We start from the raw sequence: 72,089 nt of genomic DNA on the forward strand, positions 1-72,089 counted from the left end.
TTGCATTATTCATACACACCATTTTAACTCAGCCTCCATTATTAGTATTTTATACATAAGATTAAACATAACCATGTTGGAACTTATTAAAATCATTTAAATATACATTTTCCGAGTATTGACATTTTACAATTTATTAATATTAACAATAAAAGATATTAGCGGTCAAAATTTTATGTTGACAAATATGACAGCCAATATGGACATTTACTTTGAAATAGAGGGCATACTTCATGATGTTTTAAGAAACTATAGCACTCATCAGTCATCACCAATGTTATACTCCTTCTGTCCTTAATATTTGCCCCATTCGACTTTTTTCGGTTTTTAAGACGCATCTTAAAATAGTTTTATCTCCATTAACAAACTAGATATTCTCGCTTTTTTCAAATGCATCAGTTTGACCAATATATTTGTCAAGACAAAACTTTGAACATTAAATTTAGGTAAGTTATAATAAGATTAGATAAGTAAAAAAAATAAGGCCATGTGGCACCTCGGACCTGGACACCTGATATGAAAAAATCTATCACATCAAGATAGAATAATACAAAACCAAAAAATGAAATTTAAAAAAAAAAAAAAAATCCATACAACAGAAATACTGGTGTAAGTACAGAAAGAGAAAATTAGAGAGTGAATTTAACCTCTATCCCCTAAAAAGTCTGAATCCCACGAAACTTCCTGGAAGCTCCCTCCCCCCCCCCCCCCTTCTATGGCTTCCTCCCTCCCCTTCTTAACCACCCTCTTCTTCCCTTCTCTTTCCCTTCATCCCAAACTCCTCCCTCCTTTCTCTCTCCTCCCTCCTTTCTCTATCCTCCTTCAACCGCCATAAAAAACCACCTTCGAGAACCACCGTCAATACCAAAAACCACCTTCAAAATCCACAACAATGAAGCAACTCCTGAAATCAATGAACCCAAAACAAATATTCCGGTCAAAAAAACCCAAATCATCACCATCAATCACAAAATCCGAACCACCATCATTCGGATCCACTTCATACTCTTCCTCAACCTCCTCCGATTCTTCAACCCACCGTCGGTCGGGCCCAGCACCGGGCCGAACCAAATCCGAGGACATCTCCCTCCGGCCCGACCCTTGGACTGAAGAAGCCTTCAAAATGATCGACCTCGACGGGGACGGTAAGATCACTCGAGTCGAACTTCACTCACTCTTCAAGCGCGTGAGAGTAAACGCGCCGTCGTTGAGCGAAGAAGAGGTGGCAGCAATGATCAAGGATATCGATATGGACGGAGACGGGTGCATCAGCCTAAAAGAGCTAGAAGCCGTTGGATCTGCGCTTGATCCGACGGCTGCGAATGAAGAAGATCTAAAAGGTGCGTTTGATTTCTTTGATTCGGATCATGATGGGAAGATATCGGCGAGTGAGTTGCACGCGGGGTTTGTTGCGTTGGGGGATGAACGGTGTACGTTAGAGGATTGCCGGCGTATGATAGAAGGTGTGGATATTAATAATGATGGATTTGTTTGTTTTCAGGATTTTAGCCGAATGATGAGTATTCCTAGATGAATTTTTATTTTTTTATTTTTGGGAGGGATAAAAAGGGATTTTTCTATTATTAAGTAAGGTTTAGATTGAATGTTTAAGAAATTTGTTCGATCATTAGCTTTAATGTGTTACCGTACATATTGAAATCAAATGATATGAAATCTTCCTTATTATCTACTCAATCTTGGTTTTTTTTTTCTTAGTTTAATTAAATTAATAATTGTTTTGTAATATTGATATTTAGCTTGATTATTATATACAAGTAGTTATTACTACGTACTTATTAGGCTATTATCTCGTCACATTTTGTATGATCGATGATAAAATCTGTGATTTTATTCGAAATTATACTTAATGGATGATAAAATCTGTGATTTTATTCGAAATTCGAAATTACACTTAATAATTAATTTCAATAATGTTGTACGAAGTACTAAAAATTTGTTGTAATCTCTGAAGAATTGAAGTATTATTTCATCTTGCAATGTGTAGGCTTGACTTTAATTTGTTAAAAGAGTACTCCCGTAGTAATGTAGACAAGATGCTATAATGATGTAAACGAGATAAGATTTATACGGCTAATCTAGCCTTGTAAGAAACTCAAATTTGAATCTCATACGTATGGGAAATTATCTAGAAATTAATTCATTTGAAGTTATTTTTCTTGTGTTTTTCCGCGAAGTTGCCTAAACTTAGCTGACATGTCAAGCATGTGACAGCCACATACAGGTGTCCACCGTGCGAGTCGTGCGAGCTGGGTTAGGGTTAGGTGGGTCGCGGGTTGGGGTTTCATGACACACGGCACGACACACGTAGGGTAGGGTGGGTCGGGTCGTGGGTTGGGTCGGAGAAGTTGGACACACCAGGGTTAGGTTCGTGGGTTAGACGAGTCGTGGGTGGGTCGAGCTGGGTTTGTGGGTTAGACGGATCGTGGGTGGGTCGAGCTGGGTTTGTGGGTTAGACGGGTCATGGGTGGGTCGAGCTAGGTTCGTGGGTTAGACGGGTCAAGGTGGGTTAGTGAGTTAGGGTGGGTCGAAGGGTGGGTTAGTGGGTTAGGGTCGGGTGGGTTTGTGGGTTAGGTGGGTTAGGTGGGTTAGGGTCGGGTGGGTTAGTGGGTTAGGGTCGGGTGGGTTTGTGGGTTAGGTGGGTTAGGGTCGGGTGGGTTTGTGGGTTAGGGTCGGGTGGGTTCGTGGGTTAGGGTCGGGTGGGTTGTGTGGTGTTTTAATTTTTACAAAATTAACAATTTGATGGCTTGCTCTTAATTAAGATGCCTACGTATCCTTATATTATAAAATAAGGAATCAAAGCCAGCGTAGTTCTTATATTGTACTTCTTTTGAAATTTGGGGGGGGGGGGCTTGGACCTATCTTTAGAAAACTAAAATTTAATTTTGCAATTAAATTGTAATTTTCGAAAAATAAGTTGCCTACGTATCCCGAAAGAATCAAAGCCCACGTAGTTCTTAGCGTACCTGATTTAGACTTTTCTAGCCACCCATGTTTGTTGCATCATCATCCCCGGAAGCTGCATCATCCGTTGACGACTCCAATATCATCACAGGATCATCTTCATCGTCTTCGTCTTCCTTTAAACCTTGAGTTCTTCTTTCAGCTTGATCCCAATCTTTCTTACAAACACAAATTTGAATGCTTTCCGGAGTTAAGCGAGATCTTTTTTCATCTAACACTCTTCTACCTGCACTAAAAGCAGACTCGGAAGCAACAGATGAAGCGGGAACTGCAAGTATATCTTTTGCAATTCTCGCCAATATAGGAAAACTTTTTTTATGTTCTTGCCACCATTTTATAATTTGAAAGTTGTTGTTGGTCTCATGTTGATATGACAAATAATCATTAATAGCAAGTGTTGAAGAAGATGATGATGAGAATGATGTAGATGCTTTGTGTTTTTTTTTCATAACTTTATCAAGAAAACCAAATCTAGAATCGGAAGTGCTAGTAGTAGTTGGTGTTGCCAAATCAAAACCATAAATAGATGCATAATGATCATAAAGGTCTCCCAAAACAGATTTGCATTTGTTAATATATTCACTAACATCATAATCGATACTTAAACTTGTATAATAAAATTCTAAAAGATTTTCCAAACCTTCAGCTTTGACACCGGGGTCAAGAATAGCAGCAATTCCATAAATGATTGGAAATTCACTAAAATAAGTATGCCACTTACGTTTCATGCTATCAAGAACGGGACGAAGTCCATCAATCTTCATATGCTCTTCGATGGTGTGAACAACTTTAACACACTCAATTATGACTAAATGAACGTTAGGCTCATAAATATAAGAGAAAATATGAGTTGCACTATCAAAAGCATTTAAAACATCACGAACAAAAGAAGCATTAGTCCAATGACTTTCGGTTATTAACTCAGTAGGATCAACACGAGTCTCATTGTAAAGTTGGGTCAAAATATCACGATACTTTATAGCATCACTCAACAACTTGAAAGTAGAATTCCAACGGGTAGGGGTATCAATAGACCATTGTCTTTTCTTAAGACCTCTCTCTTTACACATAGCTATGTACTTTCTTCTAACTGACTGAGTAATCCTAATCCATTTTATAACTGTTCTAATTGGGTTTAGCAATGGTTGCAACTCAGCGAGACCCTCTTGAACAGACAAATTCAAAATATGAGCACAACATCTAACATGCAAGAGACTACCACCCAACAACAAATTCAACTCGGAGTCATTTTTCAAATAGTCAATACACTTTGTGTTTGCAGTTGCATTATCAAGAGACAAAGAAAAAACTTTATTATTCAAGTGAAATTCTTTTAAACAATCCAAAATACGAACTTTGATGTTAAAACCGGTATGCCTTTCTTCCATAGCTTGAAAACATAGTATACGTTTTTGAATAAACCAATCATCATCCACCCAATGAGCAGTAATGCAAAGAAAAGGTTCGCCAAAACTAGAAGTCCATGTATCACTTGTAAAACTAACACGACCATCAAAAGTACGAAATAATTCAATCAAATCACTCCTATACTTATAATAAGAAGTTTGTGTATAACGTCTTAGGGTATTTCGGGGGACACGAGTAAATGCAGGTTGTAATGCAACTTTATTAAAATGCTCAACGTTTGCATTTTCACCGTAACTAAAAGGGTATTCATTAGCAATAACTAAAGTACTCATTTCATCAATCATTCTATCTTTATTATAAATGAAAGGTGTACCTCCGCCGGGTTGGTTCATGTATCCACCCAATTGTGTTTGGACGCCACCCCCCGAAGGACGGGGGCCATTTTCGAACAAGTCGTGTTTATTTTGCAAATGCCGACTCAAGGTTCCGGTTCCATCTCCCGTTTTCCAATTATATGACTTGACATTTGCACCTAGCGCCTTGCAAACTAGGCATGTACACGTGAACCTCTTTGGTTGACCAGGTTGCCATCCCGGGGGTGTGACCTCAACTCGTTCAAAATGTTTCCACACCCAAGAAAAATGTGCTCGACCTCTACTTTCACCGCCACCACCTTTCATAAATCAAATTATTAAAATTAATTTTTAAATGCTATTCATGAAAATAAGCTTTTAAATTTTAAATATTTTAATTATACTTATTTAAACGCATTTTTCATGGTAATTAACTAATTGTAAATCATAGAAAATTGGAAACTAAACTAACTTTATAATCATTAATAATAGTTTTTTTAAATATTCATAACAATAAAAATTTAATTAGAAATTACCTTGAGATGAAGGTTGAGATGTTGGTTGCGATGGAGGTGGCATAGTTGAACTTGATGATTGGTGGGACTCGTGGGAGAAATGTTGTGGTGGAGACGTTTGAATATTTTGCCTATCTCCTAAACCATAATCTCCATATTCATTGACAAATTGGTTTAAATTTTCCGTATTAATTTCATACGAAAAATTTGCACCACCACTCCTTTGGCTACCACTTCGACCACCACTTTGACTCCTTCCCATTCCTCCTCTTGAGCTCATTTTTTTTTGTATGATTACTAATTATAATATGGAGAAGAACTTTTTTTTTTTAGAATCTTAAGAATACTAATAATAATATTAAGGAGATTTTTTTTAACAAAAATATAACTCTATATAACACTTGAGAATTTGAGAACAATAAGAATTTTTAAGTAAGAGAGAAAGAAAGCTTGAATTTGTGTGGAAATTTGAGTGAAATGGAATTGGTATTTATAGGAAAAATAGAATGGATGATCATACACTTAAAAAACTAGCCGTTAGATACAAAAAACTAGCCGTTAGATACAAAAAACTAGCCGTTTTTTTTTTTAAAATGGATGTTAGGCCGTGCGGGCCGTGCGGGTCGTGCGAATTGTGCGGGCTGTGCGGGCCGTGCGGGTTGTGCGGGCCGTGCGGGTTGTGCCGGCCGTGCGGGTTGGGTGGGTCATGCGTGCGGGTTGGGTGGGTCATGCGTGCGGGTTAGGTGGGTTGGCTCGTGCGGGTTGGGTGGGTCATTCGTGCGGGTGGGCCGTGCGGGCTGGGTTGTGCCAGGTGGGTCGGGTTAGGTGGGTTCACGGGCTAGGTGTGTCGAATTAAATGAGTCAAAACGGGTTGTGCGATTTGGGTCGAATCAAACGGGTTAAACTGAGCTGGGTTGAAATGGGTTGTGTCGAAAATTTTGGACCCACAACACAACCCGGATTAAATCCGAGCTGTGCCGGGCTGTGCCGGATTGAAACCGGGTCGGACCCACGTGACCCACCAGCCGTGCGAGTTAGGGTGGGCTGGGTCCAACCCGGCCCACTGGCCACCTCGACATACTGATTCAAGTGTGATATGTACGAAGAATACGGAGTATTTTGATACGAAGTACTCCGTATATGACCGTAAGGTTGACCAATGAGCTACTTCCATTTTATAGCCCTTTGGTCCTTCCACCTATCGTAAGTTTACATCTCACAACCTTAAAGTTATGAGGTCTAACGTCTCAATCTTCTCAAAGGATTTCTTTAGAAATATGGAGTTATTTGTTAACATCTCAATCTTCTCAAAGGGTAGACCAATGAGCTACTTACGTTCTATAGCCCTTTGGTCCTTTCACTCGATATCTTAAGTAGAAGTCTTTGGTAAGTTTACGTCTCACAATCTTAATTGAGGTAGTGACTTACCTCTATCTAGGTGTTCTTTGGGGGTACCGAGTTCTCTAACCTCTCTTCATTCTCAAAAGGCCTTGCCTGTGTAAACCAAGTAGAGAGAAAATTAGTTTGATTAGTGTTTATTTCGTTGACAAACGAAAACATGACAAACAAAAGAAGTTTGTTGAATGGTTGGCAAAATTTGAAGTTTCTAAGAAGTTTAGCTTCCCACAAACTTGATCGATCAACATAACTAAACAAAATTAAGCATTTTTAGTTTTTTTTATTTTAAATTTTTTATTTAAGAGCATTATTTCTTATATTTTATCAAACAAGCACATACGAGTAGTAAAACTAATTTAAGACCAATTTGTTCTTATACTATAGTTCTTATTACTCGTATACTATTAATGGTCTATTAGTTGTTTAATACTCCGTACTTCGTATTAATGGCCAAGTTATATAGAAAAATTATATGTGATCTTGAATTAAGGTTTTAACACTATTTTGTGTTGATTTCAACTTTTGTTTTCATATGTTCCATTAAGTTGATTTTGATTTTTGTTTTCATATGTTATATTGAGTAATAAGTTTAGATAAAATTACATAAGTTCACATAAATTCAAACAATATAAAATAAGTTCTGAATAGTTTAAGTAATACAATACTTTTTCTATTCTGTTTTACTCGTACTTGACCAATTTCAATTATCAAAGTAGTGCAAAAGTGATTATGTGAATACTTGAAATGTACATAAATCAAACTAGTTCACCTAAAAAGGAGGAGAAAAAAAAAAAAATAATAATTTCAGACAAAACGAAATGAACCAAACTGCGCCAGGGACTTGCTTTGAAAACTTAATTTGGTTCTAATTAAACTTAGGATCCGTTTAGTATAAGTGGCAATTTTCATCCTTTAAATTTTTAATGACTTAATGATTTTCAAAAATATTGTGAAAATTGAAAACAAAAATGATAACAAACAAACTACTGCTGACTAATTAGAAATAAAAATAATCATAGGAACATAAAAACAGGGGAGCCAGTCAAAATTCTATTTTGTTCTCACGTCAGTCAATTGAGGATCCTATATTATTACTGCCATTTTCGGCTTAATCTGCTCAATATTGATTTGTTTGTGCATGTGAATGATGACCAAATTTTTTTAAGTGATAAAAATTAACTTATCAAGTAATATAATGTGTATTCAATTTGGGGTTTCTTTAATTAGTCTACGTGATGATGTATGGTTAGCTGATAGGAGGGAAAAACAAAAAGTTCATGGCTCTTTAATTTCTTACAAATTGTTGTAAAAAAAACTGTATGTCTCGGATAGTCAAATCAAGTAGCCGATCAAATTGCTCATATCGATCATCGTGTGTCTTAAGACTTTTGTTCACCTTTTTACTTACTTTAAGAAAAATAATTAATTCAAATAAGATAATTCAGAACAAAATAGGCTTTTAATAAGAGTTGATAAGGGCAACCCAAATTTAAATTACGATATATAATTAAAATAAGTTCTCTGGGTAAGTTTAGATAAATTCAAATACAATAAAAGTGCATATTAGATGAATAAAACACACCAGTGCATTATACGAAGTATATATTCACTTGATTTTTCATTGATTAATACATTAAACTTATTTATAAGTGTTTAAATTATCTAAATAATCTTATCACAACTTAGTTTAGTTGTAATCAAATTAAGCTTAAGTAGAATTTATTTTACCTTTTCATAACTTATATAAATGTATTAATTAAACTTAAGGGGAACAAAATATGACTTTAGTTATAATGAATAATTATTAGATTTAACTTTCTTTTTCTTTTCTCTTTTTTTTTTTTTAATTAACTACAAGGTTATGGGTTTAAAATCTTTACTTTTTTAAAAAAATTGTGCATGATTGAACACCATTGCATTTAAATTTTAAGATGATTCAATGAATAACTTTTAGTCTTTTTGGCAGATATACGTTGGATCATCGTAGGTAGATTTATCATGACTTTAGTTGACAAATTAAAAAGATCATTTCCCTCTAATCATTGATCATTTTTATGGCTGTTGCCGTGAATGATAATTTGATAGCACCCTCTATATGAGTATACTCCCTCCATTCTTTTATCACTTGCATTTTATGTGGTCTCCAACTCACATGTTTGGCCAATTATTACATTAATTACATGTGTAAGACAAATTATGAAAATATGATATTTAGATAATAAACATTAAAACAATTCTAACTAGAACATATATGATAAATTTTTATTTGTATATAAGCCGTAATAGATGATCAAAGTTTTTTTATTTGATCCAATGAATAGTAATTGTGAGTAGAACAAAAAAGAATGAAGGATATATAAATTGAAATTAGGTCAATTAATATATTAAATCTGTTTAATTTTTTACTCGAAACTAGTCCGACCAACCCAATTTGACAAATGTAACACAAAATACTTTTTTTTTTGGATAAAGATTGATTCATAAATAAAAAGTCATACGACATCTACAAAGAGATTTATATCTAATAAATACATGACAATTGAATCAAATAAAAACTTCCTTTCAGCAGAGCAACGATCGTTATTGCAAATCGTACATTCTTCATACCCTCTTTCATATCGCTGTGATTTACAGCCTTCTTCGACGAGGGGGTCTATTGTTCTGTTGTAGTCGTGAAGAAAATTTTCGTCTGATTCATGTGATTGTAATCGAAGGATTAACCTCTTTTTCGATCCCACACAAATCTTTACCCATGATACAGTGTTGATATAATATTATATATGTAAAGATAATATTTGGAAATATTGTTAGTAGTCCTTAGTTATCTTTATGTTAATATTTGATTTGATCTTATTCCTAAGCCTAAGATAATTAGGAATATATTGTAAACTATATATGTACACGGTTCAGCATAATGAGAACTGGGAGGTATTGAGTTAATTTGACATGATATCAGGAGCCTAGGTTTAGGAATCCACAATTTTATTTTATTTTTTTCAGCGTGATTGGTAATGGCGAAGGGAGATGATGATGTTCCGCCACCACCTACTGTCGATCTTGAGTATCATCTGGGATCGAGTGATCATCCCAGAATAATTATTACACCAATCAAGCTACCCGAGGCGAATTATGACGAGTGGGCTAAGGCTATACGTAGAGCCTTGATTGCTAAGTGGAAGTTTGGGTTTGTGGATGGCTCGATTGAGGAGCCTGCAGCCGATTCTCCAAAGAGGAAGCATTTGGTAGCTGTAAATTCCATGCTTGTTTTTTGGATTAGTAATACGTTGGATGATTCCTTGCGTCCCACCATCTGAGATTATGATTACGTGAGTGAGTTATGGGTACATATTCAACAACGATATTGTGTTGTAAGTGGTACTCGAGTCTGTCAATTGAAGAATTCTTTGGGAGAGTGTAAGCAAACGTCCTCAGAGTCGGTTACAGAGTATTTTGGACGGTTATCCAAAATATGGACGGAGCTGCTACGGTACTGCCGAGTTCCAAAGTGTTATTGTGGGCAATGCAAATGCAATATTGCAAAGCAATGCAAGTAGGTGACATTCGTGATGAAGATTACTTGCACTATTTTTTGATTGGGCTTGATGATCCATACGAGGCAATCCGGGCTCAATTGTTGGCACAAATGCCCTTGCTTCTTGTGGATAGTGCATATCAAGCAGTGATAAACATCGAGAGGCTTCGTTCGAGGGATGGAAAGACAAAGGAGAATGTGATGGCTTTTAAGGTGGACTCATGAGTTAAGTCGACCTCGGGTGATGGTGAAAGACCATTTTGTACTCATTGCAATCGGGAAGGTCATGATAAAGAGAGTTGTTATCAATTGATCGGGTTTCCCGAATGGTGGGACGAGAATCGTAAAGGAGGTAGAGGTGCCGGTAGAGGAGGACGAGGTGGTCGTGGGGAAGAAATAGTGGTCGTGATGCTAGTGGGGGGCGAAGTAATGCTTCTACAAATACTGCACATCGTGCAAATGCTATCCAAGGGGGCGTGAACAATGCAGCGGGAAGCAACAATAATCAGGCTCCCTCCACACAAGGCCTTGTAGGTGTGACATCCGATCAGGCACAACAAATCATTGAGTTTCTTAGTAATAAATCTAAGTCTCGCTTAGAAGGTAAGACAAAAGTCCCGTGGATCGTGGATACCGGAGCCTTTAATCATGTAACAAATGATTTGTCGATTATGAGAAACATTAAAACAATTCAAAATTATCCAGTGGGATTACCGGATGGTCAAATAGTGAACGTGAATCAATTGGGTTCGGTTACACTAGAGGGTGGTCTTGTTGTTGATAATGAGTTGTTTGTACCACATTTAAAATGTAATTTAATCTCTGTCACTAAACTGAGTGATGAATCTAGATGTACAATGCAATTTACTAACAAAATTTGTGTTATTCAGGACCAATTGATAAGGACGGTAATTGGCGTGGGTGAACGAGAAAATGGAATTTATTTTTCGAGGTGTGCCGCAAGTGAAGGTGCTAGCAGTGGAATGTGTGGTAGATCATTGACATCAACGCATCGGTCATCCGTCGGAGAAAGTTTTGAAGTTACTTCCGCCTACGAGTAACTCAATTAGGAGGAATAATAATGTGTGTGATGTATGCCCTTGGGCAAAACAATCTATAGATAGGTTTCCTATTAGCAAGAATAAAGCCAGTAATTTGTTTGATCTAGTTCAGATTGACTTGTGGGGTCCTTACAGGGTAGCCTTGTCGTGTGGTGCAAAATATTTTTTGACAATAGTAGATGACTATTCTAGGGGTGTGTGGATTTATTTGATTAGCAATAAAACTGAAGTTGAATTTCATTTTCTCAATTTTATTGCTTTGATAAAACGCCAATTTAATAGAGAAATAAAAGTGGTTCGTAGTGATAATGGTACCGAATTTAATCATCTTAGGGAATATTTTGTCAAAAATGGGATTATTTTTTAGTCTTCTTGTGTTGGTACTCCTCAAAAGAATGGCAGAGTGGAGAGAAAACATCAACATATTTTGAATGTGGCACGGGCATTAAGATTTCAAGGTAGATTACCTATTAAGTTTTGGGGGAGTGTGCTTTGACAGCTTGTTATTTGATTAATCTTACTCCGAGTCCTTTACTTGACAATAAAACTCCAATGTTGTTTGGCGAAATTCCTTCTTATGAGTCAATTCGTGTGTTTGGATGTTTGTGTTATGCACATAATCAAAGAAGTAAGGGAGATAAATTTGAGTCTCGGGGTCGGAAATGTATTTTTCTTGGTTACCCTTTTGGAAAAAAGGGGTGGCAATTGTTTGATTTGGAGACTAGGGAGTACTTTGTGTTTAGGGACGTGAAATTTCATAAGCATATTTTTTCTTATGTTGAGAAATCGGATGAGTCTTTGGTGTCGGGATTAGGAGAGGAGATGTTTAGTGTAGACAATGGTGATGAATTTGAGCAATGGAACATGGGTGGCATACCACATAGTGGAGTTAAGGAAGAAATAAGAGGTGAGTATGAATTTTAGGAAGCCAAAGGAGATGGAGCACCCATCGAGGGTCAATCGGGAGCTGGCCGAGAGCAGCACCAAGGCAGTCCAACAGGTGTTGGGCGAGAGCAGAGCCTGCAGCAGGCAACCTCATCATCGAGGGCTGAGCGTAAGCAGAGCTAGCACCAGCTCGGTAGGGGGGGCAGACTATCCACAAGCAGTACAGTCCGCAATCCAGTTGCGGGGAAGTGATGAAGGTCGCAGCTTAGTTGCGGAGGATACTGATGTACAGCAAGATGAGGTTCCAAATGATGAAATTCATACTACTCAAGATGAAACGAATGAGGAAATGTTGGGGCGAGGGAAGCGTGTGAAGTTCCTTTCGACAAAACTTTGTGACTATGTTACGCATACTATTCCAAAAAATAAAGCTCCACCGTTGTCATCCGCGGAATCATCTTCCTCAGGTACTATTTATCCTATAACCTATTTTCTTAATTATGATCGGTTTTCCTCGAAACATAGAAACTGTATTGCTGCAGTAACAGAGGCGCGAATTCCAAGAACTTTTCAAGAGGCAATGAGACATGAAGGGTGGAGAGATGCAATGGCATCCGAGATTAAGGCCTTAGAAGATCAAGGTACGTGGACCTTGGAGACACTTCCGAAAGGGAATAGAGCGCTTGGAAGCAAGTGGGTTTACATTGAGAAGAGAGATGAGAAAGGCAAACTGATTAGATTAAAAGCTAGATTGGTATGTCTTGGAAATCATCAAGAGGAAGGCATAGACTACAATGAGACATTTGCTCTCGTGGCAAAGATGTCAACAGTTTGTACTTTTCTAGTTGTAGCAGCGGTGAAGGACTGGGAAGTGCATCAAATGGATGTACATAACGCCTTTTTCATGGAGATTTGGAGGAGGAGATTTACATGAAAGTTCCCCCTGGGTTTCAGAGAAACAATTCAGATAAGTGTGCAGAATGAAGAAATCGTTGTACGGGCTAAGACAGGCACCTAGGTGTTGGTTCGAGAAATTGTCCACAGCTTGAAAAAATATGGTTTTAAACAATCATATTCAGATTACACTTCTAGAAATAGGTCGTTTTCTGACGGAATCGTTTCGACGGACTTAAATTCCGTCGGAGAATTCGAAAATTCCGACGTAATTTTGGTTTGTCAGAAATATCCGTCGGAAAAGCTAAGTTGCGACGGAAAATCCCTCGGAAATATTCCGACGGATTTTTTTTTCCCTCGGAATTTACTGCTTCTGACGGAATATTCCCTCGGAAAATTTCTCCCGACGGATTTTTCCGTCGGAAGATGTAAATTCCGAGGGAAAATAAATCCCTCGGAATATATTAATTTCCTACGGGTTTAATTCCGTAGGAAAATTCCAAATCCTTCGGAATATTTCGACGGAATTTTATAAAAAAAAAAAAAAAACTAAATCCTAAAAAGACGGATCTCACAGAAACCCCCCTATTCTCTTTCCTCTCCTATACTCTCCTCTCTCCTCTCTTCTTTCTCTTTCTTTCCCTCTAGGAAAAGCCGCCTGTTCTTCTTCTTCTTTCCCTTTAATTTCTCGACCCTCCTTCTTCTCTTCTCATCCCTCCTTCTTCTCTTCTCATCCCTCCTTTTTCCTCCTTTCTTTTTCTTCTCGATCTCCTTATCACTCCTCTTTGCAACAACCACCGACAACACCAACCGCGCAAGAACACCACCACCGCAACAACCATCGACAACACCAAGGCCGCGCAAGAACACCACCACCGCAACAACCTCCGACAACACCAACACCGAAAACAAATCTACATTTAATTTTGATTAGAATTAGATCTAGTTTTATTTTGTTCAAATTTTCAATGTATAACTTTTTTATTGAAATAATTGTATATTTAAGTTAAAATATTTGAGATAATTGTATAGTATAATTTGTTTTTGTTAAATTTTGAATTTTGTGTTGATTTTAGATTGTTTATTTAATTTTGAATTTCTGGTTTTCATTTTATGTTTTGATTTTTTTTTTTTTTTTTTTTTTTTTTTTTTTTTTTTTGTCACGGGTTAGGGGTTTTTTTTTGGTGGGTGGTGAGGTGGGTTCGGGTTGGTAGGTTCTGGTGGGTGGGTTCGGGTCTGGTAGGTGAAGATGGTTGGTTAGGGTTAAGGTGGTGGGTCTGGTGGGGTAAAGAGGGTTATTGCGGTGGTGGGATAAGGGTGTGGTTAGGCGTGGGGGGTTAGGGTTTGGGTTAGAGGGTTTTGGTGGGTTACGGTGTAGTGGGTTACGGTGGTGGGTTATGGTGGTGGGTTAAGGGGGTGGATCTGGTGGGTTAGGGTTAGGTGGGTTAAGGTGGTGGTTTACGGTGGTGGGCCTGGTGGGTGAGGGCGAGGTAGGTTTTTTTCTTTTTTTTTTTAAATTTTTTTTCCGGCAGGTTCCAACGGACTATTCCATCGGAAGGTAAATTATAACGACGGAAACAGTTCCGTCGGAACGTTGCGATGGAATTCCCAATAAAGTCAAACTTGACTCCGACAACCTTAATTCCGTCAGAATGGACCTTTCCGACGGAAATTTTCTCGGAATATCACGAAATTCCTACAAAAGGTAATGTGACGGTGCGTTCCGACGGAATTTCAGGGTTTTTCGAGGGATTTTTTCCGTCGTTGATTGGCTGTTTTCTAGTAGTGTTACTCGTTGTTTACTTTGTCAAAAGGTAAATTGCAATTGAGTGTGTTAGTTTATGTGGATGACATGATTATTGCATGTAATAGTAAATTTGCATTGGAGAGTTTTAAAGCATATTTGTGTGAATGTTTTAAAATGAAAGATCTAGGAGCCTTGAAATATTTTTTGGGATTAGAAGTAGCCCATAGCAAACATGGATTTTATGTTTGTCAGAGAAAGTATGCCTTGGATATTATTTCAGAAACAGGGTTATTAGGTGCTAAACCTGCGAATTTATTTTCCAATGGAGCAGAATCACAAGCTAGCAGTTTCAGGGGGGAAAGATTTTTCAGATGGTGAGAAATATAGGCGTCAGATATATCTAGCTGTGACTAGACCAGACTTGACATATTCGGTGCATATACTATCTCAGTTTATGCAGTCACCAAAAGAAGAGCATTGAGAGGCAACTTTGAGAGTGATTCAATATCTAAAGAAGTGTCCGGGCCAAGGTATTCTTCTTAGATCTGATAGTGCTCTGCAGTTGGAAGGTTGGTGTGATTCAGATTGGGCAAGTTGTCCATTAACTCGATGATCCTTGATTGGTTGGCTTGTGTTAGTTGGTTTTTCTCATGTGTCATGGAAGACCAAGAAACAACATACGGTGTCTAAAAGCTCATCAGAAGCAGAATATCGATCAATGTCAACGTTGACATGTGAATTGAAGTGGTTAAAGAGAATGCTTTATGATTTAGGTGTTGAACACAAGCAAGGGATGAAAGTTTTATGTGATAGTCAGTCGGCCCTACATATTGCTAATAATCCAGTCTTTCATGAACGGACCAAGCATATTGAACTTGATTGTCATTTTATTAGAGATGCAGTTAAAGAGGGTCTCATATGTCCGTCATATGTGTCTACGAAGATACATTTAGCGGATATCTTTACAAAGGCATTGCGAAAGGCGCAATTTGAGTTTTTTTCTTAACAAGATGGGCATTCGAGATCTTCATGCTCCATCTTTAGGGGGGATGTTGAGATAATATTATATATGTAAAGATAATATTTAGGAAATATTGTTAGTAGTCCTTAGTTACCTTTATGTTAATATTTGATTTGATCTTATTCCTAAGCCTAAGATAATTAGGAATATATTGTAAACTATTTATGTATACGGTTCAGCATAATGAAAACTGGGAGGTATTGAGTTAATTTGACAAACAACTTGTACCATACTAAACTCAAAAAACAAAACTAAAACTAAAACAAAGTCCATCATAGGGGCATTTACTACACTCAAATCCACTACAGGCCAGGGTACTTAGAACCTTCAAAAAGTGTAGTTTTATTGAATTTAATAACAAAAACATAAGGAAACTAATGGAAAAATAAGACACTTTTTTTTTTTTTTTTTTTTTTTTAAGAACTCTAGAGAGAAAAAAAAAAAAAGAGGAGACGGCTAGGATTTTTTTATAATGTAACACAAACTACTACTTGCATGTATATTAATCTTTTTAATTTTATTTTAGACACAAAATTATTAATGATATTAGTAGTCAAATATATACACCAGTATATTACAAATCAATATTGACATATTGTATAATTGTGGATTAGAATTTACGCACTAACATACCACTATGGCGTGTTTGGGAAAGCCACTAATCAAAGTAGTTATAATTGATTGCTATTATAATTATTATTTACAATATATTTGAACATGGGTTGTTTGGAAAAAAAAAAAGTTGGTTGCAAGTTAGAAAAGTCACCATGGTCTGTTTTGGAGCTAAGTGTGCACATAACGTGGAAATTGATTTCTTTTATCTCATTCTCTTCCATACTTTATAATTTGTGTGGAAATCTGACTATGCTAGCGACTTAGAGATGTAAGAATGCATCCAATTACACGTTTTTGCCGTAATTTTCACTGGTTTTGTTCTTTCTATTAGCTTTTTACGTGTTTGAAAAATATCATGTATGTAAGTAAGTTAAAACTATTGTCTCACATTAAAATTAAAGTGTACTCTTTCACTATCAATTGATTTGAGGGTGTTTTTTATGCGGAGAAAATATGTATCCATAGCAAACTCTGCTCCGACGTGAACTTGTGTAGACTTAAAAAATGCAAGATGAAGTTGATTTGAAAATCTGTTTATGTTTAGAACAGTAGTTCAAAAATATTGTAATGCCGCACTCTGCATCTTTGTGATGCATTCTACAGAAGTTGACTAAATATCAGTTTTGGTTTTGGGCTTTTTGCCTTTTGGGTTATAACCTCATCAATATTGTGCAAAAGTGTTGGAGTGATCTTTTGTCTATCGTTAGTCTGTTACACAGTACTCCTATTAATATAGGCGTGTTTTTATCACATATTGACATATTGTTGATACACTTTTCATACTTAAACCAAGTTTATTTGGTTTTTTTTATTTTTTTTATTTTTTTTTTATTTTTTTAGAGAGCCACAAAAGGTTGAGGGTGAGAATCGATCGCAAGTTATCTTGGAATCGGAGGAAAGTTTTAACCACTTGAGCTATCCCTCACTCTCATCAACTTCGTTAGTTGACATTCATATGAATAATTATCATAATTATAAGGAAAAATTGCCAAGAATAATCCCAATTTTGCTCTATCTATTCTAAATAATCCCAACTTTCGATTATTTTTTAATAATCCCAACTTTATACACTATCCGTTCAAAACAGTCTCATCCAGTCATTCAACTTGCCATACAAGTTATCGGACACGTGTCATTCTACCATAGGTTTAAAATAATAATAAAAAAAATTAAAAAAAATTTACAAAAAAAAAAAAAAAACCACCAGCCTCTTCAACCAAGCCACCCCATTGCCGAGCCCAACCACATGACTCCCAAGCACCGGCCGTCGCCCAGACACCTTCCCCCGGCGCCGGCGCCGCCCTGACATTCTCCCCCGTCCACATAATTAAACCACCATTTCCTCACCCCAAAACATCATCCCCTCTCCCCAAAACATCTGTTTATTGAAACTCAGATGTGGTAAGCCAAGCAGTAGTCATCACAACCTATGGCGCTGCCACTTGGCAAATAATTATTCTTGATTTTATGATAATTTAATTTTCTTGCTCATGGTGGTGGAACAGGCTAGTAATTTGGTTCTCTGTTGTGTAATTATTGTTGGCTATAATTGCTTTAATGGCTATTTTTTAAGTACATTTCGTGGTGTTTTGGGGTGAGGGGATGGTGGTTTAATTAAGTGGAAGGGAGAGGGCTCACGGCGGGAGAGGGTTACGGATGGCGCCGACCGTGGTATAGCTCGGTCCGGTGCCGGCAAGGGGAGGGGGACAGAGGTGGCGCCTGCCGGAGGGGACGGCCTGGGTGGTGCGGGGGATTTGGTGGTTTTTTTTTTTTTATCTTTTTTTAATTAATTAGTTTTATAAAAGTTTTTTACCAATCACGTGGTGATACGTGTGTATTAAACTTTAAAAAAAAAAAAATTACTTGTTTAATAGGTCACTGGTCACCCGGAACTATTTAGAGCGGATGAAATATAAAGTTGGGATTATTAAAAAACAAAGGGTATTTATCAATGGTACACCCAAGGTTTGGACCTTTATTAATTGTACACCTACTCAATTATTCTTTATCAGTAGTACACCCAAGGTTTCACACAATTATCAGCGGTACACCTACCGTACCCTTTTCGTTAAAAAACGTTAGTTTTGTTTTTTTTTTTTCGATTTTTTAACTTAAAAATTGACATGTGGCGGCCTGGGATTGGTCCAAAACAATAAAAATAAAATAAAATAAAATTTTAAAAAAAGCTAGATTAATAAAATAAGATAATTTTTTTTAATTTTTAAATTTTGATTATTTTTTTTATTTTTTTTTCCTTTTTTTCCTACCTCCTTCCTTTCTCTTTCCTCCATCCTTCCTCCTCCTCCATAACTTCCGACAGCCCACCCGGACATCCCACCCCCCTCTGACCACCCCTCCCCTTCTCTTTCCTCTTCCTTTTTCTTTCCTTTTCCCTTCCACCACCATAAATTCCTGCTACAAGTAACCAAATCTGACAGCCCCTAAAAACCCTGTTGAAACCCCAACCTTTAAAACCCGAAACCCCCTGAAACACCCAACCTTGAACCCAAAACCCCCTGAAACACCCACTCTTGAACCCTACACCCTCCGAAACCCCCACCAAAGAAACTGATACACCTCGAAACCCCTGCCATTAAAGCCAATACACCCTAAAACCCCCACCATTAATGTCGGTACACCCCGAAACCCCCACCCTTCCCCCCACAGCTAGCCCCCTCCCCTGCCGGCGGCCGGCGCCTAACACATCAAGATTTGAACTTGACCCTAGTTGGAATTGACCAGGAGGAAGCAATGGGTTGAAAGCAGGATTTGAACCGAACTTTGAGATAGGTTCTTTGGGTGAAATTGAATTTGCTTGTTTCTGATTTTGTGATTGCAGGGGAGTCCGTTGCGGGTTGAGGTGTTGCTAGCCAGCGACAGGTGACGGGTCAGAGTGAGATGAGGGAGGTTAGAGCGTTGATTATGTGGGTTGTTGCGTGGCTGCAATATTGATGCGGTATTGGTGTGAAAGATGCGGTTGACTGGTGGTGTTGTTGGGTGTGATTGGTGGCGATTTTGGGCTGTGGCTGGAGAAGGAGTGTGTGGTGAATGGTGGTAAGGCACGGGATGTGAACTGTTGCGGCAGGTTGGTGGTGATTGGTGGATAATTGAGGGGTGAATTGTGGTGTAGGAGGATGGTTTCGACTTTCGAGAAGGTGGTTTAGGGTTCGAGGATGGGATCGCCAGCGCCGGGGGTTGTTGGGCGCTAGCCTCCGTCAGATGGAGGGAGGGGTGGCTGGCAGTGGGGTCAGGAAAGGAGGGGTTGGCAGTTAATTAATTTTTTTTTTAAGTTAAAAAATCAAAAAAGCCAAAGCTAACTTTTTTTTACGGAAAGCGTACGGTAAGGTGTAACGCTGATAACCGTGTGAAACCTTGGGTGTACCACTGATAAAGAATAATTGAGTAGGTGTACCATTGATAAAGGCCCGAACCTTGGGTGTACCATTGATAATTTCCCAAAAATAATCGAAAGTTGAGATTATTCTTGACAAATTTTCCTAATTATAAATTGTAATTATAACCTCAAAATGAAGTAAGCTGCATGTAATATGGGCAAAAAAAAAAAAAAAAAAAAAATTCTTACCCTGAATATCTTTAAGGAATTAAATTTAATTCTGTGAACAGAATTTATGTCCTGTTCGGATAAATTAACTGAATTAAAAAAACTTTAGTAAAATCAGTAGAAACAGAAAGGCTAAAATTAAAAAAAGATAATGTCCCTAGGGGCACGGCATTTTATGAAGGAGGGTATTTTCCAGGAAGTTTCATAGATATAAATAATTGTAAAGTGTTCCTAATTTTGTGGAAAGAAAAGAAAATAAAACGTACAATTCGTATACTCCGTAATTCTTTTCCGTGGAACATGCTGCTTGCTTTCTTACAGTTATCATCACTCTCAGCGTTAGACCCGTGTTTTGCATATTTATTTATTTATTTATTTTTTTTTTTTTGGGATAAATTTAGCTGATTTTTTTAAACCCCTAATTATTGATTGTCGTGACCGACCTACTTTGATTAATTGAATAGGTAGTTGGACTAATACCTTTTAATTTGAGTTTACCATTGTTCATATGTTGTGTATGTCTAATTATTAGGTTGACGGAAGATAAATCACGAGTCATAATATTCTAATTTGGATAACCAATTAAAGAAAACGTCTTTCTTTGGAAAAATACGAACAATAGTGTCAATATTATATGCATTATTCTTATCAAAATAAAAAAAAAAAATAAATAAAAAATTAAATTATATGCATTATCTACATATAGATGGGGGGATTGTTCAATTAGCCATCTTGATATATAAACATACAATTACATCTTATTATTGGTCTACCACATTATTAATGTCAGCTATTTTTGTCGAACAACATATGTAAAATTGTAAAGGATCTTAAAGATAGTTCTCAAGCTTGGGATAGATTGAAACCGTCTACAATACTAAGCTATTACATCACTACATACTAGTCCGTATAACTTTATTGTGTTTCGGCTCTTTATACAAAATACGTACTCCGTAATAAATTAAAGTAATTAAATAATAAATAACTACAAACTCCAGTACACTTAAATATCACAGCAGATAGTACCATGTTTGTTGTGGAAGAGTAAATGCTCCTCTGCCCCTTAAAGAGTTTAAGGGGTGGGAAGTCGTAGTAGAGAAATGGAGATAGAAGATGAGAGATTGAGAGGTGGGAAAAACATATGCCAAGTAAATAAGATACACCTGATTTTGTGACCAAAAAAAGTAACCAAAAATAAATAAATAAATAAATAAAAGAAAAATTAAAATAAATAATCCTACCTTTGCGTGGTTTGACAATAGAAATCCCACCTTTTGATTATTACAAGGCAAATCCACTTTGGTATGTCATTTTCTTTTAATGAATCTTAATTTGTTGGTGACCAATTTTTGTAGGTCATATGCCATGTGTCAAATTTTAATAGGTTCATTTAATTTTTTTTAATAATAAATAAAAAACAAAAAAACAAAATTACAGAAAACAGAAAAAAAAAAAGAAAAAAAAAACAATCACCAACCTCCCACCGTGAAACCCTAGTCCATACCCAAGCCACCACCAAAAATCGGCCAACCGCCCTCCTTAACCTCTGAAAGTTGCCGGCCGGAACCCGCCCATCAGGGAAACGGTGGAGTTTTCGCGGTTGGGGTCGAGTTTTTATGATGTTTAAGGGGGGATTTCGGGCTGATCGAGGTGGGGATTTTTGGTTAGAGTGGTTGGGTGGGGTTTTTCGGGGCTAGGATGGAAGGTTCGAGGATATTCAATGATTAGAGATGGTTTTCGGCGGCTGGGTAGCATTTTCAGGGTGGTTATTGTGGTGGTTATGGTGGATTCGGGGGTGGGATCGATTTGGGTAAGGGGGTGATTTTGGGGGTGGCTTTTGGTCGGCAAAGTGGTTTTTGGTATTTAGGGGGTTTCAGTCGGCCAATTTCAGGGGTTTAGGGTGGTGGCCGGCCGGTTTTCGCTGGGGCGAGGGTACAGGTTAGGGTTTTACAGTGGTTGGGGTGGCTAGTGGGTGGTGGGCTCTTTTCTTATCTTTTTTTTTTTTTTTTTTTTTTACCTCTTTTTGTTTTTGTTTTTAACTTCTTTTATTTTGAGCAATTGTTGAGCGACACGTAGCTTTAAAAAAAATAAAAAAAAAATTTAACCTGATTAACAGGCTGTAGGTAAAAAGGTCTGTTAAAAGAATATGACATACAAAGGTGGGATTGCCTCGTAATAACCAAAAGGTGGGATTGTTATTGTCAGACCATGCAAAGGTGGGATTATTTATTTCCATTTTTCCTAAATATGCAAAGGTGTTAATAATATTTGGTGTAGTTGATAGAAATTCTACCGTATGATCTTAATATTAAAATTCAATTCTTACTAATTGTGGTTTGGGATGTGGGAATTTGGTCAATTTACCTTATCCTCCCCCAATTTAACTGGTTCGCATGCATACAATTGGAGTTACTAACAATAATATCATCATTATGTGCACTATGTAGTATTTACATATAATGACTATCATCACATGTAAAAAGTAATAATAAATTTAAAATTGGAACACTATAATAACTAGCTTGCTACTTTTTCTTGAGTCAATTATCTCAATGTCTCTTAATGACCTCCTTTTTATCCTTCTTTGTAAGGATGAAAGACTAATATACCTTACATACAAGAATTACAACGATCTACTTATATCGACTAATATACATTATATATTATGTTTGTTCAAATTTAGTTGTTATATTCTTAATTCAATTTTCTCTCTATTTTAAAATGACGACTAATTATCTAGGTAAGAAATATTATAGTAGGCAAAATTATTAGCATTACATAATCGTAATTGTATTGTTTCGGTTGAAAATAATAGGACCTTCGGCTGGTCCTTTTCGGTGGGAGAAGATTGATCTCGGTCCAAGTGATGACTAGGCCGAGGGTTTCCTGCACAGCAAACACATGTAAACTAGCCTCGGAGGTTGTGCCGAGGAAGGCCCCTCCGATGCTAAAGTCAGTACAGTGTTTTGAGAGAGAAAGCTATGCAAAAGAAGTAATGTTTGAGGCTTGAATTGAATATCTTCTTAATGAGACAATTGAAGGGTTTTATTCCTTGCCCAAATAGGTGAACTAGGCCGTGGACCAAAGTGGGCTTGCCACAGTGACTGGGCCTTAACTGACTTTGCCTTTGGATCGGAGAATTGAACCTTACTTTTGGGCTTTTGTAATTAAAACATTTGGACCGGCCCAATTGGATTGAATTGGACGAAAACATGTATAATTGGCCCAATTGGTACATAAAACTTAAGAGGAAGAAAGTGATACACTAACACAACAATCATTATCGATTGATCACGATTTCATTTTTTCAATACTCTCACATCTGAATTGAGTTAGGATCATATACGATTAAAATTTATCAAGTCAATGTTTTAAATAGGTCTATTTAAAAAAAAAAAAAAAAAAAAAAGGAGATTGCATTAAAGTCGGTGATGTAGGGTAGTTATGTCCAATTTCTTTCTAACCAAATTAGACGAAAGGTTGTGGATAAAAGATGTTCCTCCTAGATGATAAGCCTACGATTGCACAGCATAACATTTTGTTGATGAATGATATTTATGCCAACTATCCTTAATTCCCATGAAAGGGACTAATTAAGTAATAAGAGAGGAGCAGTGGCCCAAAAAATCAAAAATGAAAATTTTAACATTCAATACGACAAATGTACCAAGTTAACCAGTAAGAGAGGGAACTTTGAAGGAAAAGGGGTGTGAATTAAAAATTAAAAAAAAAAAAAAACACGTACCTAGCAAAGTAGCAAGAGTCCCTCAACTTCGAAATATAGAGGGACAACGTCAAAAGTAAACAAAGGTTTTCTTTGACAACAATTTTTGACAATATTGACCTTATAAAAAGTCGTATTTGACAAATTTTATTACTCCTTAGTTTTATTTAAAAATTGAAGGTACCTGTTGTAAAAAAAAAAAAAAAAAAAAAAAAAAAAAATGCGTAGTACCTATTTACAATAACCATAATTATAAGCATTTTTTTACCCATTTCTATTATTTATTTATTTATTTAAGGTCAATCGGGCACTAACCGAATGCTCTAATCACACAAAACTTAGGGTTTGTTCCGATATACTAAAAACAACTGAACTGAACTGAACTGAATAGAGTTGAAATAAATTGTTTATAAGAGAAGGAAATTAGGAACTAAACTGAACTGAAAATAAGCTGAATAGAATAGATCTTTAGCTGGTAATGCCCTAGAGGAGTAGGGGGGGAGGAGAGATTTGTTGCTGATGAGGATCGAACCTCGCACTTCGAGGATGTGAGGCGACCTCTTGTGTCACTGCACCAGGAGGTCTCCCACTCTTACCCATTTCTATTAGCCCACAATTGGATGGATTAATCCGGTACATGACAGGCCAAAACATTGAATATATGGGCCCCTTTTCAAACCCACAATTATCAAATCAAAATGAATCGAAGGATATTCATACATGCTCCAATTCTTCCACTTCAATTCTCCTACATGCTTTTTGATGTTAGCAATTTAGCATACATAGTATATAATCACTAGATTCTTAATAACCTTTTTTTTTTTTTTGGGCAAGTGGTACTCCGTAATGAATTAGTTTAGAATGATATGGTATACTACCTTCATTAACAATTATTTACAACATTTATCAAAAAAGGGTGCTAAGTATTATTTGCAACAAAATTATTTTTTTTCCTAATATAGTAACTATTTTCTGGTAAAATAACCAAAATACCCTCATTTAAAAATTATTAACACATAATACTACATATAATTACAACTTATTATAACCCTAATCTAACTTAATTATCTAACTTTTTCCCGAAAAATCCTGATTCATCTTCATCTCTCCACCATCTCTCTCCTCCATCTTCATTCCTCACTTCATCATCTTCTTCCTTCTTCATCTCTCATCTTCTTCTTCATTTCTCATCTTTCATTTGGTTCGTAGGTGGTTGTTGGTGGTTTGTGGGTGGGTTCGGTAGATCTGGTGGTTTTTGTTGTTTGTGGGTGGTTTTTCTGGTTCGTGGGTGGCTGTTGGTGGTTCGTGGATGGGTGTTGGTGGTTTGTGGGTGTTGGTGGTTCATTGGTGATTTTGGGCGGTTGTTGGGGGTAGTTTGTGGGTGGGTTTGGTTTTTGGGTTTCAGATCTGGTGGTTCTTGGGTGGATTTCGGTGGTTTGTGGGTGGGTTTTGGGTGGCATGGGTGGTGGTTTGTGGGTTCTGGCCTTCTGGGTTGCGTGGGTGGTGATTCTGGGTGGCGTGTGGTGGTGAATCTAGGCGGTTTCGTTTTATTGTAAATTTGTAATTGCTTTTATTTTTTATTTTATTTGATTAATAGTTTATTATATGTCCATAACTTTTAATAATTATGTTTAAGAAGTTTTGCCTAGGAGTTCGCGCTAACCTCCTTTGTTGTAAATAATTGTTAACGGAGGAAGTATAATATACATGGAGAAAATTTAATATTACCATCCAAAGAAAAGTCAGTCCAACCCATTGCTACATGTAATTCAATTTATTTTTTAATTATTACAAAGCATTACAATTTACAAACCTTGGTTATACGAAATTACGAAGTACTATTGTTTAAAAATAAAATAAAAAAAAGGTTATACGAAATACTACCCTTTTTATAAGTGGTATTTAGACTAGTTCTAGTGGTGAGACTCATTGAAGTTTTTTAGGAGAGAGGGTATTTATTATAAAGGATACCAATAAGTTGGTATTTAAACTTAGATACTCATTTTAAAAGAAAGTTGTTAAGTTTGGATACTCAACTTTGAGTCTCAATTGACAAAAAATGCGGGCCCTTATCAATTTTATTTTTTTTGGTTCATATGAGCCACTAGGGCGGGGATGAGAATCGATCCCAGGATCACCTAGAACCGGGAGGAAAGCTCTTACCAACTGAGCTATCCCTCACTCTTGGGCCCTTATCAATTTTATATTAGTTGATTATTTATTTAATTTTTAATGTTTCAAAAAGATAAATTTTTTTATTTTATTGGATGTAGTGGGCCATATTGAAAAATGGCATTAGTATACTTAAAAGAGTCTTACCATTGGGAAATTATATATCACATGAGTTACTAAATTAAGAAGTGGATTGAGTATCACCATTAGATGTGAAAAACAACTCATTTTATATTTTAATACTCTAAATTGAGTCTTACCATTGGAGATGATCCGAGTGGCAAAATGTCAACGGAAATTTATATCCTTTGGGGATGGAGTTCCATTCCATTATCACGAAACATGGAGTTTCCTTACAATCTTGCACAATTACATACGTAGTACATATTTGTAATCATTTATTCGTTCTTGTGCTTTATGACTGATTAGGGGATTTTTATCCACCAATCACCGTCTGACAAGTGGACCAGCCAGGTTCCGCCACGTGTCCTTCACGTAGGCCAATAGGAGCCTGCCACGTGTCAATCACAGATACGTCCTCTACGGACCAATCGAGACACGCCACGTGTCCACCCATGCCAAATGGGAAAACCGGCCAACAAGGCCCAATCCTGTTTAGAGGCCCAGTCAGCCCTAGGTTTACCCTAAACCTAGAGAGTGGCACGCTTCTCAAGACTATAAATACTTAATTAATCCTCATTAAAGGGGATTCGGCAATTAATTACTCTCACCTAGAGAAGTCTGAACACACTGATCACTCCTCCCCTAGAGGAACCAGATCTTCCCCCTTTAATTTCCGCACTTATTACTCCTCAAACAAGTACTAACTTGATCGTTGGAGGCGGAGCTCCCAGGAGTCTCCGTTATTTTGCAGGTACAGGCGTCCGGTTCCAGTCTCGGTGTTGTAACTCTCCCGCAGGACATCAGAAAACCCCGAAACATTTGGCGCCGTCTGTGGGGAGAGTACTTCTGAGATGGCATCCACGTCTGTACCGACTCCTGAAGAGAGGCGTCCCCTAGACGACCCTCAAGTTCAGTCGGACCATGATACCGAGAGTGAATTTGAAGTTGAAGCTCACACAGCTTCAGACGGTACCCTAAGGGCCCGACGTACCCGTCATACCGAAAGGAGGGAGCGGGAGCATCTTCAAACAGGAAGCGAGCCAGCAGGCGCACCGCCTGTTCGGCAACAGCCGACTGATGGGTCTGCTCCCATCACAAGGAACGAACTCATGACCTTCATGAGGGACTTCAAGGGAGAAATTCAAGAGTTGCTTAATAAGAAGCCTGTTCCGGCCAAGGAACAGTCGGCCAAGAAACCATCCACTTCACTGAAAAGGAAGCCAGTTCAAGGGCGGGAGGCGACTCCTCATCCTAAATCAAGGAAGCAGGAGCCGCCTGCTCTTGATTTCACAAAATTCCGTTTTCCTGCAGGAAGTAGGAAACCTGTTCGTCACATTCAGGCGGACGGGTCGAAGAAAACATACACAGACGCTCGTCTGCTGTTAGAACAGAAGAAGAGTGATCGACTGTCAGAGTCGGCCTCTACTTCAAATTTTCAAGAAAGTCTGCGAAATACCTCGATGAGGCATACCCAGTCGTGTCATGACAGTCAGTCAGGCGGCACCTCCCGTCGGTCAGGCTTTCATAGCGACCAGGCGGTACCAAACTTACCGTTTGTACCACAGCAACAGTATTTTATGCAGCCACCTCCGTTTGGTGGACACGCAGCTAAAAATGTCCAACCTTTGGACTGGCAGCTACGGTTTCTTAGACTTGGTGAACAGCCGTCGGCCTTCTCCAAGGAAATCACTGAAGCCGCTCAGCCGGCCAAAGTGAAAAATGTGTTAGTAGGCGCCTATGATGGCACTACTAACCCAGAAGATCATCTGATGGCATTCTCCAACCTAATGTACCTTCAAGGGTTGGATGATCCCACTTGGTGCAAGTGTTTTCCAGCGACCCTCAAAGGAATTGCACAACAATGGTTCGGCAACCTGCCGACTGGTTGTGTAAACAACTTCAGGACGCTTGCTTACTTGTTCACCTCCAACTTTTCCATGAACATCCCTGCGAAGAAAACGACCCTTGATTTGGGAACAATTCAGCAGGGCGAGAAGGAGGGGCTTCGTTCTTACATCAGGCGGTTTAACCTGATGAGAATACAAATTCAAGGGTTACCGGATGAGGTAGCTTATACGGACTTTTTCAGGGGTCTCAAAGACGGGTCGACCTTCAAATTTGATCTGGTTCGAAAGAGGGTGGCGACTCTTCAGGAGGCTTTGATTGAAGCAGAAGCCTATATACAGGCAACTGATCTTTGTAGTACAGTGAAACAGTCGGACGGGAAAAAGTTCGACAAAAAAGGACGACAGATACAGTCGTCAAACAAGGAAGAGAAGAGAAAAGAGGTCTGGGCGGCTGATTCCTCTAAACAGCCGGCCCAGAAAAAGAAAAAAGAATTCAAACCATACTTCCAAAGTATGCGTTTAACAAGGATAACCAGTTTATCCTAAAAGAAATCGAGGGACGGATCTCAATTGAGAAGCCGGTCCCCATGAAGGGTTCTGCAAACAACCGGAACCAAGATAAATTCTGTGCTTATCATGATGATGTTGGTCATCACACCAATGACTGCATCAGTCTCATGCGGTATCTGGACCGCCTGGCTGAGCAAGGTGATCTTGACACTTATGTCAAGAAATCTACGGGGAACACTTCCTCAAAAAAGCAGTCGGCCAAAAAGAATCAACAGGTCGACAGCTCTGATACAGATGATGCAGTCGTCTACACCATTGCAGGCGGCTTCTCAGGAGGCGGCCCCACTATTAGGGGCAACAAAAACAATATCAGGCGGTTAGATGTAAATTCCGTTCACCAAGAACAGCCCTCCAAATATTCATTTCCTGAGATTGTCATCACTGAAGAAGATCTAGGAGGGGTAAGGGGGCCGCATGACGACCCTATCGTTATTGAATGTAAAGTGGCCAACCAGAGAGTTGGCCGAATCCTTATAGATACTGGAAGCTCCTCAGATCTTATCAGTAGCAAATGTCTGTCAAAACTAAAATATCAGACTGATTGTATACATCCGGCCTCCCACCCTTTAGTAGGGTTTGGAGGAGGAGTCGTGACAGGCGGTATTTTAGGTCGTTACTAAGACACCTCTATCAAATGATATTTGTAGTCCTAAACATGCAACTAAAAGAGTATAGAGGCAAGTCAAGGGTCGAACACAGGGAAACGATTAAGCACCGCTATTTATCTCCTAATGTTAATCTAATTCGATCAAGAAGTATGGTGGGTAAAGTAATGACTAAGAGGGATAGAATAACAATTAAAACAAGCACTAGGGGGAAGGATCAAACATGCTATGAATTCAACGAAGGTAGGCATCGGAAAATAGGTTTACATGTAACCCAAGCAACTCATACAAGGCAATATCAAGAATACTCTCTAATCACCTATCGGGATTAAGAGCTTTCCTAGCTAGCATACACTCACACTATCGTCGTAAGGCATACAAGCTAAGGTCATGCAATAATCGATCACCTAATGACTATTCCTAAGTCGCACTATCGTCACGATTTAGTTTACGTCATTCAACCACAACATGCGTATGGCCATAAACATGGAGTGGCTAATAAGTATAAGCACAAGGAAGATTTAATCACAAATATTCCAAATTAACCTAGCCTAGCATACATCAAACTCAAAGCATATCTTCACCAAACCCCTAGCAACAAGAAACTACTCACTAGTCATAACTACAACTACAATCATACTAAGCAACATTATAACCAATGAAATAGTAAGAAAGACAAAGTTTTTATCAACTAAACTAACAAAGGTAGAAACTTTAATCATAAAAACAAGAGAAAAGAGAGAAATATATCAAAACCTTCATTGAAATCCAAATAAAGAGCCATACATCATTCAATCTCCAAGCTTGACCATACATCAATGTTGCAAAACTACTTCTTCAAAAACTAAGAGTAAAACTAATGTTGATAGACAATGAAAATTACACTAAAAACTATCAAGATTGTTCAATACAAAAGTGGCTAAAACAAAACCCTAGAAAAATTCCTTCCAAAAAAACTCTCCTCTAAGGTTCTATGCTAAAATAAATAATATCCCTATGATAGAATGTTGTCCCCCCCGTTAGCCGTTTTGCCTCCCTCTTTTAACTTGGGCTGAAATCGGGATTTGAATCAGCAGTAGACAGGCGCGCCCGCGCCCAACAATGGCGCGACCGCGCGTTAAATGATGGCGCGGCCGCTCCTCGAAATGCGCGCCCGCTCCAAAGTGGGTATTTAATGGTTGGTCCAGCTCATCAACGCGCCCGCGCTCAAGGGATGCGCGCCCGCGCTTACAGGTGGCGCGCCCGCTCCTCTGGTGGCGCGCCCGCGCCATTTTTCTGGTCTGGATTTCTTCCCGTTTAGCCCTTGTTCCTTCCATCTCCGAATCAACGGCATACACCTGCAATCATGGAACAGGAAGGCAAGGCGTAATACAACGAAAGAGGAGGGGAGTATAAACTACCTAAACCACATGAATACACATTACGCGCCACAAAGGTAGAATACTCGAAATGGGCGGATCATAGCAAAAACATATTGAAATGGACCGAATTATTACTAAAACTACTAGAAAAGACTATCCTAAGAGCGACATAAATGTCACTCATCAAATTCCCCCAAGCTAAACCTTTGCTCGTCCTCGAGCAAAGCTAAAGGCAAAGAAGATTGAGAAACGATTATCCAAACACAAGCAAAATAGAAAAAAAAAAAAAAAAAAAAAATCAACTACAAACAAGCATAGATGGATGGCAATCTTTCTAAGCACTAAGAGTAAGCACGTTTTTGGATGCCAATGGTTGATTGAAAGATAAGTTATGCTAAGCATAGAGAACTCTAACATGCTCCACTCCACCCGCATTCCATACATTCTTACCGCGTTCCCTCATCTGGATTCAAATCCACCCTTCAAGGTAGCATCTCATGACTCCACGAAGGAGCCGGAACAAATGAAACAAGGGTGACCCGACATCTTACCAAGTCATGCTCTCTCCATATGCTTGAAATCTAGCTCCCTCCACCGACTAGTGACTCAACCAATCCAAGTCGAAAGGACTTTAAAAGGGGTTGTAATGTAGGCTAGGAGGTAAAGGTGAGAAAAAAAAAAAACATGAAAATTTGGTGGTAAATCCTAATTGTGAAGCAAAGAATGGCGCCAATTCTCGAAAACAACGTAGAATATCACCAATTTCCAAACAAAAATACGTCTCCCCCAAGCTTTTTCAACTCAATCTCACAAAACTATAAATGAAATGCGTAGAATCTCTCCCCCAAGCTTGAATTGAGCATTGTCCTCAATGCGCAAATTAGGGAGGACACTACATCAAAATCTGTTTGCAAATTGGCAAATTTTTTTTTTTTTTTTTTTTTTTTTTTTTTTTTTTTTTTTGGTTTTTTTTTTTTTTTTGTAGCTCAAGCTTTTGTCAACCTTTATTAATTTGTCCGTGCCTTTTATAACTATGGACGGCTTTTTCTTTGAATTCACATTTGCTTTTATTAAACACCAAAAATATCGAAAACGACCTTACTTTCCATACCAAACCATCATCGTCCAACTTATCAAACCAAAATCACAACAAACTTTCTTGGCTCAAACTTCACAATTCTACGGAGGAAAAATGAACTAGAAGGGTTATAGGGTTTGTAATATGCTACAAACAAGGAGGTGTAGGCTCAACATGGCTAGCAAGGGGGATATGCAAATGAAATTACAAGGAAGCAACAAAAGAAAAGCTAAACCCAGAAAAGCAAAATAGTCACCGAAGAAAATGCCTTTGTCCTCCCTAGATATAGTTCGGTCGCGATCTCGGGTAGCTAGACAACAAGTTCTCGATCTAAGCATGCCTTGGTAAGGATCCTATGCCGCTCATACAATAAGTGTTGGAGGCTTGAACATTAAAACTGACATCGGGTTACAAAAACTACCTTTAGGGCTTCAAATCCCCCAATGGGGCAACACCTTCTTACCACAAACAAGTGAATTTGGGTTCGGTGGGCCTTACGAGTTCTAGCACAACTACCTTAGCATAGACATATTTTAGAGTCAACCAATGGCAATCCAAGAACGCGGAAACTCTTAATCCTTAGGAATAAAGACATTCAAGAACGCAAGTCTATTAAGTTAATCTACCCTTGACAAAATTTCTAGATCTCCTACAAAATCAACATTACCTCAAAAATCATCGAACCATATATACATACCTGCACTGGTCAATCGCCATGTCGGCGAACACCAGTAATCATCATCATCATCATCGACAGGAAAAACGGGGGGCGGACTCACCGGTATCCATCAAACCGAGAGAAGCGTCCCCAAAACAGCATCATCATCAAAACCACATCGAAACTCATCAACAATATTAGTGAACAGGGGCAAAATTAACCAAAGAAAACAGTCATGTAACTTAGCAGAATCAGCAGCATGAAGGTACAGGGAAAACAATGAAAGAACGGCAGGCGAGCAAGTAAGAATCCCAGCCAAGTCACTCCCTACCAAGAGTATATCTCCTACTCATCAAAATGAGCGTACAAAAGCAGGGGAGAGAGATGTACTCAAGGACGCAGCCTACTGGCCACTAGAGCTGGGCTCACTAGGTGAGCCAAACCGACGTGGCGGCTCGTCATAAGTGAAGCCACTAGGGGGGCCGAAAAGGCCCCAACCACCGTCAAAGCCCGGCGGCCAACCGTAGTGACCTCTGTAAAGATCCTCTTGCCAACTAGGCAAAGGATCAGAGGGAGCGTCCTCGGACTGGGAATACAGAGGGGCGGGGTGATCAGGATGCACATAGGGGTAAGCAGGGTCCCCTCTAAAGTCACACCCGCCGGGCACACGATAATCGTACTGCCCGTCCTCTGGGAAGCTGCGGAGCTCCCTACTAGGCTCGGAAGGACCTTGCCAGTAGGGGTAAGTGGGGAGATTGTTCCCCCCCCAAGAAGGAACAGGGCCGTGCTGAGGCGGCCAATTGGGGTAGTTCACGGGGGGAGCAATCTCTCCTCGATCCACAGCTGAGTCATAGAGGGCCTGCTGCTGCAGATGGTGGCCTTGCTGTGACTCATAAATTGCTTGCAACTGACTAGCTATATCAGATAGCTGAAATGTACCTGTACCTGCGGGTTGCTGGGTAACCGGCTGCTGCTGCTGCTGCTGCTCCTCCTGAACCTCCTCCTCATGACCTATCCCTACCTCATCGTCCCCATCAACATCGGGCACTCGCCCGCTATCTCTCAAAACTCTCCACACATTAGAGGACTGACGCGTGAGGGAGGTGAAGTGAGGCTTAGGGAGGAAACAATGGTGGGCTCCTCTAACTAGCCACCGAAAAGCATTGGGGTTTGCCGTGGGGGTAATAAAATCAGAGCGGCGAAGCTGGTCCAAGTCAAGGTAAATATCCCCACTACTACCTACGGCCGTGCATAGAGGTAGAAGGTCAGTGTAACCTAATTTGGTGGCCAACCTAGTGACCATCGCCCCGCAATGTATCTCCCCTGGCTTTTTCCCTTTTGCTATGGCTTGGCAAGTTTGCATGAAGAGGAAACCCAAATTCAACCTCCGTGCATGCTCTTCCTTTGTGGCTATCCATAGGCAAAGGACCTCTTCCTTAGTCAGTTTTCCTAGGTCCTGTTTAGAAATGATAGAATACCCTAGTAAACGGTGTAGGATCCTAAGGGCAGGGTGCCAAATCTCACTGGCTATGGAAGTCCGGGTGTAAAACTCATTTTTACCTGAAATGGAACGCCACCAAGCGTACTCACTATACTCCCTAAAGCTCTCATAAAGAGGGTAGTGAATGTCGGCATCAGGGTGAAAGTCGAGGGCTCGGTTGAACTCTGCCAATGACATGGTGTGGGGGTTGTTGAAGAGTTGGAAAGAAATTCGAAAGTCGTTATTTTCTAGACTATCCACTTGAAAAGACGAGAAAAACTCTAATGTGGGTTCTTGGTAGGTCATGAATGAGGAGTTTATAAATGACCCTAGTCGAAGGTTGTCAAAAAGAATCCACAGATCATCATTTATACCGAGTTTTATCATGTCTCCACGATGGTAGTGCCTAGAAGGTCGCAACTTACGTTTTTTCATTTCGGAGTAAATGGAGGAGTGGCTTTTGTTTAAGAATTTTAGGGTGGGTAAGGCATTGGGTTGGTCTGACTCTGGGTTTTGGGACGATTGTCCCGATTTTGCAGTTTTTCTCTTCTTACCAATCCTTAGACTCATGACTGCCCGCCTCTTTTTTTTTCTGTTTTCACTCCTTTTCAAAGCCAACTCCGGCTATTTCCACCCTTAACCTCCACAAAACTACAATGTACCTGTTCACAAGCAATAATAATCCAACCAACGCAACGAATATAGCCTAAGATAATAACCAACAACAACAATTTCAAAAAAATCCAGCAGTAATTTCAACAATAATCAACCAAATTTCGCTAATAACCTAAGATAATCAAAGTCCTTGCTTAAAAATTAATCAAAAGAGAATAATTAACGAAGGAAATTGAATACCTTTACCCTTATGCGAAAAATTGCTGTTTTGGTGTCGATTTGGTGAGGGTTTTGAGTAGTAAGGAGTTCGATGCGGTTGGTGTTGAGGATGACTAATTGCTTTCTTTGATGATGAACAAACGGAGAAGATGAATGATTGAAGCTTGAGGATGATTGATTTATGAGAATGATTGATTTAAGAGGATGGAAGAAGATGATCTTGAGTATGGTGGTGAGGAGCGGCCGCGAAGGGAGAGAAAGGCAATGAGGGGTTTGAGTTATGTTTGTGAGGGTTTAAGGGAAATTGCGGGAACAAAAGACGAAACCGTATTTTTTTTTTTTTTGATACCCAGAAAGGCGCGCCCGCGCCCTACGGAGGCGCGCCCGCGCCTCAGTGAAAACGCGGCCCGCTCCTAAATCGCGATAAAATCGCTCCAACTCCCTGGAAATCAGACCAAGCTATTGTCGCGCCCGCGCTCTGCATAAGCGCGCCCGCGCCACTTTGGTATCGCGGGCCGCTCACAAATCGCGACAAAATCGCTCCTATTCTCTGGAATTGGATGAGTATTAAGACCAAAGAGCTGGCGCGCCCGCCTCTAAAACAGGCGCGGCCGCGCCTACTTTATGACGCGAGCCGCTCCTCAATCGCGCCTGGTTCCATCGCGGGCGCGCCTTTTACATGAATGTAATTGGTGAAGGATAATTAGGTCGTTGGACTAACTACCCTCAACCAAACAATATTTATAAACCTACACCTACACTAAACAAGTTTAGTGGTAAGTAGAGGGTCGAACCACGGAGACGACATAAACACTATCAACACCACCACCAATTAAGCTAGGTCAAAGAGATAGGATGGATAGAACAATAAACAAAATGAGATTAATATTAAGTTAAACTAACACCAAGGGAGAGGGTCAAACATGACAATGATCTTCAATAAAGTTAGGCAATGGAAATGAGTTTACATGCAAACCAAATATCTCATATAAGGCAATACCAACAATACCATCTAACCACCTATCGGGGTCAAAGGCTTTCCCAACTTAACACATGCTCATACTATCGTCATAAGCTGTGAAAGTTAAGGTTTTTGCATAGAATCGATCACCTAATGGATATCCCTAAGTTACATTATCGTCATAACTTAGTTCAATCCACCCAATTACAACACATGATTGGCCATTCACATGGAGTAATTAGTAAAACATGGTTACAAGGTATATTTAATCACATATAACCAACATTTGTCTAGCCTAATACATTCAAGATTCACCACATGCTATCACCAATCCCTTAGTAAAGGGAATTACTCACTAATCATGAACAACTAACACAAAACCCAGCAAGAAGAACAAAGAGAAGCAATTAAACTAAACAACTACTCTAATCAAGCAAGAAATTAAGAAAGAACAATAAATGAGATAGAGTTTAGAATGCTCATTGAAGTATTGAAAAGGAATCCAAAACAATGTCACTTTGCATCTTCATCTTCTTCAATCCACCATTGAAGCTCTTCACTTTCTCTCTCTAAAATACCCTAAATTACTCTTAATCTACATTACAAAGTATAAAAACAAAGATTAAAACTAAATCTAAGCCTAATTTATGTGAAGATTAATGGAGAGATGTTAGGGTTTAACCCCTCAAAGAGGAGAGAGAAAACCCCCAAAGAAACCCACAATCCCAAAACTTTTTTTAAAGAGGAGAGGAAGAAGCGTTTAAAAGACCCGTAGCTGCTCGTGCGCGCCCGCGATATTTGCCTGCGCGCCCGCGCACTGGGATTGGCCTGACAGCGACATTCATTTTCAAACGGCCATAACTTCTGTTCTAGGAGGCTTCTGTGGGCGTGCGACCTACCGTTGGAAAGCTCTTTAAGTCTAGTTTCCAATGCAACTTGAATCACCTCAATCCAATTTGTAGATCGAAAGTTATGGCTAAAAGAGTGAACAAAGGTTAGTTTGGGAGTTCAGGCCCTTGAGCGCCCGCACCTATCTTAGGAGCGCCCGCGCCTATGTTAGGAGCGCCCGCGCCTAAGCCGCGCCCAAATCGCGCCTACATTCTGCCTCCAATATTTTCGACCCCAATGTTAGGCACGCCCGCGCTGGGTTTGGCGCGCCCGCGCCATTCTGAAAGCGCGACCCGCGCTGTTCGCATGGCCTTGCTTGCTTGCTCCTTAACTTCCTTTGTAGCTCTTCAAATGAACTCCAATTCTCCAAGCTCTTCATTCTCTCAAAATCAACTCCAAAAGCCTACAAAACACGAGGAAAAGCACACAAACATAATAAAGAGATAAACGGAGCAAAAGGGGTACAAACAAGGGACAAACGAAGAAAAATACCGCGATTAGAGGATCTAAATAGTGGCATAAATGCCACTTATCAAGTCGTCCACCCTGTAGGACGAGTAGATCTACCCATCCGCCTGGGTGAAAAAGGGGAAGGCCGACACATGGTAGTCCGGTTCCTGGTGGTAGAAGAACTCTCGGCCTACAACATGATTCTGGGACGACCAACCCTGAATAATTCCAAGGCTGTAATAATCCCATCTCTTATGTTGCTCAAGTTTGAGAGGGACAATGGAACAGTCGGCTCCCTAAGGGGAGATCAGAGGATGGCACGAGAGTGCTATCTCTCGGATGTCAAGCCCACTGTTATGGCCGCTGGGTCCAGTGGAGGAAAGATTGACAATGTCAAGGACAATGCGCCTGATCAAGAAGCAGGCGGCAAGAAAAGAAAGGCATCCCAGATGGGGGCCGCAAGAAAAGATAAAAAATAGCAATCATTGGCAGAGGAGCGGTCGGATGAATTCCGCCCTCAGCCGGCTGGTGAGCATACGGACCTGATCCTAGATGTCTCCCGTCCTGACAGAACAGTCAAAGTTGGGACGACTGCTCTAGGGGTCCTAGGTGATGTCTTTCACAATCTGTTGAAAGAATACAAGGACATCTTTGCATTCGAAGTCCATGAAATGCCAGGCATTAGTCCTGAGCTGGCGGTACATAAACTGGCTGTGGATCCAAAAAAGAAGCCGGTAAGGCAGAAGAAGCGGAACCATGGCGAAGAAAGAAGTCAGGCGGCAGCCGCCGAAGTTAAAAAATTACTTGATGCAGGGTTCATTCGGCAATGTTACTTCCCAGACTGGGTTGCAAATGTGGTGCTTGTTAAAAAGCCGAATGACACTTGGCGAATGTGTGTAGACTACATAGACTTAAACAAGGCGTGCCCCAAAGACAGTTACCCTCTGCCTAAAATTGATAGCCTGGTCGACTCAACAGCCGGCCATGCTTTGATGAGCTTTATGGACGCCTACTCTGGTTTCCATCAAATTCCTTTATGGAAGAAAGATCAGGAGAAGACGGCCTTCGTCACTGATCAGGGGTTATACTGTTACACGGTCATGCCGTTTGGTCTTAAGAATGCCCCGGCTACCTTCCAGCGAATGATAAACACTGTGTTCTTTGATCAGATTGGGAGAAACGTCGAGGCATACATTGATGATATGATTGTCAAGACTAAACTTCAGAAAGATCATCTGTCGGACCTCCGAGAAACTTTCGCCACACTCAGGCGACACCATGTCATGCTCAATCCCAAGAAATGTGTATTTGGAGTTGAGTCTGGGAAATTTCTCGGATTCCTTATCAATCAGAGAGGAATAGAGGCGAACCCTGAGAAGGTGCAGGCGGTCATTGACATGCAGTCGCCTCGTACCATCCGAGAGGTTCAGAAGTTAACAGGTTGTCTGGCGGCCTTAGGAAGATTTCTAAGCCGATCAGACGACAAATGCCTATACTTTTTCCAGGCAATCAAGAAAAAGGCGAGGTTTGAATGGGGGACGGATGCTGAGGCCGCCTTCCAGAAATTGAAAATTCACTTGCATTCCTTGCCGAGGCTGGTCAGCCCTTTGCCCAAAGAAGTACTCTACATGTACCTGGCCGTCTCTGATCATGCGTTAAGCGCTGTTCTCCTTGCTGAGAGAGACGGCTGTCAGCTCCCGGTCTACTTTGTCAGTCACGTACTGAAAAATGCCGAGTTGAGGTATCCCCTAGTGGAAAAATTTGGTCTTGCACTCTTCATGGCTGTTAAAAAATTGAAGCCCTACTTTTTGGCACATGCAGTCGTCGTGTATACAGACCAACCTATCAAGCGGCCACTGACCATCATGGAGTCGTCAGGCCGAATGATCAAATGGGCCATAGAAATACAGAGCCTCGAAGTTACATTTGAGCCTAGAAAAGCAGTGAAGGGGCAAGCCTTTGCTGATTTTATTGTAGAGATGACTCGTCCTCCTGACTCTCAAGTTCCAGACCAAGTCTGGAAGGTATATGTGGACGGAAGCTCTACTTCAAATGGTTGTGGAGCAGGCGTCATATGTCAGTCGCCAGAGGGCGACAGGTACGAGTATGCTTTACGCTTCAGTTTTCAGGCTTCAAACAATGAGGCAGAATATGAAGCTTTACTAGCCGGAATCCGCATGTGCAAGGCGGCAGGGGCAAGAAAAATAGACGCCTGTTCCGATTCACAATTAATAGTGAGTCAGTACAATGGCGAATATGAAGCGACCCATCCGGCCATGATCAAGTATTTACAGGCGGTCCGACAAGCAGTCGGCTCCCTTGAGGATTTCCATCTGATCCAAGTGCCGAGATCAGAAAACAACCAGGCGGATGCACTGTCAAAATTAGCATCATCCGCCTCCTCTGATACTCCTCGAACTGTTTTTTGGGAAGTAATGGAGAAGAGAAGCATCGAGGAAAACCCTATTGGAATCCTAGACAGAAGCTCAACCTGGATGGATCCAATCAGGGCATATCTGACAAACGGTACCCTGCCGGATGATCATCAACAGGCGGCAGTGCTGAAAAGACGAGCCACCAATTTTGAAATTATAAAGGGAGAACTTCACAAAAGGGGGTACCTACAACCCTTCTTAAAGTGCGTTACTCCAGAAAAGGGGCGAGAGATACTAGACGATCTCCACTCTGGTTACTGTGCTTCACATATAGGTGGAAGGACGCTTGCTCAAAGGGCAAGGCGGCAGGGCTACTTTTGGCCTACTTTGGAAGCAGATGCAATGGAGATGGTGAAAAAATGTGACAGGTGCCAAAGGTTTGGCAAACTAATTCACCGTCCGGCTACTGACCTCACTACCATTCACAGCCCACTACCGTTTGCTAAGTGGGGCATGGACATTCTGGGTCCATATACGCCTGCTACAGGCGGCAGGAGGTACATACTTGTTGCCGTTGACTACTTCACTAAATGGGTAGAGGCGGAGGCTGTAAAGGGAATCAAGACGAAAGATGTAATTTCATTCATTTGGAAAAATGTCATCACTCGGTTCGGGGTTCCCATGTCTATGGTTTTTGATAATGGTCCCCAATTTGAGACGCCTGTTCTCAAAAGCTGGTTGGGTGACCAAGGAATTGCAAACTACTTTGCATCTGTCGGCCGACCACAAGCAAACGGCCAGGTGGAAGCCTTTAATAAAATCATCTCAGACGGACTGAAGAAAAAGATTGAACGAGCAGGCGGCCTATGGGCGGATGAACTATCACATGTTCTCTGGGCTATTAGGACGACTGAAAAAGGGGCGACTGGAGAAACTCCATTCCTCCTAACTTATGGTGCGGAAGCTGTTCTTCCAATAGAACACTACGAGCCGACTCTTCGAGTAATGCTATATGACGAAGAGGCAAACTGGGAAGCCATGCGCCTGACGTTAGACTCACTCCCTGAAAAGAGAGGCAATGCTGTCTTACGCCATGAGATTTACCGCCTGAGAATGACTCGATCATACAACAGAAAAGTGCACAGGCGTCCACTCAAGGTGGGGGACTTTGTACTTAGAAAAATGGAAGCTGTTGGTAGGGCTAACGAGTCTGGCAAGCTAACTCCCAACTGGGAAGGCCCCTACCGAATATATGAAGAGGTTAGAGACGGTACCTACCGTCTGGAAACACCAGACGGCCAGCCGTTACCTCGAACTTGGAATGTAGATAATCTTAAGAAATATTTCTTTTGAATGATGTAAAGTAAAGAGCTACTTAATAAAAGTTTGCACTTACTTTTCAATTTTGTATTAAGAGGGGCATGCCAACTGACTAACAGTCGGCTACTCTCCATGTTTATATTCATTTTTAAGAGGGGCATGCCAACTGACAAACAGTTGGCTACTCTCCATGTTTATATTCATTTTTAAGAGGGGCATGCCAACTGACAAACAGTCGGCCACTCTCTATGTTTAATTTAAGAGGGGCACGCCGCTAGACGGCTACCCTCACATAATATAGTTCACCAAGAACTATCAAAAAACATGATCAGACCAGGCGTCAAGCCAACTGATCAAAATGTAAAAATTCAATTCGACCTGTCCCAACATTATAGCAGGCGTCCGACGGCATCCATCCGGATGAAATTCGTCGCAGAGAGCAGCTCCCTTTTGGGTGGAACATTGTTCTATAAACTAATCACACGGCACCTATACGACTGTCCCCAAGGGCAACCACGTAGCCGTTTTTGAGACAAGGATAACTTTATCACTAACCAAACTAGTGGTAACAGTTGACATCTGAGTCGGATTACCGCCTGTATTACTTGGGATAAATGCAGGGGGTACCTCTTGAGTTAATAGCCAACAAACATTGGCGAATCAAAAGGTTCAGCCGGCCTCCGCCGCCTGGTACCTTTACTACTCAAGCAGGAGTGACGGCGACTGAGTAACACCAAAGTTAACTCAGTCACTCTCTCAAACTTAGTATGGAGCCTAAAAGGTATGAGTCGTCCGCCTGTTTTTAGCAAACAGGGGCTCTCAACCACTACTCCTGCTAGGTTAACAACTTTTGAGTTAATAGCCAACAAACATTGGCGAATCAAGGGGTCCAGCCGGCATCTGCCGCCTGGTACCTCTACTACTCAATCTAGAATGAGGACGACTGAGTAACACCAACGTTAACTCATAGTCACTCTCCCAAACTTGGTATGGAACCTAAAAAGTTTGAATAGACCACCTGTTTTTTGGCAAACAAGGACATTCAAACTACTATTCCTACTAGGTTTCCCTTCGAGTTAATAGCCAACAAACATTGGCGAATAAAGGGGAACAAACGGTACCCACCGCTTGATACCTCTACTACTCAATCACTCGGCGACTAGGACCGCCTGCCTAAAGGTAATCCAGTCACAGACTGCCTACAAGTCTAAGTAAGAAAACCCTTTGGTTAATTTTACTAATAACAGGACCGCCTGCCTAAAGGTAATCCAATCTTTTAAACGGGAACAATACCGATTGAATAAATGGCCGACTGATCGCCCAGCTTGGAAACAGACAACCAGTCGTCCAGGGGCATAGGCGGACCATCCGTACCTGTCTACAATCGGCCATGCAAAACAGTCGATATAGTGTACAATTCAATATCAAATATTCAACACTTAGACAAATTTGAAGCAAAAATGGCATTAAAGAAGAATAAAATATTCAAAACCCCGGCCCTCTGGCCGGGTAAATACAAGCAAACGGCACGCAGGCCGTGGAAAGAATACATAAAGCTTAAGAAGGGGGCAGTTCAGTATTAGCAGCTGCCGCCTGGTCAGCACTCTTCTTGCTGGACTCGGCTTCAGCTGCATCCTTTTTCGATGCCTTGCCCCCAAGTGGCACAAGCGCCACTATCGGCTGCTCATCCTCAACCAAGGCCTCCTCCAACGCCTCGTCCTCAGCAGCCGCCAGGATCTCTTGATTATATATTTCAGAACACTGGCGGTACATTTTTTCCCACGAGGCAAAGTCGGCACTGGGGAAGAGGCGGCTCCAGGTCATGCGCTGGATCTGGGAAGAGTCTTCAATCATCTCTCGGACGAGCTCTCTCTTCTCTTGCTCAGCCTTCTCCGAGAGCTCTTTAGTTAGACTCTTCTCCTGGGTCACCAGGCGTTCCTTTACATTAGCCAAGGATTTCTCCATGGCATCGTATGAGAGTATCTTTTGGCGGAGAGGTTTAAGCTCGGCCTTGAGATTGGAGACGGTCGCCTCCAGCTCGCTGTTCCTCTTCTGGGCCGCCTCTAACTGAGCCCGGAGAGCGGCGGCAGCCTGCGCCTGATAATAAAGAATATCAATTGTCAGAACTTCATTTTGGGCAATTTGAAACATTGCCTTATCACAGTCAGAGGCGGCCATAGCTTTTGCAGCCTTTACCTCTTTGTTCTTCCGGTCAAGCGGCTTGCGAAGGCCGTTCACTCGGAGCAGGGCCTAAGTAAAAAGGGGAACAGGCGTCAGTTTCCAAACAAAAAGAAAACAGGCGTCCTGGAATTCAAATACTCAAAAATATGCCAAGTATACCTCAGCAAGGACCCCTGCAATCCCATCAAGGTCAAGGGTGCCGACACCCCTGACCGCCTCCCTTTCAGATGGAGGAACTGCTTTGATCATGGACTTGGCTACCTCTACCAAGTCAGGCTCCTGAGGGCCGGCTGCATCAAGCGTAAAAAAGCAATTTAGACCTACTCAAGAAGGAAGCAAGTGTAAAAGTTTTTACAATTGTCCATACTTCTAGGCGGCCCCGCCGGAGTTTTAGAAGAAGTGGCCGGCTGCTTCTCAGCCGCCACTGTTTTCCTGGAAGACCCAGGAGAGCTTGCAACAGTCGTCCTCCGGGCCTTGGGGTCCGGCTGTTGCGAGGAAGAAGCTCTTGGAGTGCCCGACTGAAAAAAAAAAAAAAAAAAGAGTTAGTATATGCATAAGACAACAACTCCTAAAAGAGGAAGAGTTTCGAGGCCTACCAAGGGTGCCCCCTTGTTGGGGGAGTCGGTACAAGACTGTTGCATGAGAGAGGCCCGCAACATGGCCGCCGCAGTCTTGGATGCTGTTATTTTACTCATGGCGTCAGCTGCAAAAAATAAACAGCAAAGTTAGTAAAAATCCCAAGTAAACAAGGCGTGAAAAAACAGAGTATTTGTCAGGCCGGCTACCTCTAGAGCACCGACTGCTGAGGCCACAGGCGGCCAAAAAGTACTCGTCATAGAGCCACTTGAAGCTCGGGACGCAGTTTAGGGGTACTTGCTCTCGTACCCCTGAAGTAGAGTTCACCCTAGTCTCTACTTTGAAGAGTCCTTTGTCTAGGATCTCTTTTTTAGCCTTTGGGGGAACAGGCGGCATGCTGCGGCCGCCTGCGAGAAGAGGCGGATCCCTATTCCACTTGTTAAAGCGTTTGTTCAGCTCCGTGTCTGAACCCTCGATGATAAGGAAGGTATTCCGCCAATCCTTCCATTTGTTCGCCTTACCTCTCGTCATGAGGTAGCCCCTATGGCTTGTTAATTGATACCAGCCGGTGCCGCCCGACTTAGGGGTCCGGCTGAGATAGTTCATGTGGGCGAAAGCCTCAAAGCTTGGCTCCACCCCGTACATTTCGCACCCGGCCACATAGCCGAGTACGTTTACCCAAGAGTTGGGGGCTAACTGCCATAACCCCAAATCATACCCATCTAAAATCCGCTGAACAGCCGGATGTAATGGGAAGCGCAGTCCAGCTTTGATGGCCGCCTCATAGCAGCCAAAGCAGCCGCCATCATAGCTGGTACCAGCCGGCCAGACGACAGTGTCTTCTGGATCCGGCACGAACAGTAAAAATCCGGGGCCCATTCTGTGGTTAGCTATAAAGCTCTCCACTTTGTCTTGCATGGCTGCGATCCGGCCCCGGGGTACCGTGCAGTAGTAGGGGGTGTTTTCCTCTCTGTAAGAGGCGGACGGCTCCGCCCAATTGCCCCCCTTCTCAACTGCATGAGAAAGCCTCGCCTCTTGTAGGCGGCTGTTTATTTCTTCTGAGCCTGGAGAAGCGTGGCCAGAAGAGCTGGACTCGGACTCGTCCTCTGACGAGTCCGAAGAGGACGACTCCTCCCCTCTCCCAGAGGGGCCCGCCTCCTCTCCCTTAGAAGGAGCAGGAGAAAAGTTGGACATATCAACGGTAAAATGGGAAGGGACCACCTTGACCCCTCCCTCAGAACTGTCGGCTTGGCAGCCGCCTTGTTTCCCTTCTACATCTGGCGCCTGGTCAGATGTTTCACTAATGGGCACCCTTTGGGAGGATCCGTCCGAGTTTGAGATCCTAGCAGTCTTCTTTGTTCTGGCCATCACGTTCTGCATAGACACAGATACAGTCGGACTTTGTATAAAGGGCAAAGATGGGTCCAGAAAAGGGCAGGCGGCACTCCTAGTCCTAGATTCAGCCGTCCCCGGTGACCGGCTGATCACTAACTTAGGTCGTGTCGTGTGCTTCCATGGTGCCATTTCAAAAAATAATAATAAGAAAAAAATTAAGAATAAGAGAACCGACGGTTACCTGAACGAGTGACGACTGATGAAATTCTGAAATCCTTTGCAAACGGCTTGTCAGAGCAGGCGGTAGGCAACAAAAGTCCAAAGTGTCAGAGCAAGTTCAGGGGTCCGAATGTTCTCTCGCAAAGTTCTCAAATGTGAAAAATGACCGAAGTCAGCACTTCCTTATATAGGCAAAGTGAGAAGGCGAAGGGTCGCTTCCAAATTCAAAATTTGGGCGGGAAAATCTCTCGGCCATTTGCAAGGTGACACCTGTAGCAGGCCGTCGCCTGTCACCATGCGGCACCTGTCACAGGTGACACGTGACCAGTCACGTGCCACCTGTGAGGGGCAAATGATTAGGGGATTTTTATCCACCAATCACCGTCTGACAAGTGGACCAGCCAGGTTCCGCCACGTGTCCTTCACGTAGGCCAATAGGAGCCTGCCACGTGTCAATCACAGATACGTCCTCTATGGACCAATCGAGACACGCCACGTGTCCACCCATGCCAAATGGGAAAACCGGCCAACAAGGCCCAATCCTGTTTAGAGGCCCAGTCAGCCTAGGTTTACCCTAAACCTAGAGAGTGGCACGCTTCTCAAGACTATAAATACTTAATTAATCCTCATTAAAGGGGATTCGGCAATTAATTACTCTCACCTAGAGAAGTCTGAACACACTGATCACTCCTCCCCTAGAGGAACCAGATCTTCCCCCTTTAATTTCCGCACTTATTACTCCTCAAACAAGTACTAACTTGATCGTTGGAGGCGGAGCTCCCAGGAGTCTCCGTTATTTTGCAGGTACAGGCGTCCGGTTCCAGTCTCGGTGTTGTAACTCTCCCGCAGGACATCAGAAAACCCCGAAACAATGACCATTTACCAACAAGCTTTACAAAAATAAAAATAGTGTAGTAGCATGACAAATTCCTAGTTTATAAACGTGATATAGATTAAAAAGGGAATCAAAAGATTTTTGTAAACTTAACCTTTTCTGAAATCTAAAATATGCCATATCACCCCTGATAAATTAGGCATCTCTTATCACATTCTACTTAAGTCATTCCTCTATTTTATATTAATTGTAACACTAGGGTGTTCACAAAATTTAAGAAAATTTATAAGGTGGGATCCAAAAGAGGATTTTTTATAAAATAAAGTATTGTTGGTAGGAGAGATAAATAATAAAAAAAAGTAGTATAAGTGAGGTTGGTAGGAAAGAGAAATAATAAAATATTTGTGAAAGTGAGGTTAGTGGGAGAGAAATATTATAAAATAATGGTGGGTCTTTTCTAAATATAGAAGTGTTGCAATTAATATGAAACGGATGTAAAAGAAAATTGTTGCGATTAATATGAAACGAAGGGAGTACTTTGTATATGTCAAGAGATTGAACAAATAGTGTCAACGTGAATCTTTTGCCACTTATTACTTCCTTTTATTATACTCGTATGTTCTTAGGATGTGTTCAATTTACCTGATTGCCAATCATCTAAACTAATATGATCTTATTGGTAATTATTAAAACTTATTCTGTATTAAAACTTATTTTAGCTGTAACTTCAACTTAGATAACCTTTATATACCCATATAAGAATTTATGAGACTTGAAATAAGTAAAAATGATGTGAACAAAATAAGGCCTTAACGTTATTTATTATTGTTTATGGAACTTGTCGATTCGGGTCAACTGGTCGAGTTTGGGTTAGAATTCTATTCATGCTAAAAAACTATCCCAAATAGTATAAAGCATAATGTCATTAGTTCATTACAAAATACGAAGTATAATCAATGGGTCAAATTGGGTGGATTTTAAATCGGGTCATATTCGATTCTCTCTCTCAGTAACTTCGAGTTTGAATTCATATCGTGTCGGGTCATGATGAAATGAGTTATTGCCTTAGTGGATACTGGATACGGTCAAATTTTTTCCCACTGTTTACTAGCCCACAATTAGATGGACTTAGCCACACAATTGAGTTAATGGACCATTCCGAAACTCAAATTCCTCAAAATCCAAACATCAATTCGTCTCCTTCTTCCCCTTCACTTCTTCTTCTTCCTCTGTTTGTCACTCTAGTAAAATCCTTCAAGCTTCAATGCTCTTTGCATTAACCAGAAGATTAAGAGCAATAAACCCATCAATCAAAACACCCACTTTCAATTTCACTTTCTCTCTCCTCCATTCAACCCTCTCTCACTCTCTCTCCTTTGACCTTGACCAAACCCTTAAACCTCTCACTAAACCCCAACTCAAAACCCTGCTCTTCTCTCACTACAACAATGGCAAATTCTCCAATCTCCTCCAAAACATCGTCGCTTTACCCTCTGTTCTCTTCACAGCTTCCCATAATCTCACTCACCCAACTCGCTCATTTCAACTCACTCTTGACTCGGTTTCGACTCGGTTCGACCTCTATCAACTCGCTCGAGAACTTTCTAGCAATGAATTTGATGTGGGATCTTGCTGTTTCAAATTGGGTTCTTCTCAAAGTAAAGGTAAATCTCTTGTTTTGCCCAATTTAAAGCTTAAAGTTGTGATTGAAGCTTTGAGAATGGTGCTTGATTTAATCTATGATGGTGGGTTTCCCACCTTTGTTTATGGGGGTAGAGAGGGTTTAGGCCGGCATACCGCGATTCGATACATGAAAAACTCGGTTGAAAACCCTAATTGGTGGTTTACTGTTGCATTTGATAGAGTTGTTTTTGATTCTAGGCATGTTAATAGGTTGTGTTCTGTGTTAGGGGATAGAATTGATGATGTGAGATTGATTGGATTGATTGAGAAGTTGTTTGAGACCGAGGCGGCGAAAATTGAATTGGGTGGGTTTGAATTAGGGAAAGGATTGCCTCAAGAATGTGGGTTGTGTGGGGTTTTGATTAATGTTTACTTGAATGGTTTTGATAAGAAGGTTCAGAAGATTCGGCTTCGGATGAATGAGCAGAACCCTAAGTTTGATGATGAGGTGAGTGATGGTGTTGTGTATAAGCCTTTGAAGGTGTATGCTGTTAGGTATTTGGATGAGGTGTTGTTGATCACTTCCGGGTCGAAGGTGGTGGCTATGGATTTGTTGAATTGGGTTGTTAAGCATTTGGAAGGGGAGTTGGAGTTGAAGGTGGATAAATTGAGGACTGTTATTCATAGTGCTGTTTCAGAGAAAATTGATTTTTTGGGGATGGAGTTTCGGGCTGTTACACCTTCTGTCCTTCGGCCTCCTCTCTCTGAGAAGGCCAAGAGGGCACGGTTGAAGTTTCGTAGGCAGAAGGAAGTTAGGTTGATGGAGATGAAAAATGCAAGGGAAAGGAATAGGAGAATGTTGGGGATGAAGATATTTAGCCATGTATTTGATAAGTTGAAGAATAGTAATAACAGGTTTAAGTTTGATTACCAGATTGAGAATGAAGTAAGAGAAATTTTTAGCTCTTGGGCGGATGAAGTAGTGCAGGAATTCTTGGAGTCAGTGGAAGAGAGATGGAGTTGGCATCGAGAGCTTACTGCTGGTGATTTTCTTTCGTTAAAAAGAATTAGAGATCAGCTGCCACAAGAGCTTGTTGATGCCTATGATAAGTTTCAAAAGGAAGTTGACAAGCATTTGAATCCTGTGAAGGCTAGGAAGGCATTAGAGGAAGAAAAAAGGAAAGAGGAAGAGGAAGAGGAGAGGAAATACAGTGAGAGGACAGTCAAGGATTTGACAAAACTCTGCATGAAAATCACGGCACCCATTGAGCTGGTTAGAAAGGCAGTCAGGCTTGCAGGATTTACCAATGATATGGGTCGTCCTAGGCCGATCAGCTTGCTGGCTGCCCTTGAAGATGCTGATATCATAAAGTGGTATGCAGGGGTAGGAAGAAGATGGCTCGAGTACTTTTGCTGCTGTCGTAACTTTGAAATGGTGAAAACAGTTGTATCCTATCATTTGAGATTCTCCTGTCTCTTGACACTAGCAGAAAAACACGATGCTACAAAAGCTGAAACCGTTAGGCATTTTTCGAAGGATTTGAAAGTTTCAGATTTGGATGGAAATGAGGAAATGTACTTTCCCTCTGAAAGGGATGTAAAAAGAACAGGAGATGGTCATCTTTCAGATCCAAAACCTGTTGATAGTGCTCTAACCTTGAATCTCATCAGATTAGCATATGATGCGCCATCTATTACGTGTGCTGCTCATTTTTGTGAATGTAATGATACAATTACTTACCGAGTTTTGCTACTGCAAAATCGCACAAACATTAATCCAGGGGACCAAAAGAAATGGGTTCCAGGAATGGCTGCTATCCATGACAGTTTGGACAGGAGGTGTTTTGCTCTATGTGCTTATCATGTTAGTGATCTATACTTGGGTAAGATAACTCTACAAGATATTGACTGCACTTCTTTTGTTGAAGTTGATTAATTAATCATTCTGGTCCGGCTTTGCTCTTCTCTTGATCTCCTACTGTCGTTACACTTACAGTAGACATTGATAGATTGGTACGGATAGTGATTTGTACAAGGTACATTAATTTCATTGAGTGAATATACGAGCATAAATTTCCTTGCTTTCTTATAAGTTGATCAGCCACTAAATCACTTATTCCTAAAAGAACTCCAACTAACCAACATCAATCTAATTCACCTAAAAAATAGCTAATCACTCGAGTCATTTACTGAACAAAATGCCAGTAATTTTAGCAGTTAGCAGCTATATCTCAAACAGAAATTATCTGAGTAATGATATGTTATTGTTCTTGGTTATAGACAATTAAGCAAAAAGACTACATTGTGAAACCAACAAACAAACTGAAATTTTATTTAACATTGAGATTTTACACTGTAACATCTCTCAGCACGAAAACAAACTTCATAGGAGTAACATAGCAGGATATCAGCTTGTACAACTCTCGTTACCAGTAATCCCCAGGCTTAAAAAACCTGATAATTGTACATATGATATCAAAGATAACCTTAACTATATCAGCAATGGCTTTAGTTGGTGCCTTCCATAGGATTACCAGCTTCTTAATTTGCATACAGAGATATATCAGATTCTTGATTAGAACCGCTACGTGCTCATTTTCTTTCCCGAACCCCTGGTAACGCTTCTGTATTTTCTGGCTTAATGCTAATAAAGCTTGAACACTTTCTGTTGCACATTTGCAGATAAGCTCACATAGCTTTTCAGCACAATTACTGATCATCTCCCACAGATACTCTGTACCTGTGCGTACGGCTTTAACACTGTATTGTACGCATTTGCAGATAAGCTCACATAGCTTTTCAGCACAATTGCGGATCATCTCCCACAGATACTCTGTACCTGTGCGTACATCTTTAGCAATGTATTGTACGCATTTGGAGATCATCTCCCACAGATTTTTTGCACATTCGCGTACGCTTTCCATTGAGAGGTGAATTCTTATATCATCTATAGTTAAGATGAACGAGAGTTAGAGATGATGAGAATTTGAGGTGAGAATTCTGGTACTACTTATAGTTGATTAGGAGTTATAGATATGTACCATGTTAAGTGCATTATCTTTGGGAAGTGAAAGAGCAGGCCTTAACAACATTAATGGGGTACATCCCCTCTTATTAACTCTTAGTATTCTCGAAGATATGCAGGAAGTGTTCCATTCATTTGACTGAATTTAACAGACTTTTATGAACTTAGAGAGCTTCTACTGTTTCCAATGTTTTTAACAGACTTTTATGAACTTAGAGAGCATCTACTGTTTCCAATGTTCTAAGGATCCGAGAACTTAGAGAGCATCTAATGACTGAATTCATTTGACGGATTTTTCCATCGGACTTACCTTTCCTGACAGAAGTAAAATTACTAATTAAAAATAAATAAAAAAACAAATAATCTCAATCTCCATTTAATAAAAATTGTGATAGTCAAAAGTCATAAGACGACATTAGAATTTTCAAATTGAAGGTATCTAATCCATGATTTTAAATAATGGCTAGCTATATATATTGGAAGTATACAATAAATATAACTTATTAAAACAAACAAGAGTATTTTTTACATAAATCATCTAAGGGTCTGTTCCGATTTACGGAAAACAACTGAACGGAATAGAGTTGAAATGAATTGTTTATGAGAAAAAAAAATTAGTAAGTAAACTGAACTGAACAGGCCCTAAGCAATTGTTTAGTAGTAAAAAGACTTCTACTGTTTCCAATGTTTTTAACAGACTTTTATGAACTTAGAGAGCATCTACTGTTTCCAATGTTCTAAGGATTCGAGAACTGTCAAGTGGTTTAAAAAAAAAAGAAAAAGAAAATGCATATGGCTAGCAAACTTTTAATGATGACAGTGGCAAATAATAAACTTTTTGCGGAAATAAAATAACTAAGCCTAAGGAACTCAAGAATGCAAAGAGAGATTTAGCAGGAAAACTTCTTGGCCCTAAACAAGATGAAAAACCATGAACATAAGGGGTTTTTAATAAAGACTCTTTATTAAAACAGGGCAAAAACCTATTACAAGCAAAATTACACTACTAGAAAACAAGTAAATCCCGACAGTCTGGTTCCGACGGACACATTATTCTATGGAAAAATCGAAATTTCCGACGGATTTTCATTTCGTCGGATATTTTCGACAAAATATAAATCCGTCGGAATATATGTACTTTCCGACGGATATTTCCATGGGAAATTACCTTTTCCAATAGAAGTAAAATTACTAATTAAAAATAAATAAAAAAAAACAATCAATCTGAACCGTCCATTTTAAAAACATTATGATAGTCAAAATTCATCAGACTACATTAGAATTTTCAAATTGAAGGTATCTAATCTATGATTTTAAATAATGGCTAGCCATATATATTGGAAGTATACAATAAATATAACTTATTAAAACAAACAAGAGTATTTTTTACATAAATCATCTAAGGGTCTGTTCTAATTTACTGAAAACATCTGAACTAAACTGAAATTAAGCTGAACTGAACTGACCCTAAGCAATTGTTTAGTAGTAAGATCTACATCATTCCATCCATATCATAGATGTAGATCTTACTACTAAGAGTATTTTTCTGTAATAATTTTTTTTTTGTATGAATTTTCATACAATATTTACCAAGTAAACATTAATATGAAATTAATGACATTTCAATCAATTAAGAATTTAGGACAAAATCTAGTTCTCTGTATTATAAATTTATAATGTAGTAATGGAAGACTATATATTCAATGGCTACAATAAAATTGTAGTTATTGTAATTAGTTTTAATCTTGGCCTTATATTTTTAATGTTCAATCTTGTCCATTTATCTAATTGATTTTAATTTTTAATAAGAAATAAAAAAAAAAACAGTTTTCTTAATTACGAGTAAAAAAATAATTGTTTTACAGTTTCTCCAGCAAAAATTCTGAACTTTGCCATTATGCATACTCTTGCAATTTCTAAGTTCAAATGATTCTCCCATCTCCATTAAAAATCAATATTTGATTATAGTCTATCAACAATAAATTATTTACCGCAATATATATTACAAGGCCCATAATTTTTGCATCAAATTTATCAAAAAATGAATCATCCTCCATTATTAAAGAAAACCAGAAAAAGGGAGGAAAAAAAGAAGAAGATGATAAAAAGAAAAAAATTGCGAAATTTATCTAAATTTCAAGAAACCATCAATTGACATTATAGATGAAAAAAATTGAAAACATCAAATAAGATAAATTAGAAATTTTATCATTCGATCAAATTTCTGGTATTAAAAAAGTTGATTTTTATTATCGGAAGATTGTGATTCACTCGGTTACAATGGCCACAATTTTATTGTAGCCATTTGAAAAACTGTCTTATGTGATACTCCATATAAATTTATTATATGAGGTGGGGTGGAGACTGGAGAGGGGTTTAATTTTTAGAATTTTCTTTTTATTTATTTTTACAACAATTAAAAGGAATAAAACTTAATTAGCAATTTCCACAAGGAACACATCTAAGCTACTATAAAAGAATCGATCTTTTTTTAGAAAGGTAAAGAAATCAAGGCACCTAAACAGTATGAACCATTCATTTTGTTCATTGATACGGAATAGAATGCATACTTGTTCATCTGGTTAGCATGATGAACAATTAAAATATATACATTCATGAGTAAGTAAGGATGTTCTTAAACTCTTAGTAGTAAGATCTAAAGTACACGATATGAGTGGAATGAAGTGAATTACAAGGATTAATTTCAAGTTAAGATATAATAGGACAATTATTTAGGGAACAGAGGAATTATTCAATATTACGGCAAACAACGGACATGTCTTGTGTGTGGGGCACACGGTGTGATCACATTATTTTTTATGTTTGGGTCCAATTCAGTCATCATTAATTGGGCCGGTCCAAATGATTTAATTACAAAAGCCCAAAAGTAAGGTTCAACTCTCCAAAAGCATGCTAAGTCAGCCAAGCCCAGTCAGCATGGCAAACCCATTTGATTTCAAAGGCCCAATTCTCCTCTATTGAGCAAAGGTATAAAAGCTATCAATTGTCTCCTCTTACATTCATTCACAATCAGCCTCAAACAATTAATTTTCTTGCATAACATTTACTCTCAATACACTAAACTGACTTTAGCATCGGAGGGGCCTTACTCGGCAACCACCCCGAGGCTAGTTTACGTGTGTTTGCTGTGCAGGAAATCCTCGGCTAGTCTCTACCTGACTGTCTTCTCCCACCAAAAAGGGCCTGCCGAAGGTCCTATTGTTTTCATATCGAAACAATTTGGCGCCATCGGTGGGGAAAATACATCAAAATAAGCCAAAAATCATCTAATCTTAGTGAAAAATGAATAAGAGCGGTAAAAGTGCCAAGAGCACAAAGAAAAACAATACTTCCTCTTTGAGGAATGATTTAGCTACATTGAGAATGAGTCCACGACTTCACCGTCGCCAGAAAATTCATCCTCTTCTTCGAAAGCTCCTTCTTCCCCGGAAGGGGTGGCCTCGCAGAAGTCCCCATCCAACCATACTCGTCAGCTGACAAGCTCGTCTCAGTCGAGTCGGTCGAATGCAAAAAGTTCCCCTACACAAAGCTTACATTTTTGGTCTCAACCGAGAATAACTCCTCAGTCGGACCCTCTACTATACGGAGAAAGTGGCACGAGCTGTTGCGGTCGTCATGGAATTCACAAAGGCCCAAGTAGGCAACCTTCCACAAACTCCCCATGGTCACTCATCTCTCTCGCCAAGACACCTGAGAAGGAGGACTGACCGAGAGGTGGGTGAGCAAGCCCCATCCTTTAAGGAGTTTGGGGGCAAATGGGAGGAGGACACCTGGAGGACCGAGCGGGAAAGGAAAAAGAACCCCCAATTCTTTGAAGATTCCAAAAACTGGGAATCCATGAGTTACAGAAGCAACAATTTGAAATTGTTCATCAAGGGCCATACCTTCAGAAATTATCTCATGGGCAATTTCTGAAGTTCGTGGGATTACACTTCCACGGACTTTTCATTAGTCATCTGAAACTTCAGGTACCTACTGACATCATACTTTTTGGCACCAGCTTCTTCAGTATCATATTTCTTTTGAAGGGCATCCCAAAGATCTTTAGCAGAGTTTTCCATATTGTAATAATCATACAGATTATCACACAGGCCATTAAGAATATAATTTTTGCACATAAAATCAGTTTCATTCCAGGTTTCGATTTCACTATTCAGAAAAACTTTTTCATCTTCATTAGCATTATCAGGAATAACAGGCCTAGGAACAGTCAAAACAAATGAACCTTTTTAACAGTCAAGCAAAATTGCATTTTTTGTTTCCATCTTTTAAAGTGAGCACCTTCAAAACGGAAGGGTTTGTTAAGGTCGTTCAACATAGTAATGTCTTCAGTAGACATAATATTCACGAAAAGCAGAAAATAACTGTTCTAAAATTGTTAGAAACAGAACTGCAGGAACCAAAATAATAAGAACAATAAACCGAGAATGAGACTAAGTCGCGGACTATGTCGCTCTCTTTAGAACATTCACGGCACTACCTCTAATTTGTGCAAGTAGATCGAACCACAACCGGATGTCCCCCAGGATAAAACATCCTTTCAAGAGTATAATGTACCGATGGATTTGCACTAAACCACCGGGCAACCAAACACCAAAACTAAAGAAACACTGCTTGATCGATATATATTTTTTAAGAGAAGGGAGGAGTTTTTTTTTCTGTATTTAAAATCGGTGAGCCAAGCATTCTTTTATAGCTGAAAAACTGAACGTTGCAATTAAGCCGTTTAATCCCTAATTAAAATGGGCAGAAAACGGTTACCATAATAATGGGCAGAAAAGGTTACCATAAAATCAGTCAAAAAGTAATTAACATAATTAAGGGAATTAAAACGGTAGTGGGTTTGAAATAGTCAAAACGGTTATAGTAAATCAAGGCATTAATTGCCCTACTAAACCTTGTTCAAAAATTTAAAATCTATTTTGATCATCCGGCTCGACCCGACCCAACCCAGCCCAGCTCGGTTCGATTCGGTTCGACGTGTGTGTGTGTTGGGTTTGCTCGGTAGGTAAGTCTTCCCTCTCCACAAAATGTGGGTAGCCCTTGGGCCACACCCAAGTATTCCACACTCTACATTATAAAGGAAGAAAAACTTTCATTTCCCACCAATGTGGGGCTTTGTGTTTTCACAAAATTCACTCCCAAAACACACTTTGTTCCAGCAATCCCCACTTGAATATTTGAAAACATTTTCGAGCAGAATCCTTACACATATAGGTTGTGCATAAATAAAAGTGTTTTTCAACTTGAACTTCTGCGTAGTAAATACGATTCACATTTATCAAGGGTAATAACTCGAAGTTTTGAACCCTATCTCTGACAACGTACCATACACGACCTACTCTTGGTGTCGTTATAGACCCGTGCTATTACGGCCATGCACGTCTATCCAATTATAGTGAACACTACTAGAAAACAGCTAATCAACGACGGAACTATTCCCTCGGAATAACCTGAAATTCCGTCAGAACACACTGTTGCAAAACATTTTGTAGCAATTTCGCTATATTCCGACGGAATTTTAGTCGTAACGGTCAGTTCCGACGGAATTTCCGACGAAATTAAGGTTGTCGGAGTCAAGTTTGACTTAATTGGGAATTCTGTCGCAAGGTTCCAACGGAACTGTTTCCGTCGTTATACTTTACCTTCCGATGGAATAGTTCGTCGGAAACTTCCGACGGACTCAAATCCGTTGAAAATTATCCGTCGGAACCTGACGGAAAAAAAAAATAAAAAGAAAGAAAAAAACCTACCTCGCCCTCACCCACCAGGCCCACCATCGTAAACCACCACCTTAACCCACCTAACCCTAACCCACCAGATCTACCACCTTAACCCACCACCTTAACCCACCTAACCTTAACCCACCAGACCCCACTTCACCACCAACCAAAACCCTCTAACCCATACCCTAACCCCCCACGCCTAACCACCACGCCTAACCACACCCAGAACCCACCACCTTAACCCACCGCCAATAACCCGCTTTACCCCACCATACCCACCACCTTAACCCTAACCAACAATCTTCACCTACCAGACCCGAACTCACCCACCAGAACCCACCAACCGAAATACACTTTACCACCCACCAAAACCCCTAACCCGTGACACCTTAGCACAAAAAAAAAATCAAAACATAAAATAAAAAACAGAAGCAATTATTCAAAATTAAATAAACAGATCTAAAATCAACACAAAATTCAAAATCTAACAAAAACAAATTATACTATATAATTATCTAAAATATTTTAACTTAAATATACAATTATTTCAAAAAAAAAAAAGTTATACATTGAAAATTTGAGCAAAATAAAACTAGATCTAATTCTAACCAAAATTAAATGTAGATATGTTTTTGGTGTTGTCGGAGGTTGTTGCGGTGGTGGTGTTCTTGCACGGCCTTGGTGTTGTCGGTGGTTGTTGCGGTGGTGGTGTTCTTGCGCGACTTTAGCTTGGTTTTGTCGGTGGTTGTTGCAGTGGTGGTGGTGTTGTTGAACGTACTACGGCGATGGCAGAGAGGAGTGATAAGGAGATCGAGAAGAAAGAGAAAGGAGGAAAAAGGAGGGATGAGAAGAGAAGAAGCTTGAGATCAGAGAAGGCCGAGAAAGGGAAAGAAGAAGAAAAAAAGGCGGAGAAGAGGAGAGAGAAAGAGAAAGGAGTGAGACAGAGAAAATGAAATAAGGGGAAGGGGGGTGTCGGTTTAGGGGAAATAGGGTAGTTTTTTTTTTTTTTAAAATTAATTTCCATATTTCGTCGGAATATTCCGTCGGAAACGTAAATTTCTTCCGTCAGAAGCAGTTAATTTCGAGGGAATTTAATTCTGTCGCAATAATTCCGAGGGATTTTCCGTCGTAGCGTACCTTTTCTGACGGAATCTTCTGACAGACCATAATTTCGTCGGAATATTCGAATTTCCGACATAATTTAGGTCCGTCAGAATGATTTCGTCGGAAAACGACCTATTTTTGGAATGCTCTAGAAATGCTGCCACACATTTCATAGGAAGCGGCCTAACTTCCACATTCACGTAGGTTAATCTATCAAGAGTACTCCTGTAGCTAGGTACTCCACTCCAAATGGGGTATAGATTTCATTAAGAGTTCCTATTAACTCATCCTTGACCGCTTCAGAAATTTATGTCTTTTGAACATAATCAACTCATATAACTCCATAACATGTTATTATCCTTTGAACCTATTTCTTGGGATCTCCAGTCTATAGGTTGGATTAAATTACCATTATGTGCGACTCATTTTTATGGCAATAGTCCCATTTTCTTAGAAGAATAATGGACTTTCTCTCTAGCCAATCCTTTTGTCAAAAGATCAGCCAAATTATTCTCAACGCGTACATGATCCACTCTAACAGCTCCGATTGAGAGATATTCTCTTACAATGCTGTGCTTACGACGTATTTGCAGAAAAACACGATGCTACAAAAGCTGAAACCATTAGGCATTTTTCGAAGGATTTGAAAGTTTTAGATTTGGATGGAAATGAGGAAATGTACTTTCCCTCTGAAAGGGAGGTAAAAAGAACAGGAGATGGCCATCTTTCAGATCCAAAACCTGTTGATAGTGCTCTAACCTTGAATCTCATCACATTAGCATATGATGCGCCATCTATTACGTGTGCTGCTTATTTTTGTGAATGTAATGATACAATTACTTACCGAGTTTTGCTACTGCAAAATCGCACAAACATTAATCCAGGGGACCAAAAGAAATGGGTTCCAGGAATGGCTGCTATCCATGACAGTTTGGACAGGAGGTGTTTTGCTCTATGTGCTTATCATGGTAGTGATCTATACTTGGGTAAGATAACTCTACAATATATTGACTGCACTTCTTTTTTCAAAGTTGATTAATTAATCATTCTGGTCCTGCTTTGCTCCTCTCTTGATCTCCTACTGTCGTTACACTTACAGTAGACATTGATAGATTAGTATAGATAGTGATTTGTACGATTATACATTAATTTCATCGAGTGAATATACGAGCATAAATTTCCAGATAATTTCCTTGCTTTCTTATAAGTTGATCAGCCACATTTATTCCTAAAAGAACTCCAACTAACCAACATCAATCTAATTCACCCAAAAAATAGCTAATCACCTCTGAGTCATTTACTGAACAAAATGCCAGTAATTTTAGCAGTTAGCAGCTATATCTCAGACATAAATTATCTGAATAATGATATGTTATGTTCTTGATTATAGACAATTAAGCAAAAAGACTACATTGTAAAACCAACAAAAAAAACTAAAATTTTATTTAATATTGAGATTTTACACTGTATCATCTCTCAGCACGAAAACAAACTTTCATAGAAGTAACATAGCAGGATATCAGTTTGTACAACTCTCGTTACTAGTAATTTCCAATTGTACATATGATATCAACAAAAACCTCAGCTATGTCAGCAATGTCTTTAGTTGGTGCCTTGCATAGGCTTTCCAGCTTCTTAATTTGCTTACAGAGATAGTCATTTCCACATCCGATTCCAAGTATAGTTGATACCATGCATAGGGCGTTAATCAGATTCTTGATTAGAACCGATACGTGCTCATTTTCTTTCCCGATGACGTTTTTGAAGTACTCAGTCAGGGAGGATAACAATTTCAATATATCCGGCGATGATCCAGATGAACTCTCCCAATTACTTCCCATTTGACTTGCAAACTTCCAACACTCATAAGTATTTATCTTGGCTTGATTCATAAAAACCTTCAGGCTTTCTGACAAGTTTTTGTAGAAGGCCTTCACTCGGCAATAAGCTTCATCGACAGCATGGATTAGCTTCTGTATTTCTTGGCTTAAAGCTTGAACACTTTCTGTTGCAAATTTGCAGATAAGCTCGCACAGCTTTTCAAAAAAATTGCTGATCATCTCCCACAGATTCTCTGTACCTGTGCGTACGGTGTTAACACTGTATTGTACGCATTTGGAGATCTTTTCCCACAGATATTCTGTACCTGTGCGTACGGCGTTAACACTGTATTGTACGCATTTGGAGATCTTTTCCCACAGATATTCTGTACCTGTGCGTACGGCGTTAACACTGTATTGTACGCATTTGGAGATCTTTTCCCACAGATATTTTGTACCTGTGCGTACGGCGTTAACACCGTATTGTACGCATTTGCAGATAAACTCACATAGCTTTTTTGCACATTTGCTAATCTTCTCCCACAGATACCCTGTACCTGTGCGGACGGCTTTGACACTGTGTTGTACGTATTTGCAGATAAACTCACATAGCTTTTTTGCACATTTGCGTACGCTTTCCATTGAGAGGAGAATTCTTATATCATCTATAGTTAAGATGAACGAGAGTTAGAGATGATGAGAATTTGAGATGAGAATTCTGGTACTACTTATAGTTGATTAGGAGTTATAGAATATGTACCATGTTAAGTGCATTATCTTTGGGAAGTGAAAGAGCAGACCTTAAATACATTAATGGGGTACATCCCCTCTTATTAACTATTAGTATTCTCGAAGATATGCAGGAATTGTTTCATTCATTTTACTGAATTTAACAAACTTTTATGAACTTAGAGAGCGAGTTATAGATTATGTACCATATTAAGTGCATTATCTTTGAGAAGTGAAAGAGCAGGCCTTATTAACATTAATGGGGTACATCCCCTCTTGTTAACTCTTACTAGTATTCTCGAAGATTTGCAGGAAGTGTTTCATTCATTTGACTGATTTTAACAGACTTTTATGAACTTAGAGAGCATCTACTGTTTCCAATGTTCTAAGGATCCAAGAACTGTCAAATAGTTTAAAAAAAGAAAGAAAAAGAAACGATTATGGCTAGCAAACTTTTAACGCTGACAGTGGCGAATAATCAACTTTTTGCAAAAATAAGATAACTAAGTCTGAGGAACTCAAGAATGCAAAGAGAGATTTAGCAGGGAAAACTTCTTGGCCCTAAACAAGATGAAAAACCACGAGCACAAGGTTTTTTTTTAATAAAGACTCTTTACTAAAACAGGGCAAAAACCTATTAGGCTAAATTAAAGACTCTTTCTTTAAGTTCCCAGCAACAGGTTCCTCAGCCTATTGCACTTCTCTTCTCTTAGCTTCACTCAAAGCCAAAAACATAGTTCACTCAAACTCCCCAATTCCCAAATTACAACTTGATAGAATTAACTCTAGTATGAGAATATAGTTCACTCCTAGTAATGTGTGTGGAATGAGACACTTAACTCGATTAAGATAAAATTATACTTGAGCTAGGGTAATTTTTCAATAGAACTACTTTGCTATTTATACACCCAACTAGCTTAAGAAAAACGCTATGACAAATGCATCTTGATGATGCAACTACTCTACTCACACAAAGCAAAAGCATGTCCTAAAAACAAGATTACGTTCTTCCTTAATGTACAAAACGTATATTATTTTTAAAACAAATCACACGTTTTCAATAACTAAATGAAAGAGCAACTATTTTACTAAATTCAAGCTAACTCCAAAATATCTTCTATGTCTAATTCTACACAACTACACAGAGCATAAACTTATTTCCCATACTAACATAAATCCACAGAAAATATTTTAGTCTTCATGTTTCTTCTATGAAACTTCTACTTCGAAACTTCTGTTCCGGTAAATAATTTTTCAATACGGAGTATTTTCGGAATTCTAGAAATAGAAATATATATAAAATAATTAAAAATTAATTTTTAATTAAAATTACTAATTAAAGATAAATAAAAAAACAAATAATCTCAACCATCCATTTAAAAAAAAATTGTGATAGTAAAAAATCATAAGACTAGATTAGAATTTTCAAATTGAAGGTATCTAATCCATGATTTTAAATAATGGCTAGCCATATATATTGGAAGTATACAATAAATATAACTTATTAAAACAAACAAGAGTATTTTTTACATAAATCATCTTAGGGTTTGTTCCGATTTACTGAAAACCACTGAACTGAATACAGTTGAAATGAATTGTTTATGAGAATAGGAAATTAGGAAGTGAACTTAACTAAACAGGCCCTAAGCAATTGTTTAGTAGTAAGATCTACATCATTCCATCCATATCATAGATGTAGATCTTACTACTAAGAGTATTATTCTGTAATACCTTTTTTTTTTTTTTATGAATTTTCATACAATATTTACCAAGTTAACATTAATATGAATTTAATGACATTTCAATCAATTGAGAGTTTAGCTTAGTCCATACAGATTGTAGGCTTCAAGGTTGAAGCTGAGAGTGAGCATTCAGGGAGTGCCGTGTGAATCTAAGTCAGGGACTTAGGTTGGGTAGGATAGGGTCTTATCGAGTAGCAAGTTCAGTCAAGAACTTGTGAGTAAAGGTCTGATTATAATAGGTTGTAACTAGGAGAGTTTTCCCTATTATTGGATTGATTTGGTATTTGAAATCCCTTCGAGGGTCAAGGTTTTACTTCCTGTTGGGCCGTGGAAGGTTTTCTCGTAAAATCTTGTGTGCTTGCTAAGTTCCTTTATATTCTGTTTTTATTTCACAAAAAGTAGTCAGTAGAAACTCACATACAATTCACCTCCCGTCTTGTAGTGTTCGTCTCAACTAACACTTGATAAAAAAGGACGTTTAGTTTGTCACATAGAGAATTAAAAACCCACCCCATCTTCCCCAATCTACAACATCAACATCACCATCAAACCATGGAATTGCTTCTACCATTTTACCTCCACAAATAAACAACTCCCTTAAATCACCCATATCTGATTTCATTTCCCCAACCATCAATGTATAACTCATCTAACTTAAAACCATAATCAAGTTCTTCCCAAATCCCAATCATAGGATCACCTCTATAATCAGCCAATCAAAGTTCTTAATTAATTAATATAATTTCCTATCCAATTTCTTGTATAAGTAGTGCAAATGTGCAAGAATTTAGCACATTTTCATCTCAATCCGATCAATAGTTACAATCTAGAGTAGAAATACTAGAAACATTGAGATTATTTTTAGATATAAGTTGACGAAAAACATTTTGGGATGGATGACCAAAACGATGATGCTAGTGAAGAGAATTTGTTGTTGTGCTTGTGTAGAATCTAGGAGGTTGAGAAGATAATTCATAGATGCCGGACTTTAATTGGCCCTGGAATAGGCACTCCCCCGTTGTGAGATCTATAACAGAGAAATAATTTTGTGAGAATAGAAATATTGTTATTGTAGGGATCGGAAGAGGTCACTACGACACTCACACAATCACCAACTCAAGACAATCAATCAAATATCCAAACCAATCAACCCAAAATATCACACAACAAGAATATGGAATATGGACAACAATATTTCAGTCACAAAGCATCAATAATAAGCGGAATAAGATGCAAGCAACACACACAAATTATACGTGGAAAACCCCTTCGATGTGAAGGATAAAAACCACGGGACCTCTTGAGGAGTCTACCCTTAATATTCTCTTATTGATGATAAAATTGAAGGTAAAATGAACCCAATATAGTTCACAACAATTCACATCCCACCAACAACAATAAACAATAAGAGATTGAAAATTAGAGAGCAAAAAAGGTAGAATTCACCCAAAAACAGCAGTCCTGTCCAGAGACGACTGTGACCAAAACAGAGCTCAAAACAAAGATCCAACCGTCCAAAATGAAGCTCTTGATGTCAGGAACAAGCTTCCAAAATTTGAGCACGATCCAACGGTGAAAACTTTGGAAACAACCAGTTTTATGAAGGCTGCCCAGAAAACTCCGAAGTTGGAAGTTCTTGTAAAGGGCACAAACTCTCTCTCTATTTTTGTGTGTGTGTATGTTCAGCTACTAGCTGCCTCACTTGGTCACTTGTTTACCACAAGATTTACCATCTAAAGCTTCTAAAAGAAGCTACAACTAAAGTCCCTAAATTGGACTTAATTCAAGCTAGTAAAATGTAATAAAAATGGACCAAGTAAATGGACCAAAACAAGATACATTTTACTTTAATTGGGCTGGACCCATAACAGTTATCCCTACATATCTGAGACACAGAAATAACGTTTTTAGACATTGCGGATACGACAAGGACATTATTTAAAACAATAGAATTGGAGAAAGAAAGTGAACCAAAGTGAGTGATTTTGAGGCCCTTACCATCACCTACAATGAGCTTTTCAGTGCCATCGTATGGAGCATGGAGAGAGAGGTTGTTTAGGTCGGTGGTGACGTGGTGGGAAGCACCACTGTCGAGTAACTAAGGAGAAGATAAGGAGGAGGCAGATTGTGCAAGATTAGCAGTGTTTGCTTGGGGTGTGCTGTGGGGACGAGTGTTTGAAGAATAGGAAGGAGGATTAGCATTAGGAAATTGTTGCTTGAACAAGGAGCACTGACTGACTACATGGCCCTGAGTGCGGCACCATTGACACTTACTTAGGAAAGGGTGTGGCTGTTTTGTATTATTTATAGGAGTGGGAAGAATACCTGAATAGGAAGAGCGAGTAATGTTTCGATTTTGGCTACGAGTTGAGACATCAAACGCAGTAGCAGGAAGAGATGGTGAGGATTGATTACGAAGCAAGGTCAATTCCTTATTGATAAGCTTTTCATGTAATTCCTCAAAAGAGATGGGTATGTCCCTAGCATTAACAGACACAATAACAAAATTATAGGATTCATCAAGGCCAGCAAGAACACGATCAATGAGATCTTTGTGATCCTCTGGCTTGCCTAAAGCAGCGAGTTTATCAGCACAAGCCTTGATGGCTTGAACAAACTCAATAATGGTTTTGTCTCCTTTGGTGATTCTATAGAGTTGGTCTTTAAGCTGCTTGATATGGCCACGGCTAGGGGTTGCAAATGTTTGGAGGTTTTGGCTTGAGACACCAAAGGAAGGAGATCGGAGGATAGAGTTCCAACGAGAGAACCACAGATGAGTTTGTCCTGCCTAGTCCAAAAGGAAAATTCATGGTTTGGCACATGTTTGTCATTGAGAGTGATGGTTGCGGAAGGAGGAGAAAAAGAGTCATCAACGATATGGAAAAGATCGTGGCCAACTAGGATAGCCTTAATCTGCATCTTCCAAGATAGGTAATTAGTGGCTGTGAGTTTTATAGCATTCAGGATATTGAGAACAATGAAGGGTTTGGAAGGATCACTGTTGTTTGCAATCTGATGAGATGAGTTTGGAGTAGCCATGGAAGAGGAGATAATGAAGAATAAAGGTTTTTAGGAATCGATTAATTTGATACCATATAGAAAACGAATATGTTTTGCATTGAAGAATAAAGTTGTACATCAACCTTAATATACAGCCTAGAAGGAGTTAAGTTAGGAAAAGATAATTATACAATAGCATAATTAAAGGAGAGAATAAATCATAATAATAGAATATAAGATAATCCCATAAATCAAGGCATAACTGAAGGAATGTAGATAATCATTCTCTAACACAATGACCACAGAGCCACACCAAAAATGCCTATCCATTCTTTGTATTTTGTCATTGCAAAGATTTAATAATTGCGTGTCCCATAACATTTCTTCAGTAGTTAACTCAACATTATCATCGGCGTTCAACTTCGTATCCAACTCCGCCTTCAAACTCTCGTAGTAATCAGCTTCCGGATTTGAAATTAAAGTATACCAAGTAGTATACAAGTAAATTGGTTCAACACTTCTTTTATTTCACTATTTTTATTAGTCTTTGTCTTTTTTGTATGCAACTAAATGTGCTGGGAACTTAAATTTGATGCATATTAAGCAATAGGCACACTTTTGAAGCAATCAGAACTTGCTCAACTATCTAATTCATTCTCTGCAATTTTTACTTAGGACTGCATGGACTAGAAAATCAGAGAACTTAGTGAGGAGCTAGAATCAGCTAACCGAAAGTGTGAAGCTTATCGAGCCAACTTGCTTTCAGTTTTGAAGGAAAGTGAGGATCACAAACAACTACTATCAGTGAAAGTCCATAATGTGAAGCTTGGCCTCAAGAATGCCATTTAAAAGATGCCGTACAATTTCCTTCACTTGATGTACAATTGTACAGAGATTTTTTTCGTTTAGCTCAATTACTCACAGGAATTTTTTCTCTTTTCTTCATATAACATTGTACATTGTGTGGATAGTAAAGAATTAGAGTTATGTAGGCCTTTGACATACATTGTAACAGTGTGTGTTTCCTAACTATAATATTTGTAATTAACAGATCACACCAGTAAAACATGATGCTACAAAAGCTGAAACCGTTAGGCATTTTTCGAAGGATTTGAAAGTTTCAGATTTGGATGGAAAAGTGGAAATGTAACTTCCCTCTGAAAGGGAGGTAAAAAGAACAGGAGATGGCCATCTTTCAGATCCAAAACCTGTTGATAGTGCTCTAACCTTGAATCTCATCAGATTAGCATATGATGCGCCATCTATTACATGTGCTGCTCATTTTTGTGAATGTAATGATACAATTACTTACCGAGTTTTGCTACTGCAAAATCGCACAAACATTAATCCAGGGGACCAAAAGAAATAGGTTCCAGGAATGGCTGCTATCCATGACAGTTTGGACAGGAGGTGTTTTGCTCTATGTGCTTATCATGTTAGTGATCTATACTTGGGTAAGATAACTCTACAAGATATTGACTGCACTTCTTTTGTCGAAGTTGATTAATTAATCATTCTGGTCATGCTTTGCTCTTCTCTAGATCTCTTACTGTCGTTACACTTACAGTAGACATTGATAGATTAGTACGGATAGTGATTTGTACAGTTGTACATTAATTTCATTGAGTGAATATACGAGCATAAATTTCCAGATAATTTCCTTGCTTTCTTGTAAGTTGATCAGCCACATTTATTCCTAAAAGAACTCCAACTAACCAACATCAATCTAATTCACCCAAAAAATAGCTAATCACCTCTGAGTCATTTACTGAACAAAATGCCAGTAATTTTAGCAGTTAGCAGCTATATCTCAGAAAGAAATTATCTGAATAATGATATGTTATGTTCTTCATTATAGACAATTAAGCAAAAGACTACATTGAAAAACCAACAAAAAAAACTGAAATTTTATTTAATATTGAGATTTTACACTGTAACATCTCTCAGCACGAAAACAAACTTTCATAGAAGTAACATAGCAGGATATCAGTTTGTACAACTCTCGTTACCAGTAATTCTCAATTGTACGTATGATATCAACGAAAACCTCAACTATATCAGCAATGTCTTTAGTTGGTGCCTTGCATAGGCTTTCCAGCTTCTTAATTTGCTTAAAGAGATAGACACAAGGGTATACATAACCATGGATTAGCTTCCGTCTTTTCTGGCTTAATGCTAATAAAGCTTGAACACTTTCTGTTGCACATTTGCAGATAAGCTCACATAGCTATATTATTATTATACAGAGTATGTTTTAGAGACGATCCAAAATAAATAAGATTCATAGAGTTCAGGACATTATAAAGGCTCTACTAAAAAACTTAAGACCCTTATTACAGAGGAAACTTGCTTTATTTTTGAAACTGCTAAAAAATGATAATACTAGCTTAATTAAAGAAGTCACACATTCACACTAATTTAATACATAGAATCCGATAAAACTGATATTACAGTTGATTACAGCCTTGAAGTAGTCTCTTGCGTTGGTGTTTTCTGGTGAAGTGATGGAAGTTGATGCTCAAAATCCCCTTACGATTTTAAACATTCTATTATTTTATTCACAAAGTTTTTTACTTCGGGAGAAGAAAAATACAGGGAAATTATCAGATTGGGTAGTGCCATTATGATTGATGTGCGGAAGACCGTAAAAAATACTTCATCATCCTTCATCGTAGACATCAAAACACAAATGTAACTTATAACAGTACAAAGAAAGGAAGCTCCAACCCAGAAATAGAGCATAATTACACTCTCCTTCATAGAGTAGAAGATAATGCTGAGTGAACTAGTCAAAAATCCTACCGAGTTGGTAGACAGGAATAATACAGCAGCCCTAGATGAATTCCTATTCGCGATGCCTTCCTTTAACAATGATTGGGGAGGACTCATCAGTGCTTGGAACGTCACTGTTGCTATAAGCACCCCGATCACAATCATGGCCTCCCTCACAAATAGGTCCATGTTCATTTCATTGTTGCCCGTGCTGGCACCTTCGTCACGACTGTTTTGAGTATACGTTTCAAATACTCCAGGTACTTGGACATTAGTTTGTATTGCAATTATTGTATGTACGTTATCTATGGAGGCCAACAAAAACCTAATTGAAGGTTGATGATTATAATGTAGTCTACTTTTGACTAGCACAATTTTTTAAAATGGACGGTTGAGATTATTTATTTCTAATTAGTAATTTTAATTAAAAAATGTGCCCTAAGCAATTGTTTAGTAATAAGATCTACATCATTCCATCCATATCATAGATCTAGATCTTACTACTAAGAGTATTTTTTCTGTAATACATTTTTTTTTAATGTATTTTCATACAATATTTTACAAGTAAACATTAATATGAATTTAATGACATTTCAATCAATTAGGAATTTAGGACAAAATGTAGTTCTCTGTATTATAATGTAGTAATGGAAGACTACCCTATTGATTAACAAGTTTTGTTTCTCATAGAATATGTGTCAAGATATGAGAGATCCACCCAAAATTGACAGACGGTCCCCACCAGTGAAAAACATCACATTATTTTCCAAAATGCCATTATGATAAACAAAAGTGTTTCTCATGAAGAGAAATTGGGGCTCACTCATGTTCAATGGCCACAATAAAATTGTAGTTATTGTAATTAGTTTTAATCTTGGCCTTATATTTTTAATGTTCAATCTTGTCCATTCATCCAATTGACTTTAATTTTTAATAAAAAATGAAAAAAAAAAAACAGTTTTCTTAATTACGAGTTAAAAAAACTGTTTTACAGTTTCTACAGCAAAACTTCTGAACTTTGCCATTATGCATATTTTTGCAATTTCTAAGTTCAAATGATTCTCCCTTCTCCATTAAAAATCAATATTTGATTATAGTCTATTAACAATAAATTATTTACCGCATTATATATTATTTATTTTTACAATAATTAAAAGGAATAAAACTTAATTAGCAATTTCCACAAGGAACACATCTAAGCTACTATAAAAGAATCGATCTTTTTTTTAAAAAAAAGGTAAAGAAAATCAAGGCACCTAAACAGTATGAACCATTCATTTTGTTCAATGATACGGAGTAGAATGCATACTTGTTCATCTGGTTAGCATGATGCTTTACAATTAAAATATATACGTTCATGAGTAAGTAAGGATGCTCTTAGACTCTTAGTAGTAAGATCTAAAGTACATGATATGAGTGGAATGAAGTGAATTACAAGGATTTTCAAGTTAAGATATAATAGGACAATTATTTAGAGAACAGAGGAACTATTTAATATTACGACAAACAACGGACAAGTCTTGTGTGTGGCCACACGGTGTGATCACATTATTTTATAAAAGTAATAATTTGTATATAGCTAATAATGTGCAAGTACTTTGTATAAAATACTCTTACCATAGTCACCAATGGACATACCTGTGATTTAGAAGTAAGTATCAATTGCGCAACAGTATTCCCGTTTTCATCTTTTGCCTGCCTCATTACTTGATTGCAGAATTCAATCCCTAAAGTTTCGAGCATATCTCCAAGGACTGTCATCACATCGCTTTGTTTCCTTTTGACAGCAACATGGAGAGCATTTTCACCCTTATAATTGGTATGTGCAAGAATTGTCGGATTTCGAGACACCAACAATTTTACAATATCAACTCTTCCATGGTAGGCAGCATAATGAAGGGACACTGAGCCTTCGCTATCACCGGTTACGGATAGCTCAAGATCAAAATCTTGCAGCCTTGAGCAGTACCTTTTCATCCATACTTTGTGATCTTAATTACTTGATTATTTGCCCTGACTGTTTTTTGTGCGTGGTAGTTTGTTTAATTTGAACGTTCTTGCTTGTCAAAAAAAAAAAAAAAAAAAAAAAGTTTGAACGTTCTTATCTCAATAATCATATTATATAGTTTTGCTTGTGGCCTTTGACTAGTAGTGATTACTCGTCTAGGCTTTTAAGCCACATAATTTTTCCATAACTAAATTTATATTGTGACTTTTCTAACAAAATTTCAATCGGAACACTTCAAATTTTTAAAACTTAATTACTTTATTTTAATTATAATAATTAGTTTTAAATACATTTTAATCTAAGAAATTACAAATCTTTCTATGTAAAGTTGGTTAATAATCTTAATATAATTTAAAGCATTTCCAAATTGTAAGTTGCTAAATTATAATTACTTTATTAATAAACTCTACTTGGCATATTATCACTAAAACTTAATATATTACTATTCAAAACCATCCTTTCTTCTTCTTCTTCAAAAAATAAGCCCACAAAATAAGCCCTTCCCAGCCCAAGCTCTAGCCACCCATTTTGGAATATTCGCCACCAAAGGAAAAAGAAAAAGCAAAGTTAAACGACGCCCTTATTTTACCAGATAGCGCCCGCATTTAAATATGAATGGACAAATATCAACTGGCGTAGTCGCGTGTATTCCATATTTTTTTCCCTGGCCTCTATTATCTACGCTCTTTCTGCATGCCTTCCGTCACAGATTTAATCGTAACACTAAGATTATGCAAATCTCATTTATTCGTCATCGTCATATAGTAGCATAAATGATAAGTTGCATGCATTTACAATAGTATACATACGTAGTATTTTTTTTTGAACGGGTATACATACGTAGTATGTATAGTAGTACAATTGGTTCTTAATTACAATTACAATCACAATCACATGCAGCAATCAAGTTTTGTTACTTAGATTTAAAAATCAGGAAGCTAAGTTAAAGTCATTTTTCTTGGGGGGAGGTAAACGCCTAGAATTTTCAAAAGTCCCTAGGGTATTCGAAAATTCTAGGCGTTTCTCCCCTAGAATTTTCCAGGTTTTTTACGCTTTTTGTTTTATCATAACTTTTGATCCTGAACACGGATTAAGACAAATAATATATCATTGGAAATATCTGAAAGTCTACTTTCCAACTCAATTGGAACAGGTCAATATATTTTTAGATCTTAAGATATGGCTAATATACTACGTTTAGTCCAAAACCAACACCCTTGCACTATTTCGACTATATCTTAAGATCTTTAAATGATATAACCTTTATTATAATTGGGTTGGAAAGTAAACTTCTAGAGGTTTCTAATGATATATTATTTGTCTTAATCCGAGTTTGGAATCAAAAGTTATGATACAAACAAAAAAAGCAAAAAAACTGGAAAATTCTAGGGGGGGAAACGCCTAGAATTTTCGAATCTCCTGGGGACTTTTGTCGAAAATTCTAGGTGTTTTACCCCTAGAGTTTTGAAAAAATTAGGCCTTTGACCTCCACCATTAAAAATACGACTTTAATTTTGGCGATGTGTTTGATGACCTTGCCCTCGGTCGGTGGTGGTTTTTTGGGAGGAGAAAATGTTAGATTGAGTTAGAACATGGAATACACAGAGGGTCGGGTATGTTTTTCCATCATATTTAAATGTGGACGTTACCTGGTGTTGAAGCTTAAGAGTTTTGATGATGATGAAGCATAAAAGCAAACTTCAACTAATACGATTTCTCTAAGTATTGTAATTAGAACAGATGAAGTTGACTTTGGAAGTGGAAGAGTAATCTAACTTGAAGACACCAAGGAGAATCCAAGGAAAGTTAAATAAAGTAGAAGAAGAGTTCCTTAGTGGAACTAACTGTGTTCCCTAACGGGAACTTGAAGAGAAGCTCACTAACAGGAGCTTGACAGCAAGTTAAGAAGATTGACTTGGTCTGCATTGAAGACAGCAAGTTCCATAAGAACTTGGCCTGCGAAGTTCCAGCAAGGAGCTAGAGAGTGAAGGTCAGCAGGAACTCAATCCTGTTCTACGTGAAGGCCAAGTATCCTTAAGATACAACGATTGATGAGATAAACTAGCTAGAGAATATAAGTCTTTTTGCTAAGTTTATTTACCTAAGGATTATTGTAAATATGTTAGGTTAGTTTATGCATGGAATTTATTAGAAGCGTGACAAATCTTGGCACGTTACATTCAAAGAACTAGGTGGGACATTGTTTGTAAGCCTATGACCTTGGTGGGATGGGTATTAGATCTCTTAGAAGATGGAATGAAACTTTCATGGAAAAGCTAGAATGGAAGATGCTTAATCAACCTGACAAACTATGGGTTAGAATCCTTGCTAACAAATATCTCTCTTAATCCAACTTCATGGACACTATCCCACCTTCTTCCTCTTCTACCATTTGGAAGGACATTTTAAAAGGACGCCACATTCTCAAACAAGGCCTGATCATCACCATTGGCAACGGGCTTTCTACCTCCCACTGGTATCACACTTGGGTTGGAGATGGGCCTCTATGCAATCTTACAACTCTTCCAACAATCCCTCCTCATCTTTCACACTGGTGCGTTAGTAACATAATCCAACAGGGAAAATGGAATTTCACAGATGTTGCCTACCTCCTCCCTTCCTCTGTCCAACGAAAAATTCTAGCCACTCCTCTCTCCACTATTACCTTGCCTTCTGATCGAATTAGATGGAGACACTCTTAAAATGGAGATTTCACCATCAAAACAGCCTATGCTATTTCTACTCCTCCTCCTCTTGCTACTCCTTCTCAGAACATCAATTGGAAAAAAATATGGCACATTGAAATTCCTTTTAATTATAAAAGGCTTATTTGGAATGTTGTCCATTCAATTTTATCGGTTAGGGTACGTTTAAAGATAAATTGATAGGTTGTAGTTGTAATGTAGAAGCTTCTAATATTCAAATTTCAAAATTGTTTAATATTTGACAAATTAGGGTAAAAGAGAGAATGGAGGTTAACAGAGAATTGAATGG

At 38.9% G+C, this 72,089-nt stretch overlaps 4 protein-coding genes across 4 annotated transcripts; 3 read left to right on the forward strand and 1 right to left on the reverse strand.

Annotated features, from left to right (window-relative positions):
• Nucleotides 1–742: 742 nt before the first annotated feature.
• On the forward strand, nucleotides 743–1,695 carry LOC110707390 (probable calcium-binding protein CML36). Its single transcript, XM_021885423.1, has one exon. The coding sequence runs from the start codon at nucleotides 893–895 to the stop codon at nucleotides 1,532–1,534; it is 642 nt and encodes a 213-aa protein (XP_021741115.1). The 5' UTR covers nucleotides 743–892; the 3' UTR covers nucleotides 1,535–1,695.
• Nucleotides 1,696–12,146: 10,451 nt separating this feature from the next.
• Nucleotides 12,147–13,028, forward strand: LOC110707407. Its single transcript, XM_021885440.1, has one exon. It carries the CDS (start codon nucleotides 12,147–12,149, stop codon nucleotides 13,026–13,028), a length of 882 nt encoding a protein of 293 aa, XP_021741132.1.
• Nucleotides 13,029–46,617: 33,589 nt separating this feature from the next.
• LOC110707391 (nuclear intron maturase 3, mitochondrial-like) lies at nucleotides 46,618–49,119 on the forward strand. The gene has a single exon (XM_021885424.1). The coding sequence runs from the start codon at nucleotides 46,790–46,792 to the stop codon at nucleotides 49,082–49,084; it is 2,295 nt and encodes a 764-aa protein (XP_021741116.1). The 5' UTR covers nucleotides 46,618–46,789; the 3' UTR covers nucleotides 49,085–49,119.
• Nucleotides 49,120–66,208: 17,089 nt separating this feature from the next.
• On the reverse strand, nucleotides 66,209–69,143 carry LOC110707132. Its single transcript, XM_021885142.1, has 2 exons — nucleotides 68,726–69,143; nucleotides 66,209–67,351 (listed from the first exon to the last, which is right to left on the reverse strand). Exons 1-2 carry the CDS (start codon nucleotides 69,062–69,064, stop codon nucleotides 66,845–66,847), a joined length of 846 nt encoding a protein of 281 aa, XP_021740834.1. The 5' UTR covers nucleotides 69,065–69,143; the 3' UTR covers nucleotides 66,209–66,844.
• Nucleotides 69,144–72,089: the final 2,946 nt, after the last annotated feature.

The sequence above is a fragment of the Chenopodium quinoa genome, unplaced genomic scaffold (assembly GCF_001683475.1).
Source record: "Chenopodium quinoa cultivar QQ74 unplaced genomic scaffold, ASM168347v1, whole genome shotgun sequence".
Classification (NCBI taxonomy): domain Eukaryota; kingdom Viridiplantae; phylum Streptophyta; class Magnoliopsida; order Caryophyllales; family Amaranthaceae; genus Chenopodium; species Chenopodium quinoa.

Coding starts and splice junctions, on each gene's coding strand:
- LOC110707390 (XM_021885423.1), top strand. CDS start 893: ATGAAGCAACTCCTGAAATCAATGAACCCAAAACAAATATTCCGGTCA.
- LOC110707132 (XM_021885142.1), bottom strand. CDS start 69,064: ATGAAAAGGTACTGCTCAAGGCTGCAAGATTTTGATCTTGAGCTATCC. Junction 67,352..68,725: donor TACTTACTTCTAAATCACAG/GTATGTCCATTG, acceptor ACTAATGTCCAA/GTACCTGGAGTATTTGAAAC.
- LOC110707391 (XM_021885424.1), top strand. CDS start 46,790: ATGCTCTTTGCATTAACCAGAAGATTAAGAGCAATAAACCCATCAATC.
- LOC110707407 (XM_021885440.1), top strand. CDS start 12,147: ATGGAGCACCCATCGAGGGTCAATCGGGAGCTGGCCGAGAGCAGCACC.